This window comes from Taudactylus pleione, unplaced genomic scaffold (genome assembly GCF_031769625.1).
Source record: "Taudactylus pleione unplaced genomic scaffold, aTauple2 ptg000053l, whole genome shotgun sequence".
Classification (NCBI taxonomy): domain Eukaryota; kingdom Metazoa; phylum Chordata; class Amphibia; order Anura; family Myobatrachidae; genus Taudactylus; species Taudactylus pleione.
The window spans coordinates 3,179,099-3,251,187 of record NW_028284455.1 but is presented as its reverse complement, the minus strand read 5'-3'; the positions used below and the strand labels follow the sequence as shown (position 1 = coordinate 3,251,187).

The 72,089-nt window shown below is 41.3% G+C and overlaps 1 protein-coding gene across 1 annotated transcript; it reads right to left on the bottom strand.

Moving 5' to 3' along the window:
• Positions 1-32,453: 32,453 nt before the first annotated feature.
• Positions 32,454-51,816, bottom strand: GJD4 (gap junction protein delta 4). Its single transcript, XM_088463178.1, has 2 exons — positions 51,753-51,816; positions 32,454-33,496 (listed from the first exon to the last, which is right to left on the bottom strand). The coding sequence occupies exons 1-2, from the start codon at positions 51,814-51,816 to the stop codon at positions 32,454-32,456; spliced, it is 1,107 nt and encodes a 368-aa protein (XP_088319304.1).
• Between the last annotated feature and the right edge of the window lie 20,273 nt (positions 51,817-72,089).

The window sequence follows — 72,089 nt, the reverse complement described above, 5'->3', positions numbered from 1 at the left end:
CTTTTTTGCCTAAACAAAACTTTTAATTGGCTATTGCTCTTATACATTACTACACATTTCTAAAGAGAAAATAATAATACCATATTAATAGCCAAGGATCCAGGCAAGGGAATTCCCCTCCTCCCTCATAAATTTTCTTTGGCAATCAAACAATTAAATTAAATAACTAATCAATCCTTTCTTCCTTTACCTGCCATTCACTACATACATACTCCACCTGCATTTCCTTGTACTGATGTTGGGCCTCTGATCTAGTTCTTGATTAATTAAAACATTCTTGGTTTCTTTGGGGTCGTATAGTTTATTAAAATGTCATCCTGTCTGCCACTGCTGTGTGGCAATGTTTCATAGATGTGCTATAGTCTTTTAAACTACCGTGTATCTCAATACAGTTTTAATTGTTGTACAGAAACTTTTTTGATACACTTTAAAGGGTTCTTCACATTCCCACCTGACTTCTATATGTAGAAAACATGGAGAGAGGTCTACAGATGAGAAGAGCAAATTTATTTTGTCATGGAACTCCAATACCAGTAAACTAAAATAAGCAGAAATTGGCACTTTTATTAGTATCACCGCCAACATTATGCCATGTGATTGTACAAGGCTGGAACAATTTGGCAATACCATTGGTGTATTGTCTACCACTAAAACTAACAATTATTTATGTATGACAATTGTACTGCTGTGTGATGGGTACAGGCGGTTTTACTTAGCTTAGGGTCCACCTTGGGGTGCAGTGTTGTGCAAAAGCCACCACTTAGTAAATTTACCCCTTAGTCTCTTATTATACTGAAACAACTGACCCCCAAACCTACATTACTTTGTGTCCGGATCATACAGCCCCAATATGCACTTTTGCTATTGCAATCTGCCTGATCTTGTATATAGTTTGTGGCAACTATCCTGTCATTTCAAACTCTGGCCAGGCAGTAAAACCTCAGTCATTGTAATGTACAGTATATTATACTCTATATACACAATAATATACACTATATACGAGTGGTTCCCAAATTGTGCACCGTGGCACCCTCGGGTGCCTCGGGACACTTGCAGGGGTGCCTCAAGTTGGTGGGCCAGCACCATATAAAATTATCTATGGTCAATGTAATGTACATATGTGAACAAACAGAAATGCAAACCTGTCCCCACCACATAACTGACCCTAAGGATGACAGGTCAGCACAATTTACTTTACTTTACTAAATTTTTTTCTGAATTTCTCAAAAACAAACTTCAATTTAGGGGTGCCGTGAAAACAATGGTGATACTCTAGGGCACCGTGATTCAAAAAAGTTTGGGAGCCTCTGCTATATACACTTTAAAAAAACAGCAAGAAGTTTTTGTTATCAATAAATTCATCTATGACCATTTTGAAAGTTGCCACTAGGTGACAGTGCAGTACTTGCCAGCAAATGGAATAACACCATACTCTTCATGCTATAGAGCAGTGTTGGCTAACCATGACACTCCAGCTGTTATGGAACTACATAAACCAGCATGCACTGCTACAGTTTTGCTATTAGGGCATGCTAAAACTGTGGCAGGGCATGCTGGGATATATAGTTCCACAACAGCTGGAGTGTCAAGGTTAGCCAACACTGCTATAGAGTAATACGCCCTGTGTTTTTATTAACACATCTCATCTTTTGTAACAAAACCTACTCATTTTGGGCCTGATTCTGAGTTGCATGCAAAAGTGAACGCAGCTGTGTCTATCGCCAGTTACCCATCTGCGAGTTTATGCAAAAACTGCTACAAACTCCTTCCCTAGTGTACATCCATGCGGCTGAATGTGCAAGAACTGAGAAGCCCAATTTAGTGCCTATGTACGCTGTAATACCGATTGGTGCGTCCGTATACACCACCATTGCTCACAACATCAAAAACTGCAGCAGCCCCATGGCAGGTGCAGTTTCTCTGTCTGATCATGGGCTCCTGTGCTTGCGGCTGCGCGTCTGGGAACGCAACTGCTCTTTATACGCTCACTTCAAAGCACCACACAGTCAGCGACCAGGAGCACCCATCTCTTTTCCACCAACATTCTGATACCGCCAGTCCCGATTGCAACAGCACCTTTGTGCATACATCCAGGGTAACACATGCGTCGTAGGGGCTTTCAGAACTTTTCACACATGCGCAGTTGCAAATGATTGCTCAGTTTCATGACCATCAGCATTGCGTGCAGATTGTGTGCGACTCAGAATGATTATGTTTTACATTAAGATGAAACTAACAGTTGTTACTATGACTAGATGAAAATATTTGCTCCAATATGTAACACACTTGCAATCAGGCAATAACACATTTTTCTAATCTATTGAAAACTTTTAATCATTTCAACAGTGAAAGTGGGACCTTTAATGTATTGATTGGCATTGTAATCTAGAGTCTTATTTATCATGTCTAGTCATAGTTATTGATGAGTAGCTTTGCATGTTGTAGCCCCTTAATCTGATTTATTATGACCTCTCAGTAAAATAAGCAGAAAAATAGGGGAGGACATTGCAGAGAAATGTCAGGCATGATTATAGATAATTGCTTTCTATGTAATGAGCTTTCTGTATTTGATTAAGCAAATGTGTCATTTGTAGATAGTGATGAGCTTTGAGCTAGTTAGGGATTTAAAGTTTAGGTGTTTTTATCAGCACAATATTTTAAGTGCATATATCTTAAAAACTGTTTATTAAGGCAAATGAAAGTTAATTTAATAAAGTGGTATAAACCATAGTGGTTTTTAGTCATTTATTTACTGTGGGCCTAATTCAGCAAGGATTGCAACTGCTAATACGCACGCAATCGGCTGGTTGTTGCATATTGCGCATGCGAATCAGGACGGCGATCGCAGTGACTACGCAGACCCCTCACAGAGTGATTGACAGGAAGTGCCACTTGTGGGTGGTGGTGGGGGGGTGGTCGGCGAAATGCAGACGTGCCAGTGCATTTGAACACCATTGCATGGGCATGCATATATTATCCACTGCGATGCCATATGCAGTACTCATAGCGTGCGACGAGGTTATCAATTTCTGAGTAAGGTCTGACCTTGTGTGTGTCAGTAGTGTGTATGAGGCTGCGATGGTACTCGATGTTACAGATAGTTTTGCAGTCTTGCTAAACATTACGGATGTGTGTAAGGTAAAGTGGGCGTCCTTATATTGTGCTGCGGCGGCATATCGATCGCAATTTATTAGCATACTATCGCAGTGAGTCTGCATGCGTAATTGCTATTGCATTCGCAGTTTGCGATCAGTAGTGAATCAGGTCCTGTGTTTTATTATGTTGTGTGGCGGTGTTAAAATCCACTAAATCCCTACCAATAAAGATAATTCAATCTAAGTACATTTAGTATGTGTGTCTGTCTGATTTGTATCTTAAACATTTAGATGTCTCTTTATTATAGGAAGAAAAGCCTATTTAAGAAGATTCCATATCGACAGCAGCGATCGCTGGTTATTGCTGATGGTAAGCTTGGACAGCTACCTTTGCAGATCTAGGAAGCATTTTGATGGTACATGTATTGCCGCAATCCTCTTATCGCTCATCACATCTCAGGTAACAGAATGCTTACGGGGGAAAAATGCTTTATTTTGAAGTAAATAGCAGTATTACAATATATTTAAAATAAACAAAGTTTCCTTTTTTTTCTTACTATTTGTTTTGACTATTAAATTATTGGAACTAGAAACCCAAACACAATAAAGTGTTAAGAGAGAGCATAATTATAACAGTGGGGTAGTTTAGATTAACTGTGTATTTAGTTTTAACTCCAATGTTTGCTATTTACTATGTATTGCATAATTATTAGTCTAATCGCTATACAATGTGTTTTAAATGTTGGTGTCAAAACTGCAGAGAATCAGGGCCTGATCCAGAGCCGGACGTTATTTGCAGACGGTCGTTCTAAAAAAGGGGCTGGCTATTTAAATTGAGCGCTCGCGGTTTGTTGATGCCTCTATGTCTGAGCGAGCGAGCGAACGAAAAATGCGCCCGCTATTTTGTAAAGACGCCCCTTTGCCGTTCGCATCACATGTCATCTCCGATATTTATTTGATTAATCGGGTACATTTAAAGGCATCTGAACTGCTCGCAGTGCTTGTGGTAGGTTTTTCCTACCACTATCACTGCGAGCAGTTCAGGCTAAAAGACAACCAAGTGACGTGGTTGATGACGCTCCTTTACTAATTATGCACTCCCATTAAACGCTCTTTTTGTTTATTTACTACATATCTGCGTGTGCATGTTTTCCTTCTTGCCCTGTTTGTTTTTTTACTACATATCTGCGTGTGCATGTTTTCCTTCTTGCCCTGTTTGTTTATTTACTACATATCTGCGTGTGCATGGGGTTTTTTTTTGGTGGTTTTTTTTATCATCTCTAAAAAAAATTTAGGATGTTTTCAAGTTTAAAAATTAATCCAACCTTAAATTGTTATCCATCATTTAGGGGCAGAGCGCAGAATACGCCGTCATCGGCAGCGACGCCGTCGGCCACGTCCCCTATCCCCAACTCCCAGCCAATCCTCCTCTCCCCACCCTACCCCTAATTCACCCTCCAACCCAGCATGGCCAGACCCGGACGCCCCTCCCTCTAGTATACTTCCCATCCCTCAAAATTCCCCCCTCCCCTCAACCCCCTCTCTCTTTTCATCACCCTCCCCTCCAACCACCCCTCTCTTTTCCACCCCCTCCCCCCCTTCAGAAATCACCCCTCCTCCTTCAGACCTGCATTGGCCTACCTCCGAGGAGGACGATGGTGGGGCTCAGGTCCAGGTGGCATTGTCAACGGTATGTTTCCATTTTACCTTGTGTTTTCATTTTTTTGGGGGTGATGTTATCCTTTGCCTGTGGTTTTTTTTTTTTTTTTGGAATGTTTGTTATATATATATATATTGTTTTATAAATGTCTATGATGTTTGGCCCTTCCACATATTACACATGTCCAAACACTCATACTTGTATATCTTGTTTACGGTACCCACCAAAGTATTTTTTCGGCGTATTTCTCATTTTTTACATTTTCTAGTTTTTGTAGGGTTTATTTCAAATTTACTTGGGCAAAGAATGTTGGCTTTGAATTGTAATGTTGGTCCAAATTGACACTTTTTTGAAAGTTGCATTTCCTTTGGCAGTTGTTTCTCAAACAAAATTATGTTTTTTTTTATTAAGAACCTCAATTTTTTAACCCACAGAGGACCAGAGGCAGCTGACGGAGGCAGCAGCGTGTGTGCAGAGGCTGAGGGGCCATGTTATAGGCATGCTGGTGGTCCTCGATCACATGGCAGGGATCCTGCGGCATTAATTTTTTCGCTTTTAAAATTTTTTGTCAGTTTAAAAAAAAAAAAAAAAAAGTTTCGTTTGAAGTCTCATTCCTTCTCTGTAAATATTATATTGTTTAACCTTACCTAAGTCAACTATTGCAGCAAGTTTGTTAAAGTAATGTAACTTACATTCGAGAAAGCTGAATTAGGTAAGCTGGCACATTCAACACCTAACAATACCAATAGGTTTTTTTTTGGTTTTGTTTAAATAAATTTATTTTTGGGAAGGTAAGGTAAATATTACATGAAACCTGTTTAGGCCGAGAATCCAAAACATACTGATTCACCATAATACCTTGGGGTGTTTGATTTGAGCCACTAAGCATGGTAAAATACTGCACAATTTAAATCATTACTGGATTAGCCCTTAATCAAGTTTCCATTTTGGGAACCAGGTTACACTTGCATGTAATTTAGAATGGAAATGTTTTTTTAACATAACAAAAATTTATTTAATAAAAAATTAGAAACACAAAGTGATTAAGGACAATCAATACACACAGTGAAAACACTCGTCAAAAATCAGCCGACACCCAAAATATACAAAAACAAAACAATCAAGAACTGTTTGACGAAGTAGCATGCCAACATGATTCCACAAATGAGTTGACGACAAATTTGGTCCAGAAGTTAAATCCAATGTGTCCACATGAAGTCAGTTTTTACGAACAGGTAGTAGTCATGGTTTTCACGAAAAATATTATGGAATAAAACACACAAACAAAACAAAAACTAAAAATGGTAATTACATTATTACATGTCTACATTGTGTCATCTAACTTCATTTTGGACAATAATTACCTGAAAAAACGGGCCACAACATTATCGCGTATGGCCCCCCCACATACAGACCTCCGACCAACCTCGGGGGGGCCATCCTCAGGCAAGGCATCCTCTGGCTGCATTGGGACACCACTCCTTATGGCGATGTTGTGAAATATCCCACACAGGACCACAATTTTCGAAACCATATCCGGCAAATACATGAGCTCGCCACCAGAGCGGTGGAGGCATCTGAATCGGCCTTTTAAAAGGCCGATACAGCGCTCCACCACTTGCCTGGTGGCTGTAAGTGCAGAATTATACTCACTTTGTGGCCCTGGTGTGGGAGCCAAATAAGGAGTGAGCAGCCAGGGCGTGCAAGGGTAGCCACTGTCTCCTGTGAACAAGAAATTACAAAATCAGGATCACTGTGTATCAAGCTTTGCATTGGTATCTAAAAAAAAGTCTCCACTTACCCAGAAGCCATGCATCACCAGCTTGTAGGTTGTTTAATTTATGCCAAATCCCTGATTGACGGATGACGAATGAGTCATGTGCACTCCCGGGTAATTTTGCATTAAGAGACAGGATCTGGAGGGAGGCATCACATACCACCATTACATTCAGTGAGTGATAGTGTTTTCGGTTCCGGAAAAAGGGCCTCCAGCCGTGCTGGAGGCTGAAGTGGTATGTGAGTACCATCCACAACCCCTATGATGTGTGGGAAGCCAGCAATTTGGTAAAAATTGGCCTTCGCCACACTAAGGGAACCCATATCCAAAGGCATTTTAATAAAATGATGGAGGTGCTTGAAAAGGGCCTCCATCACTGCCCTCAGGATCCTTGAAAAGGAGGATTGGGAGATTCCCGCAACTATTCCCACCGTGGTTTGAAAGGATCCTGAGGCACAGAAATGTAACACCGCCATAAATTGCGTAAGTGGTGGTATTGCTGTAGGACTGTCAATTTGCCGCTCAAGATCACTCTCTATTAATGAGAGAGTGTCTATGATGATTTGGGGCAGAAGACGGTAGCGCCCTAACACCTCATCATCGGGCATTCCAAAAAGGGTGACACGTGTTCTATATATCTGGGGCCGAGCACGCCTACGATGCCTATGCCTGGGACGAGATTGAGGTTGGTCGGCTTCCGGCAGCATGGCCACAATAATACGACCAACATCAACCTGAAATGGTAAGAATTGTAGTTAAGGTATGTTGCCCCCAAAAAAGTCAAAAAAATATTTATCTTTACGATACAATCCAAAGATGCTTACATGCCGGGGTATTGTCATGATTTCAAAAACCTACATTTCAAAAGACCAAAAAAAGTTAAGATTTTGGGGTGGCCATTTTGTAATCTTGTTTTTTGAAAATGCACAAAAATAAAGGGGGTAAACACACATTTCAAACAATAGTAAACCAACATTGAGAGGACTTCCACAATTTGGCCCAAAAAACAACAACAAGATTTTGAACGCTAAATGGTTCGCATTTTTACAAGGGGAATCAAGCCTACAAAAGTTCGCTAAATGGTTTGCATTTTTACAAGGGGAATCAAGCCTACAAAAGTGCGCTAAATGGTTTGCATTTTTACAAGGGGAATCAAGCCTACAAAAGTGCACTAAATGGTTCGCATTTTTACAAGGGGAATCAAGCCTACAAAAGTGCGCTAAATGGTTCGCATTTTTACAAGGGGAATCAAGCCTACAAAAGTGCGCTAAATGGTTTGCATTTTTACAAGGGGAATCAAGCCTACAAAAGTGCGCTAAATGGTTTGCATTTTTACAAGGGGAATCAAGCCTACAAAAGTGCGCTAAATGGTTCGCATTTTTACAAGGGGAATCAAGCCTATAAAAGTGCGCTAAATGGTTCGCATTTTTACAAGGGGAATCAAGCCTACAAAAGTGCGCTAAATGGTTCGCATTTTTACAAGGGGAATCAAGCCTACAAAAGTGCGCTAAATGGTTCGCATTTTTACAAGGGGAATCAAGCCTACAAAAGTGCGCTAAATGGTTCGCATTTTTAACATCCCCAAAAACCCGGAAAAAAAACGTAATGACCCCAAAATATGCGAAGAACAAGACATGAACATTTAACAAACAAGTAAAAAAAAAAACTTACCAATACACGATAAATAAGTCACAACAAAAACGTTGTTGGGGCACAGCCAAAAAAAACCTACAAACAAAATTTAACAAAAATATTATTTTTTGGCCAAAACAAAAAAAAAATGAGATCCATATTTTACACAAGGATGACGGGAAAAAACGTACACAAAAAAAACACCACAACTAAAAGAACCACACCAAAAAATGCGAACGGAAAGTTATCAAAAAAAAAACGCCTCTAACACAATCCAAAAAACCTCCAAACACAACTCCCTCCAACAATCCACTCCGAAAAACGTAACCTCCAACAAACAACACCCGCCACCTCGACTCGAGTCGCCAAAAGCCATAAATAGTGTTTCTTTTCCCGCTCAAATTAAGGACGGATCATAGGAACGCACAATCAATGATGCGGCCGAATAATAAGGACGCATGTATAAATACGTCACGGAAAAAAACAAACGGTCTGGTGTAGTTCAAGTTTTTGCAAGAAAAATGGCTACAGACCAGCCAAACAATGGCCAAGAGGCGGCCGGTAAGTATTTCTCACATTTCTAATCAAGGCTTATTTTGAACCAGAATATAGTGAAAGGTTGACATCTAAATTAAAATTAATTTAATGTAAATAGGTGTTGAGGATGACATGGAAAAGGCTGCTGGACCCAGTATTCCGGCCAAAGCTGGCAAAAAGAAAAGGCAGCCACAATTCACAAGAAAGGAGATGGAGGTTTTGGTTCAGAAGTGTGTGGACATCCTGCCACAGGCAGACAGGAATATGGGTGTAAGCCAGAAGTGAAAGAATGTGGGAGGAGATAGCCAGTGCTGTCAATAGGGTGGGTGATTATGTCCGTCTAGCCCGGGATGTCAATCACCGGTAAGTAAAAACTTCCAAACAAAAAAAAAACAGGGTCAAATAATGCAGGAATAATGCCTACTTTTTGCCCACAGATGGCAAGACTTCAAATATCACCTGAAGCAAAAACGGGCTTACAGGGCTAGGCATGCAAGGGGGACAGGTGGGGGTCATTGGAGTTGAATGATTTGGAAGAGCTGGCACAGGGGTGTGTGCAGGATGTGGAGGTGTTTGGCGTGTCCAACATGGATAGGGACATGCCAGACTTTGCGGCTCCTCATGTTGTCCCAGGTAAATGTTGTGATGTAACCAACTCTGAAATGTTATTGTGACAATATGTAGATTCTAATGTTCCTCTTTTCTCTTTTTTCTCACAGAGACACAGGCGGATGAGTCTGCTCCAGAGGGGAGCCTTGGCCGTAGAATTTATGCTGGCTCTGCACGGGAGGAACCAGTACATCCGGCTGAGGACCCTGCAGAAGCCAGTCCAGGGCAATCCCCCTCGCAGGCAGTGGCACTCCTCACAGAACTCAATTTTAAATCGGATTACCATACGGAGATTCTGCAGAGGATGGACGCCAGTCTGCTATGGGTGGCTGAGGCCCTGGAGCAAAATGCTGCGGCCAACGTGACCATTGGTCAGGCCCTGGCTGAAAATACCAGGGCCAACATCAGAATAGCCAATGCCCTGGAGCAGCTCGCTCGCCAGCACATGGTGGAGCCGACCTCCCTTCCTGCCAAAACATCAGGATCCTCCACCTCTGGCACAACAACAGCCATTCCTGAAAATGTGCCTAGCCCTGTGCCTAGTCCAGAGGCCACAACATCTGCCTCTGGACAGGCCAGCCAGAGGACATCCCGGACCCGGTCTGGCGCCCACCCTACCCCAGCCAAATGGGGAAAAAAACGATGACAGCACTGGCTACTTTTCCCACACTCCATCTGTGCTTGCCCCATATTCCTTTAGGGCCAAAACTTCCCTCTCCTTTCTTGTGAATTGTTTTTAATGTGTTTGTTTAAGTTGGCCAACACTGGTAATATGTTTTACAGATTTATTTACGTTATTATTGCTTAACACTGCCCAAAAAGTGTATTTGCAAAATGCACCCCAAAACTTGAAAAATTTGACTCAGAAATTAAAAATTTGAAAAATGTTCTCCATTGTATTGTGACATTATTTAAAAAATGGTTTAGAGTTAATCCTGGCCCACAAGCCAAAAGCGTCCTCCCAAAAATAAAAAAAATGTGTTTTTAAAAAAAGGGTTCTTTAAGGAACACTGTAAAATTTAAAAAAGGATGCAAATTCTCCTTTCCAAAGCAAAATGGTAAAATACACACAAACATGATGACATTATTGTTACAATAGCACAAAACCAAAATCCAAAAATAAAAACATTCAAACAAATGTACGCTAATTGATTGTGTAATCCTGAAATTAGCAGCTGAGATTTTCACCTGCGTAGGGTTTTGTGCTAACCCAAAAAACTCTTTTCAAAACACATTACAAGCTGGTTTGCAATTCAAAGTTGATTGTTTTTCTGACAAGCCGTGATAAATCGATGAAACATCGAGGAGGCCCGGACCAGAGGACAAGGCCATCGCCATTGTGGTCGAGTAATCCACACCCCAAGTTGTGCGAGCAAGTTGAACGGAAAGAGGATCAGTCAGTGACGTATGACTTGGTACGAACACATTTGACGTACGCATCTGAAAATTTATGTACGCCCCAAAAACGCCTCGCCACGCCTGCGTTTTTCCACCCACGTCAACGCCCAAAAACGGCCTGTCTGTCAATCACATTTGACATGTCACTTCCTGTTCGCAATTTGACGAACGAGACAAAAAAAGCTCGCAATCTGCCGTACGCACATGCGTAGTGTAACACCGGCGCATGCGTGGTTTCACAACATCGGAGCACAACGAGCGTACTGATGCTAACGAACGGCTCTGAATGAGGGCCATAGCCTCCTTGCATGTTAAACAGACCTTATCATTTTTGGGGTATTTTTTAGATAATATAGACATTTTAATTGTAACAATGTGTTTTATTTGCACCTCAATGGACATGAATACACAAACAGCTTCAGCTGATTCCAATGATATGCGGAAGACCTATTTATTTTTCAGACTGTGGGTGTACGGTATCTGCATGCCAAATGCTATGTTACAGTGTCACAAGCGATGCCACCGTAACGTAGCATTTATCATGCAGATACACCCTCTGTGTCACTTTATTGCGGTCACTACTGTACCTGTTTTGATTTTTATATATGTGAAACACAAACTCCAAAATTAATCCAAACACACTTTTAAACATTTTAGTTCTACTATATATTATTTTAATTTTCCGGACCATCAGAAGTTTCTGTGCTTCCTCCGCGGACCACACCACCAGCGTCTAGGGTCCCAGGAAGTCATTTTGGCTTGGTGTCCTACACGTCTGAGGAGGAGGGGGAGGCTGAGACAACAATTCCTCTTAGTCCTGTGGAGACAAAAAGCCAAATTTCACCTGCACAGCACCTACAGCCACCCACACAGCAAACAGCACAGCCACCCACCCCCAGTGCAGATGAGCTGGCTCAGTCCCTGCACACCTTCCGTCAACACCAGATGCAGTACATGGGGATGCAAAAAATTCAAATGAACAGCATCACACACCAGCTCAGGAAGCTAAATAGGACCTCCGCAGTAGACCAGGGGACCCGCACCCGTATGGCCAGTGACTTCAGTAGGCATCTGGTGGAACTAAAAAACCAAATAAACACGGCGCACTGGGCTATTAATCTATTGTTTGCAGTGAGCTGCTGAAAAAAGGGAGTGTTGTCCCTTAGGTAGATAATATATATAATAGGGTAATCAGCGCTCAACCTTGTGAGTCAACAAGTACTGTACTAACTAATTATGGTAATGTAAGTAGTTAAATCGTTGCAGTGAGATACAATGGATCGATAGGGTTAAAATGCTTTACTTGAATGATAATTGGGCAATATAACATAATAATAAAACAATCAATTAATGTGTCAGAATGACCTGGATACAAATAACATTTGATTATGCATATGTCAAAAATAGTCTTGTAATGAAAGCACTAGCTGGTGCTTTCCTTCACTAAAGTCAATATACAATGTCTGTAATCAGCACTGATATATGATGCACTGAGACCCTGATAAGGAATATGAATTATGGTACTGGCGTGAGTAAAGGAGATAAGCAGCGTCCCGCTTAAACTCTATAGTCAATGTTATGATGCTGGGTCAAATGGTGGTGAGGATCCGCTGACTAGTAAATGCTGAGTCTTCTGCCCGGGATGGAGAAGAACCACTCAGCTAGTAGATACAGGGGCTCCGGACCGGGGTTGTGCAGGCTGACCCTGGAGTGAGTGATACGTCTATTGAAAGACCGTACCCTGCACTCCGATGGTTATGCCTTGCAGTCCCTTGTCACAGGAGGTGAGCAGCTGGGTGCGACCATTGCCGATAACAACCCGCTTCAACCCTCCGTTAACGGAGACTCACCTGTCTTCCTGATGCTGTACGTGGCCGGATCCCTCCTCCTCCCGTGCTCCGTCGATTTCCTCTTGCGGCTGGTGGTGTGGGTCTTCGGCGTCCTTGCACCCTAGCACTTCCTTGTTTGTCGTTCTTCCTTCTACGTCACGTGTGACTCGCTGGTCACGTGGTGTGGATGGTTACTGGTCTCAGTTGCACTGGTCTGTGTGCTGGATTATTAAGGGGTGTAAACAAATGGTAGAAAATGCTCTGTTCACCAATGTGTTTCGACCTCTTAAGGTCTTCCTCTGGGAGTTGTAGTAGTGGGTGAATAGGGGTGTTAAGTACATGGTTATTCCCACCTTAGAGTCTGATTGGTCTCTGCGAGACTCTCCTCATTAGTCAATTTCACACTCCATCAATGTCTCTGAGTGATTTTCAATGCATATGTTCATCACTGGCCGATTGTATCAGTTAAATTGCCACCTGTCTCTTATTTGATTTTTGAAGATAATTTCATTAATTAAACATAGCAGTATTTGCCTGTGGTGATACTAGATCATAGCATGTGTGCATCTACTAATGTTACTGATTGGAAATTAGCTGATAAGTCGGGGTGGTTGTTATTTAAATTAAGGTTAGTGGTTCCATGGATACAGGGTTAATTGTTTGTATTAGGTTAATCAATTAGTTGTTATACTGAAAGTCCAATGATATATAGATAAACAGGGCATGCAGTGTTTGGCTAAACTCTTAATTTGTGAGCTTGATGGTTTACATAAATAAGAACTGAGATGGTTAATAATGTATCTTCTAAACCATTTCAGAAAGTAATAAAAATAGCGCACATGGAATCCTATAGCTGCTTCTATATTTTATATTTTGCAATAAGAAAGAACAGTTTAAACTGACTAAAAAAAATATATAAGTGTGTGTGATTGTAAATTATACTGTGAAGAATGTGAAATATGACTCTAAATACCGTTATTGTGGATCAAATAAATCTGCATAACCATTCAAACAAAAAGAAAGGGGGGTGGGGAATTAAACAAAAAAGGAGGGGGGGAGAAACTGAAAATAAAATAAAATTAAATGAAATAAAAATAATAAATAAATATATTTATAAATGAATCAGAGTGATGGTGTTTATGCTCTTTCTGGGGTTAAATGGGTGCCCGCTGCTGTACTGCAGTGCTGCGGGTAACTGTCCCTACCTTTCCCTGAGATACGAGGTTAGTTGTCTGCACAGTTCTCCAATGCCGCTGTTAACTTCGGCGCTCAGTGTTGGGGTGACACGTGCACTTTGTCCCATCTTGGATATGGTGATGGCCGCTTGCCGCTTGTTCCGGCTCGCTCCTGATCCGCACTAATCCTCAATCCCCTTTCTGGCTTGCTGGCCAAATTGGGAAAATGCCGATAGTGTGTTTGTTCTGAAAAGGCTCCAACGCGTTTCGTCCACGTGACGGACTTTATCAAGGAAGCCGAACTGCCAGTAATTGCTCCCATTAGTACTCTGGGGTATCCAATGATTGGCTGATAGGTGCTGTTACACCAGTGTTGATTAATTACCTCATTAGGGTTCTACACTTTATTAGTAAGAAACTTTAAAATACTTTAAAAACACCTTATGCAAGCCATGTATACTGCTTGCGGTTTAACACATTAAATGCTGTGAGATCATGTTAAAATTATAAATAAACAGATAAATCAATAAATAAATAAAAATAAAAATAAAATTTAAATTAAAAATTAAAATAAATAATTAAAAAATAAATAAATAAATAAGATAGAGAAAACAAAACAAAAATTAAAATGAAATAAAATAATGGTTTGCAGAAGTTCTTAAGTTAATGGACTAAATGTAAGTGTTTATTTATCCGTCAAAAAGGAACTCAGTTCAAAATTATTAAGGCCCCCTGGGGTACAGGGTTTTGAGCTCATAGATCCACTGGGTTTCTTTTTTTGACATGCGATGTAGATAGTTCCCTCCTCTCCAGTCTTGGTCCACTTTTTGTATTGCCATGAATTTTAATCCATTTGGGTTATTATTATGTTTCACATGAAAATGGTCTGAGACACTATGCGTTCTTAGTCCTTTTCTGATATTGTTAATGTGTTCACAGATTCTTGTCTTCAATTTTCTTTTTGTGCGTCCCACATATTGTAATCCACATTCGCATTGTAATAAATATATAACTCCTATGGTGTTGCATGTTAAATACTGTTTCACCGTATATTCTTTGTTGGTGACCTGTGACTGAAAATTCATAACTTCTTTGGTTGATACTGTATTCATTGTGCTACATCCTCTACAATGGTTACAGTAATAAAATCCTTTGTTACTTTTGTTGCCACTTGGTACTGGCAATGGAATATAGCTAGAGATTAGTGATGTTTTCAGGGTGTTTGCTCTTCTGTAAATCATTGCTGGTTTTAATGGAATGATCTCTGTTAAAAGTGGGTCTGTCTTGAGGATATGCCAGTGTTTGGTCAGAATATTTTCCAATAATTTGGTATTGCTGTTATATTTCGTGATGAAGGCTACCTGTGGTGTCTTATTTTCTTCTGGTTTCTTGTATTTAATGAGGTCATTTCTGTTCATTGAGGATGGATTAGGAATATACCTGGGAGACAATTTCAACGATTAAGAAGGAATTGTTCCAAAGACTCAGATTTCATAACACAGAGCAATAAACTGAGGGAGAGATTTGCAGATAGAAGCTACAATAAAGAACTACTGGAAAGCAGTCTAAAAGCAACGTACAAAAAGAACAGAAATGACCTCATTAAATACAAGAAACCAGAAGAAAATAAGACACCACAGGTAGCCTTCATCATGAAATATAACAGCAATACCAAATTATTGGAAAATATTCTGACCAAACACTGGCATATCCTCAAGACAGACCCACTTTTAACAGAGATCAATCCATTAAAACCAGCAATGATTTACAGAAGAGCAAACACCCTGAAAACATCACTAATCTCTAGCTATATTCCATTGCCAGTACCAAGTGGCAACAAAAGTAACAAAGGATTTTATTACTGTAACCATTGTAGAGGATGTAGCACAATGAATACAGTATCAACCAAAGGAGTTATGAATTTTTAGTCACAGGTCACCAACAAAGAATATACGGTGAAACAGTATTTAACATGCAACACCATAGGAGTTATATATTTATTACAATGCGAATGTGGATTACAATATGTGGGACGCACAAAAAGAAAATTGAAGACAAGAATCTGTGAACACATTAACAATATCAGAAAAGGACTAAGAACGCATAGTGCCTCAGACCATTTTCATGTGAAACATAATAATAACCCAAATGGATTAAAATTCATGGCAATACAAAAAGTGGACCAAGACTGGAGAGGAGGGAACTATCTACAGCGCATGTCAAAAAAAGAAACTCAGTGGATCTATGAGCTCAAAACCCTGTACCCAGGGGGCCTTAATATAGATTTTGAACTGAGTTCATTTTTAACAGCTAAATAAACACTTACATTTAGTCCATTAACTTAAGAACTTCTGCAAACCATTATTTTATTTAATTTTAACTTTTGTTTTGTTTTTCTCTATCTTATTTATTTATTTATTTATTAATTATTTATTTTAATTTTACATTTTTATTTTATTTTTATTTATTTATTGATTTATCTGTTTATTTATCATTTTAACATGATCTCCCAGCATTTAATGTGTTAAACCGCAAGCAGCATACATGGCTTGCATAAGGTGTTTTTAAAGTATTTTAAAGTTTCTTACTAATAAAGTGTAGAACCCTAATGAGGTAATTAATCAACACTGGTGTAACAGCACCTACCAGCCAATCATTGGATACCCAGAGTGCTAATGGGAGCAATTACTGGTAGTTCGGCTTCCTTGATAAAGTCCGTCACGTGGACGAAACACATTGGAGCCTTTTCAGCACAAACACACTATCGGCATTTTCCCATTTTGGCCAGCAAGACAGAAAGAGGATTGAGGATTAGAGCGGATCAGGAGCGAGCCGGAGCAAGCGGCAAGCGGCCATCACCGCATACAAGACGGGACAAAGTCCCGTGTCACCCCAACACTGAGTGCTGAAGTTAACAGTGGCATTGGCGAACTGTGCAGACAACTAACCCCGTGTCTCAGGGAAAGGTAGGGACAGTTACCCGCAGCACTGCAGTACAGCAGCGGGCACAAATTTAACGCCTGAAAGAGCATAAACACCATCACTCTGATTCATCTATTTATATGTATTTATTATTTTTATTTCATTTAATTTTATTTTATTTTCAGTTTCTCCCCCCCCTCCTTTTTTGTTTAATTCCCCCGTTTCTTTTTGTTTGAATGGTTTTGCAGATTTATTTGATCCACAATAACGGTATTTAGAGTCATATTTCACATTCTTCACAATATAATTTACAATCACACGCACTTATATATTTTTTTGAGTCAGCGCTTTTTATACTTTAAAATCTTCTAAACCAGCAATAAATCCCCAACGCCGAGCAAACATACCTATAGAAAGAAAACTAGAAGGGAATGTAGAGGAGGAGAGAAACACCAGAAGACACAACCTAAGAATAGAGAACAAAAAGGACAGGGCATATTCAACTTAAGCAATGTAACACTCAACGAAGATCACATATCTGTCTTAGAAAAGGCCTTAAATTCGCCCCAGCTACGAAACTAGATAAATTTAACACTTATTTGGACATACACAGATTTACCAGAAAATTAACCCTAAACAAATTCTTCCAGAAAACACCAATTGAAACCGATCAATGACAATTACCAGCATACAGAACTAAAACCTCAATCACGTTTCTATCCCACCTATACATCAGGTCATCATATTAATACATTCACAAACTCAAACAAAGACAAATTAACATGAGCAAAAAGGAACTCAAAACATTGGAAGACCTAAAAAACAATTGAGAAATAATAATTAAACCAGCCGATAAAGGGGGTGGCATAGTCATCATGAGTATAGAGTCATACATCAAAGAGGCCAAAAGACTACTTCAAGACACCACGACCTATGAACATCTGAAACACAACCCCACAAAAGAATTCCAATCAGAATTAAGAAAACATCTCAAAGAAGGTTTAGACAAAGGGATCCTGACAATTAAAGAATTTTAATTTTTAGACATACCCCACCCTGTAAAACTGGTATTTTGCCATTTGCCCAAAATATATAAGAACCCCATAGAACCACCTGGCAGACCAATAATTTCAGGCATTCAATCTCTCACATCCAATCTGTCCCAATAAGTAGACTTGTTTTTACAACCATATGTCAAATCACAAAAATCATATCTAAGAGCTACTATTGACATTTTGTGTAAACTAAACAATATTCCTTGGAAAGACAACCACTGGCTCGGCACGAGCGACGTAACTTCACTGTATTCAGTTATAGATCATGCATTAGGGATTGAAAGCACCAAACATTTTCTCGACATTGACACATCCATGACATCTGAACAGAAAGATTTTATCATCAATAGTATAATGTACATTTTAACACATAATTACCTCTGGTTCGACAGTGAATTCTATCTACAGGTGACTGGCACGGCAATGGGGACGAGGTTTGCGCCATTGAGAAGATCAGTATATATGGGCCAATCGCGGGCTTGACGCAAACCTCATCCTCTGGGCCAGGTTTATAGATGACATATTCTTTATCTGGCAAGGAGATGAGGAATCACTAAAGATTTTCATCAGTTACATCAACAACAATAAGCATAATCTACAATTCACTACTCATTACAGTAGGACTCAGGTGACATTTCTGGACCTGAACATCCTAATTGCAGACAATCAGATCCACACCAACACCCACAGTAAGTCTGTGGATGTAAACAGCTTCATTCTGGCCACTAGTGGACATCATCCAAATTGGCTGAGCAGCATCCCAGTGAGCCAGTTTCAAAGGATAAAACAAAATTGCACCAGAAACCACGACTACATGAAACAAGGGAGTAAACTAAAAAAGAAATTACAGCACCAAAAATAATAGATAAAGAATTTGACAGGCTTAACATGACAGAGACTTGCTATTACAATATAAAGATAAAACAGGACATTACACGACCCCAAAAACATCTACTTTGTGACAGACTATAGTAGTCAAGCAAATCATGTAAAACAGATTGTAAAAAAGCATTGGCAAGTAATACTCCAAGATGATACTTTAGCTGAGATACTACCTATTACCCCTAAGGTGGTATTCCACAAAGCACCTGATATAAAGTCCAAATTGGACTTAATATAAAATATAAACCCCATTCTGTGTCACTCCTGTTTGTCTTCCCCTCCCTTAAAGAATGTAAGCTCTTTTGAGCAGGGCCCTCTACCCTCTTGTGCTTCTCCCAACTGTAATTTAATTTATGTCTTACTAGCCACTAGGGCAACCAACACTTGGCTGCTTATGCGGGCATTAATGTCACTAATATAGCAATGTTTATCCAAGTCCTGTATTGTATTGTATTGTATTGTAAGTCAATGGTTACTTTTGTGTATATATACTTTATAATTCGCTGTGGAACACTTGTGGCGCCTTATAAATAAATGATAATAATAATAATAATAATAATAATAATAATAATAATAATAAGTCAGGAACCATATAGCACTGACGAAACACACACAAACCACCATTACTGAATTATGGGGCAGAAATGAAGAAGCTAACAAAGGAGGGTTTTATTACTGCGGACAGTGCGTGACCTGCAATAGAACCGGTAAAAGAAACACCAAACCCATACATCAATTCACCTCCACATTCAATCAATTTAAATGGACTATTAGGGATAACATGACCTGTCACAGTAAAGGGGTTATTTATATACTAGAATGCCCTTTCACAAAGCAGTATATAGGTCGTACCATCCGCCCCCTGAAACAGAGGTTAGGGGAACATGTACGTAACATCAAAGCCGGATGTGATGAACACCCAATCTCTTTACATTTTAAAATGTTTTACGATTTGGATCCCAGAGGACTAAACTTTGCTGCTTTAAAAAAAGTACAACCTAAATGGAGGGGAGGTGACTATATCAAATACATAAATAAAGAAGAACTAAGAGCCATAATTATCATGGACACTTTTTCCCCAAAAGGACTAAACATAGATAATGAAGTGAGGTCCATAATCTGTGGTTAATTCCTATGCCATTTGGCATATATGATGTAGCACATTTATCATAATGTTCCAATATAGGGATTTCTAATGTTTACATAAATACCGACATACAGGGGATTAATGACATCGTCCTATTATAGTTATTGTGCAGATTTAGAAGATACATTATTAACCATCTCAGTTCTTATTTATGTAAACCATCAAGCTCACAAATTAAGAGTTAGCCAAACACTGCATGCCCTGTTTATCTATATATCATTGGACTTTCAGTATAACAACTAATTGATTAGCCTAATACAAACAATTAACCCTGTATCCATGGAACCACTAACCTTAATTTAAATAACAACCAACCCGACTTATCAGCTAATTTCCAATCAGTAACATTAGTAGATGCACACATGCTATGATCTAGTATCACCACAGGCAAATACTGTTATGTTTAATTAATGAAATTATCTTCAAAAATCAAATAAGAGACAGGTGGCAATTTAACTGATACAATCGGCCAGTGATGAACATATGTGTTGAAAAGCACTCAGAGACATTGATGGAGTGTGAAATTGACCAATGAGGAGAGTCTCGCAGAGACCAATCAGACTCTAAGGTGGGGAATAACCATGTACTTAACACCCCTATTCACCCACTACTACAACTCCCAGAGGAAGACCTTAAGAGGTCGAAACGTGTTGGTGAACAGAGCATTTTCTACCATTTGTTTACATCCCTTAATAATCCAGCACACAGACCAGTGCAACTGAGACCCGTAACCCATCCACACCACATGACCGGCAAGTCACACGTGACATAGAAGGAAGAACGACAAACAAGGAAGTACCAGGGCGCGAGGACGCCGAAGACCCTCACCACCAGCCGCCAGAGGAAATCGACGGAGCACGGGAGGAGGAGGGATCCGGCCACGCACAGCATCAGGAAGACAGGTGAGTCTCCGTTAATGGAGGGGGAAGCGGGTTGTTATCAGCAACGGTTGCACCCAACTGCTCCCCTCCTGTGACAAGGGACTGCAAGGCATAACCATCGGAGTGCAGGGTACGGTCTTTCTATAGACGTATCACTCACTCCAGGGTCAGCCTGCACAACCCCGGTCCGGAGCCCCTGTATCTACTAGCTGAGTGGTTCTTCTCCATCCCGGGCAGAAGACTCAGCATTTACTAGTCAGCGGATCCTCACCACCATTTGACCCAGCATCATAACATTGACTATAGAGTTTAAGCGGGACGCCGCTTATCTCTTTTACTCACGCCAGTACCATAATTCATATTCCCTATTAGGGTCTCAGTGCATCATATGTCAGTGCGGATTACAGACATTGTATATTGACTTTAGTGAATGAAAGCACCAGCTAGTGCTTTCATTACAAGACTATTTTTGACATATGCATAATTAAATGTTGTTTGTATCCAGGTCATTCTGACACATTAATTGATTGTTTTATTATTATGTTATATTGCCCAATTATCATTCAAGTAAAGCATTTTAACCTTATCGATCCATTGTATCTCACTGCAATGATTTACCATTTTACCATAATTAGTTAGTACAGTACTTGTTGACTCACAAGGTTGAGCGCTGATTACCCTATTATATATATTATCTGTGGACCTAACACAGAGACCAAAATGCTGCCATACAGGAGCAAACACAGGCCACCAGAGACCAAAATGCTGCCATACGGGAGCAAACACAGGCCACCAGAGACCAAAATGCTGCCATACGGGAGCAAACACAGGCCGCCAGAGACCAAAATGCTGCCATACGGGAGCAAACACAGGCCTTTGTGGAATTTCAAAGGGAGCTGGTGGCACAAAAGGCACTTAGGGAAGTGCCATCAGCATCTACACCCAGCTCACAAGCCACCAGTCCCCAAATGGCCTCACCAATGAGTTCCCCAAGGCAAAGTACCCGTACACGGGGGGGTGCAACTATAGGGTCAGGGAGGGGTAGAGGCTTATCTGCCTCACAGTAATTTTTGTTGTTTTTAACATTTTTTTTTTTTTTTGGCTGATACCTTACTAGTTTAGTAAAGTAAATTGAATACTATTTGTGTCTGTCTTTCTTTCTTTCTAAACTAAACTTAGATTGTATCGATTATTTTGAACTATATTTAAATGGAACAGATTTTTGTATTTAATTAGCTGCAAAAAGTACGTTTCCGCAAAAAATAAATCACCTATTGTGACTTTTCGCTGGTGCGAAAACTTATCCCCAAGACTTTTCGCCAGTGCGAAAACTTATCCCCAAGACTTTTCACCGGTGCGAAAAGTCTATATAAAAAACGGGGATAAGTTTTCACCACACAATAGGGGTTGAAAAAAAGTGAAGAATTGTGGTTTAGAGGTTCAGGCTTACAAAAAATATCCTGGCATAGTCCCCTAAAAAAGATCTGTGTCAAAAAAAAGAAGAAAAAAAAATAGGGACACCCCAAAAAAAAAAAAAAAAATTGTGGGTAAAAAATAAATAAATATGGGGAAAAAGTTTTGAAGTAACGAAAAAAATTCAGGGGGGTCCCCAAGTATGCGGCAGGTGTTTTCTTCTTTGCAGGTAGTAGCGGCAGGTGCATTTTTGATGTTTTTAAAAAAATTACTTTAGGGACTTAGAAATATGCTTGCACCCATTTTGATGTACCACAAATGGAAATAGTTTATTTAAAATATATATATATATATAAGTACTATTCTTCACCCCTTCTTATGCACCTGCCGCGGCTATTACAAACCCCGACTTCCTTCTGCAGGCAATAATGGGGGTACCCATAGTGATCCCCCATGTCTACACATCTTTAAGAATTGTCCCAGGGATAAGCGGGCACGCAAGCAATATTTTTTTGCATGCAAAAGTGCGAAAAGTCCGGCATGCAAAAAGTCCGGACTTTTTGCATCCTAATCGAATATGGGTTTGATTTAGATGCTTTTAAAAGAATTATGAATTATCAGTATTTACATCCTTGAAAAGGTGATTTTACACTTATATGCATATTTATATATGTTTATGGATTGAAAGATTCCTTTGTAACCTTTTTGCTAAAAGATTTAAAATTTTTCACATACAACTCTCCATTGTCACTTTGGTCTATTTTTTGGCAAGATTATGGTAATATTTTATGTGCGAGTTTCGAACTCGCACCCTATTACATTAAACGAGTTGTATGTCCAAACTGGAGAAACATCTGGATGTGGGTTTGAAATATGTGTATTTGGAAAAATGCGAGTTTGCAGGATCACGCACGCTATTACATTGGTCGAGATTACAAAATGTGTGAGTTTTGCGGGAAACTCGCAAAATTGCAAAACTCGAACTCTATTACATCCCGCCCCCTGTCTCCCAGCAGCACACAGTATATTTTAGAAAAAAAAAAGGTGTTTTTTTTTCTAAACTTTATTGTGTTTTGCTGGGAGAACAGCCACTGGAGCCAGAGGACAGACCAGAGCACCGGAGGGAGACGTTGAGGGACCTCACCAGCTGGAAGCAGGTAAGTGTTACCTGCTATTCTCCACCTCACTAATGTATGGGGAGTGTGGAAATTAACACAGGGGGACTTAACCAGGAGATATCAGTGATATCTCCTGTGTTAAGTCTCTTCATGAATACTAAAATAACATTAATTAAGGAAAAGTCCTTAAAAACTTTATTTTAGTGTTGATGAATGGGCCCCTGTATCCCTTCAATTTCAAAGGTACCAACCTAAATGCACTCTTCCTGTAGGCAGCAGCCTGATCACTGTACATCCAGGAGCCAAACCAGGACATGCTGTGGCTTGGAGTAATGATGGCCAAAGGCTTTATCACACAGAGGCCCTGATTCAGAGCCGGACGCTCTGACAGAGCGCTCGCTCTGAATCAGGACTGGGCTATTTTTTTTTTAGAACGGCCTCCTGGCCGCTCGCATAGCTGTGGGTGACCACCCATAGGTATAGCGAGCGGCCAGGAAGATGGTCGCGATGGTCAAGACCATCGCGACCATCGGGCTTGCGACGAGACCCTTGTGGTAGGGTCTCGTTGCCGCAAGCTCCAGAGAGATTTCGGCTCTAACAGAGCCAAAATCTCTCCCACTGACATCACGTGATGTGATGTCAGTGGAGCCATGGGGCCGGCCCCAAACGGAGGCGTTCACCAAAGGGGGCGTGCTGTCACTCAACATCGACAGCACGCCCCCTTTGGTATGAGACCCGGAGCGACGGATTGCCCCTCGCTATCCAGGTCTCGCGCATGCGCACGACGGAGCCGGTTCTGTCGTGCGCATGCGCTCTGGGCCACCATCGACCCTGTTGCGAGCGCTCAGCACTTGCGACCGGGTCTGAATCAGGCCCAGAGAGCCTGATTTAAAGATAGATGCAAATGCTCAGTGCACTGAAAATTGTTAAACTGAATGTACACTCTCATAGAGTCCTAAGTCTGAATTAGGCTCTGTGTACCTAATTGGGACTTAGGACTCTATGACAGTATACATTGGCCATGGAAACCATCTAAACTTCTGTTCTGTTCAATTCAATGGGGCATATACTGTACAATTGGGCACGAGGTTTAGCGAGGTAAAAACCTTGCGCCCCTCGCACCCAATTTAGAAATACTGCGGGTATGCGCACTCCCGATACCCACAGTATTCAATTCCCAAAATACTGGTCGCTGGGTTTTCAGTTTTGAAAGCCCCGCGCTGGGTAATTTAATAAAAAATTTAAATCTTCACTTACCTGGGTCTCCAGTGGTCTCCGCGGCTCCCGGTGGCCTCCCTTCTCTCTTCTTACTGGAAAGGGGGCTCCTGGGAGGCTCCAGGGGCTGGTGGGAGGGGCTCCTGATGTGACCAGATATCGGATGTAGCATTGGGACACTGCAATCAAACGTCATGTAATGTGATTGATGTGTCCTTTGACCTATTGTTAATGCCAGCTATAATGCATGTGTAATGTCACTCACTTTATCCATTCCATCAGTTGTGATACTTATTAATAAATGTTAGAAAATACACAGGTAAACCTTGCGCAGAACCTTCAATGGGGGTAATTATTAAATGGTTTGATTAAACCACTGTAGAGAGTCACTTTAAAAAACTTCAAAACAAAAGTTTTTTTAGGAATATGTTTAAAGTAATTTTCATGCTTCTGAGTCCTCTTCTTAAAAGTGTATCGGTCTGCCCAAAAAGTCTCAAATATCGCTTGCTGATTTCTTCATATACACTTGTGGTATCCCTTTGTTCCTCAATGATAAAATGGGAGACAAAAGAGGGCCACAATAGTGTAATACAATTTTTATTTTAACCATATGTTTAAAATATATTGAGGCTGCGTACCAGATTATAGGGTGTATAATAACACCATCAAGTGTGTATAGATAACAACAACAGGGTACCTCCTGGGTTCAAGAATCCACCCGCACCGCTTTCTAGTCTGGGATAGCTGGTCTTCAAGATAGTCACCAACGCGTTTCAGCTTACTAAAGAGCCTTTGTCAAGGTGTGTTTGGGCTAGACCACAGATCTTCCTTATATCCCTCCCCATGTGTTATGATTGGTTAATCCCCGTTTCTTACAATCAATGGGGATATAACTTCATTCACAAGAAATACATCATAAGGGACGTTTTATGTGTCCCCCCTTGATTATTTGGATGTCAATAACTGCCGCGCAATGTGTTAAATTAGTTTAAGTCCATATGCGTTCCACCGCGATTTCCGCGTGGAACGCATACACTTCCGGCCTACCCTTCCGGGGTTCTGCCTTCTATGCATTCCACCCATGCTTATGGGTGGAACGCATCAACTTCCGGCTTCCGCCGGAGGGCTTGCTGTAATGTTTGTCTGCCGGAAGCAGCTAGTGTCCACAGCGTTCCACCTCTTTGCCGCGTGGAACGCAGGCATTCCGCTACCTCCCCATCACATACCATGCACGTTCAGTTGATGGATTTAGTGTGGCTCATATCATCCAATAATCGGGGACACATAATTACAAATATAGGCACTTCCGCTACCTAGCAGGGAGGTAGAGGAAGTGCCTGAAAAGGAACATGGTTAAACATGGGTGTTTGATAGTTTCTACAGAAGCTACAAGATCTGCTCTCTTTCCAATCAAACTTAGCAGTTGAGTTAACAGATCTAATGTGTTCTTGTGTGAAAATAACATTTAAAATAAAGCATGTTGCAAATTAAAAAAAAAAAAGTACCCAACACTTACATTATCCCAGTGGTAATTGAACCTTCTTTTTACAATGGCATGGATTTGGCTTTCATTAGACCTAATGCAGTTGTCATTGAGTTTAGACACTGGCTGGTGTGTATAGGGTCCCATCATATATAGAGTGCATTAATGTGGTATATATAAACTGGATGATCATCACATTAAGGGGGAGATTTATCCATACTTGCCATATTTCTGGCTGCCAGGTTGGCATAGCTAGGGACGTGACAGCAGGATAGGTGGACGGCGCAGGGCCATGATGGAGCGATTGCGTCATCATGGCCCCTGTCCCCTGCTTTACAGTTCCAAGATCACAGGCATTGTAGAGCAGGGATGGAGTTACTCTGAAGCGATCCAGAGTGAATTGTGTCATCGACCCACCTTCCCCCACTACCGGACTGCCCACTTCTGGGCAGCTGCGGGGGGATGTGGCCCACTCTTCTGGGTGGCTGGGAGCGCCACCCTATTTTAAGGAGCTTCCTGGCCATTCAGGGAGAGTAGGCAAGTATGAATTTATCTAATCTTGGAATGAGATAAAGTGAAGACGTTTCCCATAGCAACCAATCAACTTCTGTCATTTTACAGGCTGTGCTAGTTAGTTGACAAAAGCTGATTGATTGCTATGAGCAACCGGGTCAGGTGACACAGCCTTAGGGCACAGATACTGAAGGGGGCATGGCCAAGATGTGAGCAGCTTCTCCACTTCCAAGATTTTATAAATCTCCCCCTAAGGTCATCATATCACCTACATTGCAGCCTACTCTAAATAAGGGTCATTATGTTCTGAGCCATTTTCAGATGAGTTTGTTTCCTGCTTTCTATTGTATTATAGTCTATTTCAATACAAATCCTTAAAAATACAGGGTAAAGCACAATTAAGCTCTGTACCAGATTCCTGGTAATCTCTGAACGCTGTATTTTTGTCATCTAGTGTCAAAGTCACCACAACAGCTGTCTGACATCCAGTGTTAATTTATTCCCATCTCTCTGTGGTGTCACAACAATTTACATTCACAAACCATGCTAGCATAATTAAATATAGAGCACAAGAATAAACAAGATATTATGCAAGCGATCAATGCTTAAACTACGGTGGTCCAAAACAAACATGGAAAGGTTACTGCTCATTTATTTGTTTAACCCAAGTGGCGTAGGTTTACCAGCATGACCCCCTCAGCTATACCACTGGTTTTACTTCTGTTGGAACAAACGGGAGTTTCACTTCTTTAAACCAGTCTTAAAATAATTAAAAATTAAAAATGTAAACATTTTATTTCCAACCTAAATACCACACGTCATTAACATATGCTTTTAATGAGTTTTGGTAGAATGTGTGAACTGTAACTAGAAATAAAAAATAATAACACAACTGATTTACTACCAGCCTACAAATACATAAATAGTGAGTAGTGAGCGTGTCACTTGGATCCTGGTTGGAAGGATGATAGAAATAGAGATAGATGAGAGGTTGCAGGAATTCATTCCACACTTTCATTACTTCAGATGAAACTCATGATTGTCTGGCAATCCATTATATAAAGGGAGAGGTTTATGTAGATGTATGATGTAGATAACAGACACACTGAGGGCACAAGCAGTATACTAGTTCTCCAAAATGTCTTTCTCTAACCCTATCAAAGGGGATTCATTATTAAAATGCTTAGGTATACCTTCATTCCTGCTTTACCTTTACTACCCATATCTGACAAAATCTCAATCACAAAAGTGGGAAGACTTGTACTAAGCTCTGGGAGAGGAGCACCACCCGTGTAAGTTTCAGGCTGTCACTATCTCAATGGTCTATAGTTCTAGGATTCACCTTTTTTTTTAAACAATAATTTTTATTGAATTTTCAATTTTGTTTTTGTAAAGACATAAAAAATAAAAAGGGAAGATACAGAAAAAAGAGAAAAGGGAAAAATATGACAAGGGGGGAAATACAGGCAATTGTCAATCAAAATAACACATATAACTAAAAATCAAAACAAAGACTAGGAATCACCTTTTAAGATGTGGATTCGATATTAGAAATGCTGAAATTATTTGGCACTGCTAATTCCGGCATTAATGCTACACTTATATGTGACTGACTGCGGGATTTCTGTAAGGGGTCTTGTCAGACACTGGTGTTGATTGGCCTTGGTTGCGGTTACAGTGGCCGGTGGGCTTGGGTGAGCTGATGGTAAAAGATGGGGAGGCAATATATAAGTTTTCCTCATAGGCTACTCTCAGATGTTGATGAGACCAACTGTGAGGTGCGGAGTCTAATCTACTTGATGGTGTTCACCAGTGACCCCTCCAAGTGGGATATGGAGTGAACAGGTCATGGCCCTCAGAGTAGGTATCTGAGAGAAGCGAGAAGACAAGGGATAGAACTAAGAATGTAAGAACTGGCACTGACAGAATCGATGAGTAGTTGAGAAGTGTTGGTGGAATGTACTGGAGGAATATCTGCTACGATAATTCAGACCCTGATAAGGAACAACTCCGGAGACCCAGGTACTATTTTGACACAAGTAGCTTTACTGGGAATCTAGGCGCTGAATAGCGATGGGTAACAGCTCCGGTGATCCTGACGCTGTATCACCAAGGATAAGTAACTGGGTATCCAGACACTGAATAGCGATGGGTAGCAGCTCTGGTGATCCTGATGCTGTATAGCAAAGGATAGGTAACTGGGTATCCAGACACTGAATAGTGATGGGTAGCAGCTCTGGTGATCCTGATGCTGTATAGCAAAGGATAGGTAACTGAGTATCCAGACGCTGAATGGCAATGGGTAACATAAGGAATGATTTCTTGGTAGAGAACACTAGAGAATAGTGTGGAGCCTAGGATGCAGTCTCAGCAATTAATCACTAGAGAAGCGAAGTTGCACAGGCAATTTCCAGTTCACAAAGCTGGACTTAAATACCCTTAGGTAGCTGGTCATTGGATGCAGAGATCAGCTGAGTGACCACAAGACTACAATTGGAGGGGCCAGATCAGATGACATAGACCAACATGGCTACACCCATGAACACGATCGTGACACGGAGACGCAGCATGGAGGTCCTAGCAGACCCTGGTAAGAATACTCAGTCCACTACTCACCTGCGCAACTGGCATCTGACCACTTCAGAGATCGAAGCCGCCGGTACATAGGTGAGAGGCGGCAGATCCCAGGCCGCAACCTGACAGGTTTATTCATCATCACTTAATTTCTACAAAAGCAGGTGAAAATTAAGAATTTCACCTACTTTTGTATGAATTAGGTGTCAGGGTAATTCATCATTCATGTAATGCAGGCGATATCACTGATATCTCCTGGTTACAATTGTCCCCCGATAATTTCCACAGGACCCATAATATAGTATGGGAATGTGGAAATTATGTAATTCATAAAGTTCCGAAAAACCATTTTTTTTCGGAACTTGACAGTGATACTGTGTGCCATCCTGCAATGGCGTACAGCACACAATACAGCAGAGGCATCTGAAAAGATCCCTCCCTGCTGTATTCTTTTACCTGAATCTGCTGCCTCTTGGCTCCCCGAGCTCTCCTCCTGTGAGCCACGGCCAAAGTGAGGGGGCACAGCAATGGCAGTGGGGGGGCCTACACGGGGCTGCAAGTCTGAGGGGGGGCACAGTCTCCGGCAGGGGCAACTTTGCGGAGGATGCGAGGGGCTGGGCTGGACACTGACACCGGCTGGGCTAGGCGTGCGGGCAGATAGGTGGTGAGGGGCACAGTCTCCAGCGGCAGCTTTGCGGAGGATGGGGGTGGGTCTTCTGGGCTGCGCATGTGCAGCTTGAAGACAGGCAGTGAAAACTGAAGATAGAGCAGGAGAAAAGTCTCTCAAAAAACTGACTTTGCAGAAACAGCAGTTTTTCGGAAGTGACAGTTTAATGCAGGAGGTATGATGAATGCCTCCTAAACTTTGTTTGAACTCGCTGCGAGTTCAAACCATAATTATCACAAGTTATAATTATGTTTGAAGAATAGGCCCCTTAGTAACAGTTGGCTTTCACAGACACTTTTGATCCAATTTAATTAATAACTCATTGTTCTAGCTTTAAAAAACTTATTTTCCTGCTATGATACTGTATATTAAGGAACTGCACAGTCCAGCAGCCATAATGGACCTCGGTCACTAATACACCTTTGCTCAAAATTTAGTCATCACAGAAATAGAGTAACAATAATTAAACTTGAATTGCCCTTTAATTATGCGTACTTTACTTTTTGGCCTCTCTCTAACCAGAGGGCTTATCACTTTTTTCCTTTGTCACTAAACACACTTGTATTTTTGATGTCCCCTCCAGCTTCATCCATACATCTCTCTCCTGTCTCCAACTGGTTCTCTGTCTCAGACCTCTGGCAGGACCAACAACAGCCTCACATTGGGCTTATTATCAAACTTCTCCTAGCTGAGCCGCTGAGCTCTCTACTAATTTGTGGATGGATTTGGTGACAAGCCTTCTTAATACAGTTGAGGCAGATCCCAAACTCTAGCTAAACTGTAGACACTTGTTTCTGGTTGGCTTGTTCCCATAAGTTTGATTATTAGCAGTTGAGTTACAGAAAAAGAATTACTACTTTGCCTGCAGACACTCGCAATGCCGGCGCTAAAATCCCAACACCATTTAGAATCCTGACGCCGACAAACCCCGTCAGTAAGTAGTGGGGTTACGGGGGGTTAGAGTTAGTGGTTAGGCACTAGGGAGGGAGGGTTAGGCACTATGGGGGAGAGTTAGGTTTAGGCACAAGGGGGGAGGTTAGATTTAGGGTGCGGGGGGAGGGTTAGGGGTAGAGTTAGGATATTTACCAACAGGTGTCGGTATCCTAAACGTGTCGGGATGCCGGCGTCGGGATTTTGACCGCCGGGATCCCGAGCAAACCGTACCCAACCCAGTTAAATGAATCAGCTATAAACCAGGAAAACACATGCAACTTATTAAACCCTATAAAAGAAAAAAACATGCCAATTCTAAACAACTGTTGCACTTAATATTTATGTTAAGTTTATAACGGGGAATTTTAAAAACATATGCTTTGATTTAAGGGCCTGATTCAGAGCCGCTCGTAAGCGGCCGCTCGTTCGTTCCGAGCGATGTTTGCCCAACTACGCATGCGTACGGATTTTAATACGCATGCGCGAACCAGTCAGTGTGTCCGAAAATCGTTTGTTCGCTAAATAGCGAATGCCTGCTATTTTGAGTGACAGGAGGAGGCGTGTGTGGGTGGTAACAGAGGAAGGTGCTTGAAAACGGGGAGTGGAGATCCGATCGCAGGCGTGCTTAAAGGTCAAAACGGGCATTTTTTGGGTGTGCATAATTAATACAGCAGCATCATTGACCACGTCACTGGGTTATTTTATAGTCAGAACTGCTCGCAAGATTGTGGTAGGAAAAACCAACCACAAGAATAGCGAGCAGTTCAAACGCTGGTCGATGTACTCGATTAATCTAATAAATAGCGGACATGACACAGGATGCGAGCGGCCAGGGGGCGTAGTTATCCAAAAAATTACCGCAAGTTTTGTTCGCTCGTTCAGACATGGAGGCGTCAACAGACCGCAAAGAGCAAACGGTTCATTTGAATAGCCACCCCCTTTTCCTGACCGACCATCCGCAAATAGCGTCCGGCTCTGAATCAGGCCCTAAGGGCCTGATTCAGAGCCAGACGCAATTAGCGCTCGCTCGTCCAGAAAATAGGGGTGGCTATTCAAATGAACCGTTCGCTCTTTGCGGTCTGTTCACGCCTCTAGGTCTGAACGAGCGAACAAAACTTGCGGTCGTTTTTCGGGAAACTACGCCCCCTGGCCGCTCGCATCCTACGTCATGTCCGCTATTTATTAGATTAATCGAGTACATCGACCAGGGTATGAGCTGCTCGCTATTCTTGTGGTTGGTTTTTGCTACCACAATTTTGCGAGCAGTTCTGGCTATAAAATAACCCAGTGACGTGGTCAATGACGCTGCTGTTTTAATTATGCACACCCATAAAACGCCCGTTTTGACCTTTAAGCACGCCTGCGATCGGATCTCCACTCCCCGTTTTCAAGCACCTTCCCCTGTTACCACCCACATACGCCTCTTTCTGTCACTCAAATTATCAGGCATTCGCTATTTTGCGAGCACATGAATTTCGACCGCACTGACTGGTTCGCGCATGCGTATAACGATCCATATGCATGCGCATTTGGGCAAACATCGCTCGGAGCGAACGAGCGGCCACTTACGAGCGGCTCTGAATCAGGCCTTAAGTTCCTTGTTGTTTAGAGCTATAGTCATTGATGGATGACAAATACATAAAACAATGGGATCTTCTTATATCCATTCTACAACTCCAATCTATCTGGAGATAACCAACGCTCATAAAAACTTGTTGTTACTTGATCAGTAAAAGATAAATGGCAGAAAATTAACTGAATTGTTTGTCATTTCATTTACCCTAATTCAACGACATGGGCATATTTATTTCTTTTTCTAATTTTGTATATATTACATCATCACACATGAACAAGCATAGAGTGCAAAGGATAAAAACACAAATATTTTTTTCATGTAAAGAAACAAAAACAATGAGCAGACATTAACGTACATATGTTTTAGACCCACTCTGATTTTTTATTTTTGGGTGATGGATTTTTTTCTGGTTGAGGTGAATCCGCCAGTTTTGGATTGCTCCAATTCTCTTTCTTACACTTTGGTTGCCTGTGAGTGAGCAGATGATGCTCGTTTCCAAGTGAATTATTTCCAGTTGACGTCACGCTAACTTGCCAGGAACAGGTTTTATTGCTGTTCGCATTCACATTAGACTTTCCCATATCTTGATGGGAACCTTCAGTTTGAAATGAAGCAGTTTCTCCTTCATAGGAGGGGAGAGAATGGGAGTCGCCTTTGTTTTGCTCACCTATTTTCTCAAGGTTGCCGGTAGGACTGTCGGGATACATGGCCATTTGATCAGGAGTCACAGCTAGCTTTGTATGAGGAGAATCAGAACAGCAACCACCTTTTAGAGAATCATTTTCAAGAAGCAGCAGCTGTTTTTTAATCTTCCGAGAATGTCGCCTTCTATGACATACACAAATCAGGTCCACCAAACTCAGAATCAGAGATACTGCTTCAGTTCCCCAGATAAAAATCATCATAAGGGTTTTTTCGGTTGGTCTGGAGATGTAGCAGTCTACATTGCTGGTGCAAGGAGGCTGAGAACAATTGAACCTACTTGGAACTAAAATTCCAAAAAGGAAATATTGCCCAACACCAAAGCCAACGTCTAATATAGTTCTCAGCACCACATGAACAAGATATGCACCAGAAAAATTGAGTATTTCCATTTGTAAGCCCACGCCATGATAGGTAGAGGAGTTACTTTTTCTGCAGTGGTCATTTGCACTTGTCATATATGTCATTACTTTGTGCAAGACATAGACACTGAACAGGGCATAGGGTAAGAAGACCATCACAGTCTGAATAAGCCAGTATCTCATATGGGACATGGGGGAGAAAATATCATAGCACACATTGGAGCACCCTGGCTGTAACGTATTGCAAATGAATCGCTCCTGTTCATCCTGATAGAGTGGGTAACCAGCAAGGATAACCATAACCATTCTTAGCAGGACCATTAAGGTCAGCCAGATCTTCCCTGGAATGACAAAGAAAGCTAATGTGGATGTCATCATTAATAACAGTCTGTGTCAAGTAATACAATTACAGGTTGAGTCTCCCATATCCAAATATTCTGAAATACGGAATATTCTGAAGTACAGAATTTTTTTAAGCATGACTGAGTTAGTGAAATCTTTGCTTTTTGATGGTTCAATGTACACAAACTTTGTTTAAGGCACAAAATTATTAAAAATATTGTTTAAAATTACCATCAGGCTGTGTGTATAGGGTGTATATGAAACATAAATGAATTTCATGTAAGTACACAAACTTTGTTTGAGCCACAATATTATTGAAAATATTGTATAAAATTACCGGCAGGCTGTGTGTATGAGCTGTATATAGAACATAAATGCATCCTGTGTTTAGATTTGGGTCCAATTCCTGAGATATTTCATTATGGTATGCATATATTCCAAAATACGGAATATTCTGATATCCAAATTCCCCTGGTCCCAAGTATTTTGAATATGGGAGACTCAACCTGTACTATTATTTGTTTTCTACACAACTCTCCCATGTTTACCACACAAATAACCACAGTGGCATCAAGTTCTCCACTAGTTCTCCATTAGTTATCACATTGGTACTCCTTTTTGTTATTTCACAGAATATGATTACCCGCTCAAATTGCTTCCTTTGTACCATTTCTTATATTTAATAACTCTCCTCTGTGTAGTGTACACTCAAAGTGGATTTGGCTCAAAATAAAATAACTTATTATAGAATTATATATGAGATACAGGGGCTGTTGCCAGGAGGATACTATGCCAGTTTAAATAGCATATATTGATTTTTTTTATTAAATGTAATCTCTTTTTATTTATCATTTGTAAAGATGTATACATCACAAATATTAACATACACAAAAAAAATTGTTTGAAGAATCAACAATTCAAATATTTGATTTTGATCTGCGCATGCTCAGAAATTAAGTACACGCATATGCAGCCATGCAGACCCGCACTCATTTTGAACATATCCAATTTTGTGACTAGAAAGGCGGAACGGGGAATGAAAGTGGCATTATCAATTAGGCAATCTTCAATAAGGGCATGTTCATGCAAATAGGTCTCTTGTAGGCCAGCAGTTACGTGCATATTCACCTTTTTGGAGGCGTATCCTTTGCGCCTGCTACAGGGCAGGAAAAAAGTACACACTGAACTTGAGAACTTGTTGTAAACTAGGAGCATTTGCTGCCAATGGGTTGTGTCTTGAGATGTGTACGGCTCTGCATACAGTATGTGCGGAAATACTATTTTTTGCATGCACTTTTTTTTAAATCAATTTATACCCAACTCCGCATCAGCCCCACAGTATCTATCCATACATAACTATATGGGTAGGTTTTGACAAGTGAGCAAAACAAGAAAGAAAAAAAACTCTTTGTGGGGGCACTCATATGATTTTCTATTTAAAAATTATATTTTTATTTGAAATACATTAAAAACAAAAATTATACATAAACACACAGAAAAAAAAACCTTTTTTTATTGTCCTCCTTAGATGGACAGTAAGGCAAATACTTCTTATATAATAATAGGAAAAAAATTCTCAGAAGAATAGTCCTTTCTATTTGGGCGAAAATATTTGTTAACAACATTGCTCTAATGCAGGTGCTTTCATATATGGTAATATGAGGCCCAGATAGTTAATTACTTTGTTTAAAATACAGCACTATACGCACAGGTAACCAAAAACGTTATTCTCCAGAAAAGACGTACCAGGAAACCTGAGTGAGACACAGGTAAACTTAATCTGATAGCACAGTGTTGTCAGATATTGCATTTCCCATTAACATATATGATAGTAGTCACGTTATTCCTTTTTTGCCAAAAAAACAACAATAATAGTAAATTGTAGAGTCTGAAAAGGTTTTATAATAAAGATAGCAGGTACAGATATCAATCATATTTCCTTTGACGAGTTAACATGCAATTCCAAGGGTATAAGAAACATGCAAATTCAGAGGGATAAGAGCCTGCCTGTGTACACATATCATATAACAATGGCAATAATATCAAACACATGACATGTTTACCAATCTTAAACGTCTGACATAGTATGAGTTTTCCATTTGAATTCTCAGTGGTATCAGATTTAAACTTATTATGTGTTGTTTAAACAGCAACATAATTAGACATATTATCCTTCTGGTCAGGGAGTGTCTGACATCCTGGCAAAGAAATTCAAATAATGGTATACTTATACCCACAGAAAAAACTACTACCGACTGTGTAGTCTCTGCATATATTTGTACATTTCATACAATTTTACACAGTATTATACCTTCTGGTATATTCAGTATACATATCAATCAGATTGTCTAGAATAGCAAACTGTGTCTCTAGTACTATAGGTCTGCAGTTATAGCAGTACCAGGTTTTCTGGTCCTAGTAATGTCAATAATTGCTACTTCTTTGAATACAGGTTCCATACATGTTAATAACACTCTTGATTATCTCCCAGGTATCTGGTGTAATATGAGTGTTGGTAAGCACTCTATTGGAGGAGTATCTGACACCTATGGTCCAGCTACTTCTGCTGCTTTCCCGTGTTGATACTAGTCCAGGGAACGAAAGGTGAGAGAGCAGCTGGTAGGGCAGATAGAAGTAAAGTGTAGAGGCGTTTCTGCTTTCAGGATCCGCTTCCTCCCCCCACCCTGGTGTTCAATGACATTGCAGGGAGGTTAGGAGTTGCCTATCCGAAAGAGAGAGCGTTGAAAGAAGAGTGTGTACCTGCATAAAAGTGTGGTGCTGCAGTGGGCTCATCTCTAGCCTGGTTCTTGCAATGGCAAGTGCCTGATGCCAGGACTCGTGTGTGCACCACGAGTACCCGGAAACTACGTATGACGTGCGTTTCGCCCTCTGCTGGGCTTGATCACATACAGTCTCTTGTGCATTGCCTAGATCCTAGGTTATATTGTAGCGTGCAGCCAATCACAAGCTGCATATACCTGATTGACAGCTTATAGTTCCAATCATGTAATCCAGCTGCCCTAAGCCTATCATGTTCTAGATCTCATGATTCACAGTTTCAATCTCCAATTAGGAAGTGGCAAAATCTTCCTGTAAGTTAAATAAGAAAGTAAATCATATGTTTTTATATCCATATGAGTACAAAAATACTTCATGTAAAATTACATCATATTGCCTTGAACATAATAAAGTTCTTTCAAAAGGGCTATCTTTTTCACCCTCAAAACACTTTGAAAGATTTCAGTGGGAAAAGAATCTCCGTTTTTTTTGGAGAAAATTATCATTAGCAAAATATCACGCCAATAATAAGAAAACCCACAATGATATTCCATCACAGTTGGGGAGAGAGACAGCCCCATCTGAATTGGAATCCTCATCTGTGAATACAGATATGCTAACTGAGGAAGAACTCCAGGCACTATATATCCTAGAAGAACTTGATGATACCAGAGAGGATAGAAGTGAACAGAACAAGAACCGTCCCATATGTAAAAAACCATCAACATTTTTTCCACAAGACAACCTATGCCCGGAGGTGAGGGTCTTTATGAATTTAGTATCCTGAGACTTGGATGCTATGCAACAAAGAAAGAAAAGATTTAGACCCAAATATGATAACTTAACTAGAAAAGAAAGGGAGCCCATCCAAGATATTAAAACATGGAAAGATGTGGTTATCAAACCATCTGATAAAGGCGGAAACATTGTGCTATGGCCAAAAAACCTATATATGAAGGAAGCATGCCATCAGCTAGATGATACTGATTGTCATAAGAAATCTATTTTCAATCCAAATGACAATACAGTTATCATATATTCCATGATCATTAAGAAATCATACAAAGATGGTGTCATCACTAATCAGGAATATCAATATTTTAATATCACAAACCCCAAAGTTCCAACCTTCTATCTACTTCCAAAAACACACAAAAACTTAAGGGAACCTCCAGGCCGACCAATAATATCTGGTATAGGAAGTCAGAGAAAGCCATATACCAAGGACACAACGGATGTGCTTAAAACAATTATGTCAAATTGGAAGATAATCAACTCCTGGTGAGTATAGATGTAGAATCATTATCTACATCTATAAGACACTCTGATGGCTTAAAAGCCATAAAATACTTCCTCATGATGGAAGAATACAATGAATTTCACAAATGTCTCATCAAACTCTTGGAGTTTATTCTTTACAATAACTACTTTACATTTGACTATGCATACTACATACAAGTTAGAGGAACAGCTATGGGGGCAGCAGGTGCCCCACATATGCCAACCTCTTCTTGGGATGGTGGGAGCGGGAACACGTCTTCCATGAACGCCATGATCAACAGACCCAAAATGTTGCAATGTGGCTTAGATACATTGATGATGTGTTTATGATATGGGAAGGGGACGTGGAATCCCATAACACTCAATTGATGATCTACACATGAATAATCTCAATTTGAGATTCACATATGAGGCCAGTAAAGAAAGGATCTCTTTCCTAGATCTGATGATTTATAAAAATGAAAAAAGCATGCTGGGAACAGAACTATTTAGAAAAGAAACTGCCACTAACAGCCTCCTACATTGATCTAGATCCCATTTCTCACACACAGTGGCAAATATACCAAAAGGAGAATACCTCAGAGGAGAAATTGCTCCAACGACAACACCTATAAAAAGATTGGTGAGGAACTCTCCAGGAGAAAAAAAGATCGAGGATATAGTGGCAGATCAATCAAAAAAGCGAGTTCAGAGTTGGATAAAAAAACATGAGATTCCTTAATCTTTAAAGCAGATAAAGAAAAGAACAAGAATACAACAAATCAGATTCGATTTCTTGGAAATTTCTGCACAGAGTGGAGAGAGATTAGATTGATCATACAGAGACACTGGTCCAGAGGCGTGCTGGGCCGGGGGGCAGGGGGCCATATGCCCCCCGGGCCGATGCACTATTGAATGATTTGGGCCGGCAGCAGTGGCCACATTCACTGTCAGGGAAGCTTGAGCATGCAGGCAGGCAGGCAGAAGCTGTCAATCACCAAACAGTGCAGGAGGTAGGACCCTGCAGCTGCTTAACCCGGAGATCAGAAGCTCAGGAGATTGGACCAATGGGAGACTGTTCTCTCCGAATGTGAGGGAAAACAGACTGCAGGAGTGTAAGGTCAGTGTGTGTGTGTGTGTGTGGTGTGACAGTATTGCAGAAAGAGTGTCAGTAAAGTCATTGTGTGTGTGGTGTGACAGGATTGCAAAACGTTTCTGTAAGGTCAGTGTGTGTGTGTGTGTGTGTGGTGTGACAGGATTGCCAAAACAGTTTCAGTAAGGTCAGTGTGTGTGTATGTGTGGTTTGACAGGACTGCAGAAAGAGTGTCAGTAAGCTCAGTGTGTTGTGTGTATGTGTGGTGTGACAGGACTGCAGAAAGAGTGTCAGTAAGCTCAGTGTGTTGTGTGTATGTGTGGTGTGAAAGGACTGCAGAAAGAGTGTCAGTAAGGTCAGTGTGTTGTGTGTGTGTGTGTGTGTGTGTGGTGTGACAGGACTGCAGAAAGAGTGTCAGTAAGGTCAGTGTGTGTGTGTGTGTATGTGTGGTGTGACAGGACTGCAGAAAGAGTGTCAGTAAGCTCAGTGTGTTGTGTGTATGTGTGGTGTGACAGGACTGCAGAAAGAGTGTCAGTAAGGTCAGTGTGTTGTGTGTGTGTGGTGTGACAGGACTGCAGAAAGAGTGTCAGTAAGGTCAGTGTGGTGTGACAGGACTGCAGAAAGAGTGTCAGTAAGGTCAGTGTGTGTGACTGGACTGCAGAGAGTGTGTGTGTGTCAGAGTATGTATGCTGCAGCTACTGTACATGTGACTGTAGACTCTGGTCTTTAAAAGCCTCAGTCTCACAATGAAAGCACCACACATAGGGGTATATGTATGATAGCGGCAGTTAACGTGCCACTGTAAGAACATCTCATCGGCCGGAGAGGGGGAGCGTTAACTCCCCCCTCCGGCATTACCCGCAATAGACAACAGCGCATCAGCCTAGTGCCAATGCGCTGTGTCTCAGTCCCGGCCGGCTCCACTGAGCATGCGCGGGATCTCACAAGTATCGCGAAATCCCCGCGTGCAGCCGGCAGCCGCCGCAGCAGGGACAGCGCTGTCGCTGCTGTGGGGATAGGACAGCGCTAGGCTGTAGCTGTCGATAACGACAGCTACAGCGGGACGGACTATCTGACCGTTCGTACATGGCCCAGGCTATCGGCGCTGCTATCTTGTAGATAGCAGCGCCGATAATGACAGGGGGGCATAGCGCCTCTGTCATTTACCGCCCAGACCCCCGATCATACATCGTGGAGAAGCGGTATCAGCGCACCTAACGTGTGCTTATACCGTTCTGGGCTTCATACATCTCCCCCATAGCTAGCTAGGAGGACAGATCAAATGCCTTGTGTCTTGTGAACTATTTTTTTTATGTATTACAGTGTATAGTATACTGAGGCATCATAAGCATGTGCATCCAGACTCCAAATGTGGAGGGGAGGAACCAGTGTGGGTGCCCGAGAAAGTAGTCTGGGAGGAACAAAACATACTCCCCTGAGTCCCCTCCTAGCGCAGTTGATAAGGTAGGCTGGAGGCAACTTTTCATAACATGTAGTACCGCTGCACACTTTACTCGGGAATTGTACCTTTCTTCAAATTTCCCTTGCCTCCACTTCCCTGTGTCCCCACCTTCAGCTTCTGTATGGCTGGAGTGTGGGTGCAGATAGCCAGCTTCTGCAGCCAGCAGCACTGCAACCTATTCTGAAAGCAGCAGAGCAATTGTTAGATGCCAGCGCCTGGTGGTGCCTGTGTTGTGTAAAGGTTTCCTGAGCTCAGCTACGCTGTTCTTGGTATGTCCAACTCTGCACCACACCACTGTGGGGGCACCTTCCCCTCCATACAACATGTCCCACCTGTAGTCCCGCATACCCTAATGTGTTGAATAACATTATATTTATGCAGTAGATAGTGTAGGCTATTACTATGCAGGTTCCTGATAGGCCCAAATTGTGGGTGTACAGTATCTGGCACTATCAGCTCTCCAATCAGCAGTGCATCGCTTATGCTGGGCATACACTGCCAGATAAAATGTCTGTCAGACCGACAGACATTTTATCTGGCTGCCTGCCAGCCGCAGCTGTTGCCGGCATACACTGTGAGAGAAATCTCACAGTGTATAGCCCGACATCCGCGCTCCGCCCCCGGGGGAGGAGACATTTCCCTGTTCCTTCCGTAGGAAGGAACACAGGAAATGTCTGTCTGTCGGCCGCGCTGGGCATACACTGCCCGATGCGGCCGACAGTTACCGGGTAAATATCGCATCGGACGGGCATGCTGGACAATCCAGCATGCCCGACCGAGCAATTTTTAACCCTCGGTCGCCCGCATACACGCTGCAATTATCGCGGCGATCCGCCGATATCGGGCGGATCGTCCCGATAATTGCAGAGTGTATGGCCAGCATTAGTCTGGGGATGAAGTTTGGACTGACAGCATGACAGTGAGTGTAGCAGTGGGTAGGGGGTGATTGAAGTCACTGTGTGGATGGGGGGGCGACAGATAGCACTGCATCTGGGCACTGAGGTTGGTAGGCTGCTCATGGGCCAGTGTCGTGTGCTTGCCCCCCAGGCTAAAAGTTGCCAGCCAGCCCCTGCACTGGTCCATATTATTAATGGATCCTGACCTCTCCTAAAAGCTCAAAGAAACAGTCTCAATGAGCAGGAGAAGGTCCCCTAATTTACGAGATGAATTAGTACAGAGCCATTATACTAGAACATCACCAAAGACACCTTTGAGAACAGGTACATATCCCTGCGGAGATGCAAAGCCTGCAAATACATTCTTAAGAACACTGTTATGGATAAATATGGAAACACAATTAAAATCAAAGAATTTATCAACTGCAAGGCAATTAATGTAGTATACTGTATAACATGTTCATGTAACATTAAATATGTCAGCATGACATCAAGAATGTTGAAACAAAGAGGTCTGGAACACATAGGCTCAATTCACAATGCAGCAAAGGATCTTCAAAAATGTAACCAATAACAACAGTCGCTAAACATTTTCATTTCGAACACAAAGATACTTATGAAGACCTACGTATCTTTGGTTTGGAAGGAATACATCTGGGAACAAGAGGAGAGGACATCATGAAGGAACTCCTGAAAAAAGAGAGTATGTGGACTTTCAAATTAGCAGCATTATCCCTAGGAGGACTTAATGAACACATATATTATAGTGTCTTTTTACCAAACTGATTCCACTTGATTAGAACCTATTCGTTTAAACTTAAGAATTCTTGAAACTTATATTTACTTATCCACATATGCACATTTACTTATCCACATAAGACAAAGGCACTTTTGATGGGAAATCAATTTAACTTTTATTATTAATGTTGTGATTTTATACATTTATTGTAGATTATAGATGCAGGTTTTCCTTTCCACATGTGTGTATACGTTACGTGCACATGTATAAGTGCATGTGTGAATGTACGTGCGTGGGTATGCCTGTGCACATGTTAGGCACGTGTATGTATGTATGTGTATGTACATATGGATATATATGTATATGTGTATGTAAATTAGGGGTGTGCACCGGCAACTTTTCGTGTTTTGTGTTTTGGTATTGGATCAGGATCTTTCTTCGTGTTTTGGATCTGGATTGGTTTTGCCAAAACCACCATTCCATGTTTTGGGTTCTGGGTTTTGTGTTTTGGATTTGTATTTTTTTGAAAAAAGCATAAAAACAGCTAAAATAACAGAATTTGTGGCTTTTTCTGCTCCTATTCTATTATTAATCTCAATAACCTTAATTTTCACTTATTTCCAGTATATTCTGAACACCTCACACCTCACAATAGTGATTTTATGTCCAAAAGGTTGCACCGAGGTAGCTGGATGACTATGCTAAGCGATACGACTGGGCGGCACAAACACGTGGCACATCTAGGAGTGACACTGAGGTGGCAGACACGATGACAGTTTGAAAAACTAGGCCCCAAACAGTACATAATCCAAAGAAAAAAAAGAGGTGCAAGATGGAATTGTCCTTGGGCCCTCCCACCCACCTTTATGTTGTATAAACAGGACATGCACCCTTTAACAAACCAATCATTTCAGCACCAGGGTTTGCCACACGACTGTGGCTGAAATGATTGGTTCGTTTGGGCCCCCACAAAACAAGCTGGCAATTAATCTGTCCCTGCACAAACTGGCTCTACAGAGGCAAGATGTCGTCCTCATCCTCCTCATCCACCGATTCTTCACCCTCTTCAGTGTTGTGTACATCCTCATCCTCACAGAGTATTAATTCGTCCCCACTGGAATCCACCACCACAGGTCCCTCTGTACGTTCTGGAGTCTGGTCTCCCTGGAAGAGTTGATAATTCATTTTTATGAACATCATCTTCTTCACATTTTGTGGAAGCAACCTCCTACGCCTTTCGCTGACAAGGTTCCCGGCTGCACTAACACTCTTTCAGAGTACACACTGGAGGGGGGGCAACTCAGGTAAAATAGAGCCAGTTTGTACAGGGGCCTCCGAATTGCCTCTTTTTCCTGCCAGTACAGGTATGGACTGTCTGACATCCCTACTTGGATGCTGTCACCAATGTAATCCTCCACCATTCTGTATGTGGTAACAGTATCATATGCAGTGACAGTTGACATGTCAGAAATAGTTGGCACGTCCTTCAGTCTGGACCAGATGTCCAAACCGGCCCTTGATTTATGACACAGGCGCACGCTTGGCGCTGCTGCTGTGTTGATGCACGTGCGGCTACTGCGCATACATTTCGCACACAAACACAGAAAAAAAAGAATTGTTTATTTTTTGTGGAGCGCACTTTGGGGGTTACACCACCCTTTAACAGACTTATGGGACACAGGCGCACGCTTGGCGCTGCTCCTTTGTTGATGCACGTACAGTGCACACAATTCACAAACACAGAAGAAAATGTTTTATTTTTGTTGGAGTGCACTATGGGGGTTACACCACCCTTTAACAGACAGACGCACGCTTGGCGCTGCTGCTTTGAGGATGCAGGTGCGGCTACAGCCCACACAATTCACAAAGACAGAAAAAAAAGAATTTTTTATTTTTTGTGGAGCGCACTTTGGGGGTTACACCACCCTTTAACAGACAGACGCACACTTGGCGCTGCTGCTTTGAGGATGCAGGTGCAGCTACAGCCCACACAATTCACAAAGACAGAAAAAAAAGATTTTTTTATTTTTTGTGGAGTGCACTTTGGGGGTTACACCACCCTTTAACAGACAGATGCACGCTTGGCGCTGCTGCTTTGAGGATGCCAATGCGGCTATTGCACATACATTTCACACACAAACACAGAAAAAAAGATTATTTTATTTTGTTGGAGCGCACTTTGGGGGTTACACCACCCTTTAACAGACAGACGCAAGCTTGGCGCTGCTGCTTTGAGGAAGCACGTACAGTGCACACAAATCACAAACACAGAAGAAAATGTTTTATTTTTGTTGGAGTGCACTTTGGGGGTTACACCACCCTTTAACAGACTTATGGGACACAGGCGCACGCTTGGCACTGCTCCTTTGTTGATGCACGTACAGTGCACACAATTCACAAACACAGAAAAAAAGAAGATTTTTTTATTTTTTGTGGAGCACACTTTGAGGGTTACACCACCCTTTAACAGACAGATGCACGCTTGGTGCTGCTGCTTTGAGGATGCACATAGAGTGCACACAATTCAGAAACAGAGAAGAAAATGTTTTGTTTTTGTTGGAGTGCACTTTGGGGGTTACACCACCCTTTAACGGACAGAAGCACGCTTGGTGCTGCTGTTTTGATGATGCACGTACAGTGCATACAATTCACAAACACAGAAAATAATTTTTTATTTTGTTTGGAGTGCACTTTGGGGGTTACACCACCTTTTAACGGACAAGCCAGCCGGCCCTTTACTTATGACACAGGCGCATGCTTGGCGCTACTTTGTTGATGCACGTGTGGCTACTGCGCACACAATTCACAAACAGAAAAAAAAACATTTTTTTTTGCAGTGCACTTTGGGGGAGCACCCCTGATGCACAGATCACCCCCTGGACAACACTACAGCACCCCTCTAGGACTACAGCCTTTATGGGACACTGCACAACACAGTCCAGCCAGCCCCTATAGACTTTGGAGTGGACACAGCCCCTATGGACAACTGACTGCACAACACAGCCCAGCCAGCCCCTATGACAGCAGCACAACACAGCCCAGCCAGCCCTTATGGACAACAGCAGCACAACACAGTCGAGTCAGCCCCTATGGACTGAGTGGTCACAGCCCCTATGGACAACAGCAGCACAACACAGCCAGCCCTAGCTCCCATCCTCCCTCTTCACTGTAGACACCCGTAGTGAGAAATGGCGCCGACGTGGGGACCTTTTATTGAATCCAAAACCCGCAAGATCCGGAAAGCGGGATGATGATGTTTTGCCTCGATTTCAGATCCGAGTCAGGCAAGAAAAGTCGAGCCTGACTCGGATACGACTCAGATCAGGGGGGCTCGGGGGGGTTTGGATTTCAGAAATCCGAACCCGCTCATCCATAATGTAAATACATGTATATTCTTTTCCCTTATAATATTGAGCACCAACCTTTCCCCCTTCTTCAGTATATTTTTATACTATCATTTTATTTTTGGGGTAAAGAATAGTGTTTTTCCACACCTTATCACACATTCACTAGTCTATCTCTTCACTCTACTTACTGTATATACTCACCTTACCGTTTTATATATTTTTTTTTTATATATATATTTCTCCCTCTGTAAGTCACTCTTTAGCTCACAAAATCACACAATCCTTAACAAATATGTACATAGTTTTTCCTGATATATTCATATAGTTATATAATATAACTTTTTAATATAATAATTTTCTTATATATACCATATAATTAAGTTTTTCAAACAATTTCTCATCACCAAGTGTGTTGTAATAAATCAGAGATGCAGGTGTTCACTTCTGTTGACACTATTTTTGAACATACAAAATATTAGATATGATATGCAATCATAAATATTGACACCATATTAGAACGGCTATATACTCATATCAATCATCAGAATTTTTATTCATTTATTTAAATTTATTTCTGTTCATTTTTATTTTTATCCAGATAAACGAGATGACTTTGATACCTCCTGATTGGAGATTGTAGTAGTCATGGCACATGTGTGTGTATGTGTGCGTGTGTGTATATATATACAGTCAGGTCCATAAATATTGGGACATTGACAGAATTTTCAGATTTTGGCCTCTATTCACCACCACAATGGTTTTGAAATGAAACAAACAAGATGTGCTTTAACTGCAGACTTTCAGATTTAATTTGAGGGTAATTATATCCAAATCGGGTGAACAGTGTAGGAATTACAACAGTTTCAATATGTGCCTCCCACTTTTTAAGGGGCCAAAAGTAATGGGACTATCAACTCAAAAGCTATTTCATGGACAGGTGTGGGCTATTCCCTCATTATTTCATTATCAATTAAGCAGGTAAAAGGTCTGGAGTTGATTCTAGGTGTGACATTTGCATTTGGAATCAGTTGATGTCAACTCTCAATATGAGATCCAAAGAGCTGTCACTATCAGTGAAGCAAGCCATCATTAGGCTGAAAAATGAAAACAAACCCATCAGAGAGATTGCAAAAACATTAGGTGTGGCCAAATCAACTGTTTGGAACATTCTTAAAAAGAAAGAACGCATTGGAGAGCTCAGCAACAAAAGACCCGGAAGACCACGGAAAACAACTGTGGTGGATGACAAAAGAATTATTTCCCTGGTGAAGAAAAACCCCTTCACAACAGTTGGCCAAATCAAGAACACTCTCCAGGAGGTAGATGTATATGTGTCAAAGTCAACAATCAAGAGAAGACTTCACAAGAGTGAATATAGAGGGTTCACCACAAGATGCAAACCATTGGTGAGCCACAAAAACAGGAAGACTAGATTAGAGTTTGCCAAACAACATCTAAAAAAGCCATTACAGTTCTGGAACAACATCCTATTGACAGATGAGACAAAGATCAACTTGTACCAGAGTGATGGGAAGAGAAGAGAAGGAAAGGAACTGCTCATGACCCAAAACATACCACCTCAGCAGTGAAGCATGGTGGTGGTAGTGTCATGGCGTGGGCATGTATGGCTGCCAATGGAACTGGTTCCCTTGTATTTATTGATGATGTGACTGCTGACAAAAGCAGCAGAATGAATTCTGAAGTGTTTCGGGCAATATTATATGCTCATATTCAGTCAAATGCTTCCAAACTCATTGGACAGCGCTTCACAGTGCAGATGGACAATGACCCGAAGCATACTGCAAAAGCAACCAAAGAGTTTTTTAAGGCTAAAAAGTGGAATGTTATGCAATGGCCAAGTCAATCCCCTGACCTGAATCCGATTGAGCATGCATTTCACTTGATGAAGACAACACTGAAGGGAAAACAAGCAGGAACTGAAGACAAGCAGGAACTGAAGACATTTGCAGTAGAGGCCTGGCAGAGCATCACCAGGGATGAAACCCAGCGTCTGGTGATGTCTATGCATTCCAGACTTCAGGCTGTAATTGCCTGCAAAGGATTTGCAACAAAGTATTAAAAAGTGAAAATTAGATTTAGGATTGTTTAGTTTGTCCCATTACTTTTGGCCCCTTAAAAAGTGGGAGGCACATATAGAAACCATTGTAATTCCTACACCGTTCACCTGATTTGGATGTAATTACCCTCAAATGAAATCTGAAAGTCTGCAGTTAAATCACATCTTGTTTGTTTCATTTCAAAGCCATTGTGGTGGTGAATAGAGGACAAAATATGAAAATTCTGTCAATGTCCCAATATTTATGGACCTGACTGTATATATATATATATATATATATATATATATATATGTATACCATGTATAAGATGTAATTTATATTAAAACAAAGTTTACAACTTATGTTTGCTATTTAATAGAATATATAATGTCCAAGGCATGATGATGTAATTTTACATGAAATATTTTTGTACTCGTATGGATATAAAAACATATGAATTAGATCCTTATTTAACCTACTTGAAGATTTTGGCATTTTTGGCGCGTGCGCAAGCCCCGGAGCGAGAGAGAAACTCTCTCGCTCCGGAGCTCACTACAAAAGGGCCGGCTGTCGATGTTGATAGACAGCTCGGCCCGTTTTGTAAACGGCGCGGGGGGGTGGTTTCACAAACTGAGGCATTCCTGAAGGAACGCCTACCGTTTTGTGGGCGGCCGCACTGACATCAGCAGTGATGTCAGTGTGGAGGTTCCTGCTCGATCAGAGCAGGAAGCTCCCTGGGGCTTGTGGCTGCCGAGACCCAACCTTAGGGTCTCGTTGCAAGCCCCGATGGTCGCAATGGTCTTGACCATCGCGACCATCACCCTGGTCGGTCGCTAAGCTGTGGGTTGGTTATTAACATGTATGGAACCTGTATTCAAAGAAGTAGCAATTATTGACATTATTGACATTACTAGGACTAGAAAACCTGGTACTGCTATAACTGCAGACCTATAGTACTAGAGACACAGTTTGCTATTCTAGAAAATCTAATTGATATGTATACTGAATATACCAGAAAGTATGATACTGTGTAAAATTATATGAAATTTACAAATATATGCAGAGACTACACAGTCGGTAGTAGTTATTTCTGTCGGTGTAAGTATACCATTATTTGAATTTCTTTGCCAGGATGTCAGACACTCCCTGACCAGAAGGAAAATATGTCTAATTCTGTTGCTGTTTAAACAACACATGATAAGTTTAAGGGGTCTATTTACTAAGCAGTGTTAGGAGTCAGAGTGAAAAGTGATAAGAAAGTGATAAGGTGCCAGCCAATCAGCTCCCAACTGTCATCTCACAGGCTGTGTTTGAAAAATGACAGTTGGGAGATCATTGGCTGGCACCTTATCACTTTCTTATCGCTTTTCACTCTGACTCCTAACACTGCTTAGTAAATAGACCCCTAAATCTGATACCACTGAGAATTCAAATGGAAAACTCATACTATGTCAGACTTTTAAGATTGGTAAACATGTCATGTGTTTGATATTATTGCCATTGTTATATGATATGTGTTCACAGGCAGGCTCTTATCCCTCTGAATTTACATGTTTCTTATACCCTTGGAATTGCATGTTACATCGTCAAAGGAAATATGATTGATATCTGTACCTGCTATCTTTATTATAAAACCTTTTCAGACTCTACAATTTACTATTATTGTTGGTTTTTAGCAAGAAAGGAATAACGTGACTAATATCATATATGTTAATGGAAGATGCAATATCTGACAACACTGTGCTATCAGATTAAGTTTACCTGTGTCTCACTCAGGTTTTCTGGTACATGTCTTTTCTGGAGAATAACGTTTTTGGTTACCTGTGAGTATAATGCTGTATTTTAAACAAAGTAATTACCGTATATACTCGAGTATAAGCCGAGTTTTTCAGCACAAAAAATGTGCTGAAAAAGTACCCCCTCGGCTTATACTCGAGTGAAGTGTAGCGTTGACCGGACGGAGTTCGGTCAGCGCTACACACTGCCAAACACACAGCCGCCGGAGCCAGCAGCTGTGTGTTTGCTGTAATCAGCAGCCGCTGAGAGTCTGTCAGACTACCAGCTGCTGCCATTTCCCACACTAGGCTTATACTCGAGTCAATAAGTTTTCCCAGTTTTTTGGGGTAAAAGTAGGTACCTCGGCTTATATTCGGGTCGGCTTATACTCGAGTATATACGGTAACTATCTGTGCCTCATATTACCATATATGAAAGCACATGCATCAGAGCAGTGTTGTTAACAAATATTTTCACCCAAATAGAAAGGACTATTCTTCTAGGATATGTTTTCCTATTATTATATAAGAAGTATTTGCCTTACTGTCCATCTAAGGAGGACAATAAAAAAAGTTTTTTTCTGTGTGTTTATGTATAATTTTGTTTTTAATGCATATCAAATAAAAATATCATTTTTAAATAGAAAATCATACAAGAGTGCCACCACAAAGAGTTTTTTTTCTTTCTTGTTTTGCTCACTTGTCAAAACCTACCCATATACTCTATAGATACAAGCCCTGGGGAGCACCACCGACAACACAAACATATAAAACTAGGTACTGTTCCATCCTAAATTCTTTAGTACTGTTGGTATATATTATGTGATAACTAATATTCATCATATGATTAAGTTTGGTGCAGGTTTTTCTCCTTTCTTTGACCATACATAACTATGTAAGCGATTACTCAGTATATGTACACACTTACATTCTCATTCTTACTTGACTGGAAGCTGTAATGATGAGCTCTCTCATAGGGATAAATTCAGTTAGCCTGATGAGCCTCTGTGCGTACTTTCGTGTAATACAGTAAATGAAACCTCACTTATTTCTGCTTGCACATCAATGGCAAGCAAGCAAAAACATACATGGATTTACTACCCTAATACCTCGCAAGTGGTGTGATCATGTGATGTTCCACTGGAACCTCGCATCTACTTTAATCGGACACAGAGTGTTTCCTTGTATGATGAGACCAAAAATAATAGAATGCCAAAAGTGTAAGAAGTAAACAGTCCCCCCACCCCCAAAAAAAAAGAGGACTACAATTTAAATTAAATTCAGTGAGCTGTCTATTCATTGATTTAAGTGCACTCCCTGGTGACAAAATCAAGATACCCAGAGTGCCCCTTATCAGAACACCAGGGGATGCTTCATGAATTTAATCTTCCTGGGGTTCTACTGTTTTAAAGCCCAAATTGAAACCCACTCTGAAAGGAGGTGTGACCTTGGGAACCAATGAGAAACCATACTAACGAATATTGCAGCATTTTATTGGTCCTTCAGCCCACAAACACTCTGCAGACATTTGTAAACAATTAACTTAAAATATTTGAGGGTGCTCTACCATCGAAAGTGAGGAGGTTGAGAAAATCTTATTAAATAATAGTTAAGATTGCTAGGTTTTTATTTGGACTGTGGGAAGCTTGGCCCCCGATAACTTCAACTTTAGATGGTATTAGCCATAGTAACCTATAGGAGTCAATGTCCCTGCAAGACCATATTGATACACTCACCTATGAATAATCTGTAATTGTTTTGATATGTTGCGATATGATATTATACTTATCAGGACAAAAATTTCAGGGGGTGATACATCAGTGTCTACATTTTTGACCAGTAAGGGATGACAAGTGGTAAAATGTGAGCTTCACATACTTGACACATCATATAAAGTCCTCTTTGGCAGTGAATGTCACCTGTTTCAATTTATACCTACCATTAGTACTACATTATGTGATCAGCCAAAAATCAGAAAAGCCCTTTAAGGACAGGTAGGGTAATAGATTTACCCTTCTCTACAACATATTACATACTAAATTATTCTGGTTCATTCCCACTATATTGAGGTTCATGCTGTAATTTAGACCTCATTTTACAAAATATACAGTATATATTATATATATATATATATATATATATATATATTTTATTTTTTTACTAAAATGGAAGATACATTTCAAGCAAAAGCAGATGAAAAGAAAAGAGTGGTGGGACTTTAAACATATATATGATGTAAAAAGGTTATTCTTGAGAATAAATGAATTGAAAAATAATAGGTAGACTACAAGAATTTATAGTATGATATGTAATAAACTGAATTTTATTTATCTGATGCATCTAGTGCTGCAATTATCTGGATGTGGTTTAACTGTATTGACACACTATCCTTAATTAGTTTCCAATAATTTATCTGCCATCTGCATCCTTTCATTCTGTTAAAATATTCAACTTAATTTAAATTTAATTTAAGTTTATTACATAACCTATTATTATTACCATATAAAGCTGAAAAATTGTATTATATATAAAATAAATACAATAAAATACCAGATTAAAACTGTGACATTTGTATTCAGTGACAATAGTCCACATAACCGATCAGCTTTTAGGTAACTACATTAATAAGTTAGTTTACTAGCTTCTTATATTGTACATGTCTTTCTGCTGTTTTACATCATAATGTATAGCAAGTAGGATAGTTAAAAGTAAAACATTCTATAGATATATGTACAAATACATCAAAGTTACATTTATAAAATAATTTGGTTAAAAGAAAGAATACATGAAAGTCTTTAAATTACTAATTAAAAATGATTAGTGCATAAAAAATATATTGCATACTTACCAATTACAGTAATATTATAGTTAAAGGTGATAATCACATATCCCACTGAGTCGAAATACTCCATTGTCACGTTAGTTCAGACTTCCACCATCTAGCAATGATTTGCAATATAAATAAAGAGAAAGAATAATGTTGTTTTGCACAAGAAAATATATCCAGCGCACAATAAACTTAAAAATAAAATTAGTTGAGGAAAGATGCTTATTGCATTCTGATGCGATGCCTTACATGAAAAGCTTGGCTCCTGCAATTGCTCCTCTTACCTCTGTGGCTAGTCTATGCTGACAACTGCTACAGGACAAAAGACATGGAGAGTCACCCCAGTCATTGTGGCTATTCTTACCACCCAAGAGCATTCCAGTATCTGAAAATTGCTGAAATATTTGTCGGAAAAAGAGATCACAACACAGAATGACACACGTCTATAAATTCCCCATCGGATACATATCAGACACTTTGCTGAAAGAGCCTTGAGTATCATGGGAGTCACACTTCCTACAGTAATTGTAGGTCTATGCTAGTGCCCATTTTAAAAGTAAGACAAATGTATTGCCACATTATATATGGTATATTTTTATAGGTGCAAATCTGGATACAAGAAACATTTTTAAATACATTTTGTTTACACATTATCATTGCACCATGTTGTGGATACACCATTTACAAAGTATAAAATTAGGTTATTATAAGTATTAATATTCAATCAATCGGAAACTGTGGTATGTGTCTCTTTAAGTGTAAGCAATTAACTGTTTTTGCAGGGTGATGTTTTATTTCTGTTATTCCACAATTTCCTCCCGATTGAAATAATGTGGGAAAATTAACAGCTTTTTTTTTTTTTTTTTTTTTTCTTAAGCATGAATTACTCTGGAATTTGTAATTGGGGGAAAAAGTGGGGATACATTGAAACAGAATTATAATGAGTGAACTAGAGACATATCTAATTCTAGTGCTTATTACAAAGAAATGTTTAATAATGTGATTTTTTTTTAAAAAGGGTTTTATTTTTAATATAAAAATGTAAGAGAACAGCTATATATTCAAGCCATACTCTCCCGACACTTTTAGCTGTGGTTGCATTCCACTAATAGAAAAGAATGCACTTCCATCCTTTCTTGCTGTTTAACACCATGCACCTGTTTTGAACATTTTAAACATAATCTGAGAAGAATGTGTCACATTGACTCGTTCCCATTAAGCCAGCCTGTAGCCATCACACCACATTCCTCAAATGCACGGATTCTGCACAAAATAAACACAAGAAAAATATTACACACATATAATAAATACAAAACTTACACGTTGCTTGTGTCTTGGGGGGGGCAGGTAATTTGTATTCTGACATGGTTTCAAGTCATAAACTGTAACTACTATAAAAATAATTAAATTAATTTAAAATGTAATCATCCTAGAGAATTTGAGAATGTTTTGATTATTTCAAAATAATTATTATTATTTGCTTTAAATTTACTATAATTGAATGTAATGCTTTAAAAATAATTGTATTAAAAGAAAATCTACAGCTTTAAGATGTACATTTTGATGCATAATGGGAATTCTAGTCATTTGTTTAAATTAAAGAAAACCACAAGACTACAGATCATGCTTGTAAATGACAATTGAGTGAATGTCACGCAGAATGAGACTCCATCCTCCCAAACATGTGTATTAATACTATAGCAAGCAATGACTCCATCATTGCTCACACTGATAGTTCTGTAAAAAGTTATTTTTCCTCTCTAAGGGCCTAATTCAGAGATGCACGTAACACCGATGTTTATGCACATCTCCAATATTTTTAGATCTGCGTATGCGCAAAAGCCGCATTGCGTTTGTGCAGAGCTGAGGCTGCAATGTTGCTCGTAGTGCACCATACACCCCAGCTTGATTGACATGCTGCTGGCGTTTGGGGGCGCTGACAGGAAGTGGTTGCAGCAGCTGATCACAGAAGCTGGCAGTGGGCGTCTTTTAACTGAAGATGCCTCCTGCGGCTTTTTCATATTTGAAGCACAGCCGCTGCGTACAAAGATGCAGCAGCAGTGCTAACTGCATCCATCTCTGAATGAGACCCTATGATGTATACTACATCAGAATTGTACTACATCAGAATTATACTCAATCAGAACTATCATGTATAGCTATGGAAAGAAGCATGGAAAACTGCTACTTTTCTCTAGGGCCAGGGCCTTAACAGGGTTTAAATGCACCCTGTTCCAGCCCCGCCCTCTTAGCATGATGTCATCGCATTGTGCAGGGAGGGCGGGATTGGCAGCACGGGTCAGTGTAGTGCTGACTTGGAGCGCCCTGAGGATGCTCCAGATCAGCTGCACACACTGGAGTGTCTAAAGGATTCTCCGGTGGTGGCACAGCAGTGATCCTGGCAGCATGGTGCCATCTATTTCAATGTGTAACTCAGGACCAATCTTATAACAATATAAATGACAAAACAGTTAAAAAAATGTAAACATATAATACAAAAAAAAAGGTAGCTAAAGGCTGCATAAATCTAAGCTACATACTGTAAGACTCTACAATTTGGGGCATAAGACGTTAATAGGAGTTTAAGGGTTAATTTGTTGCATTGTTTTTGATTGACAGTTTGTCAGTTAGGTCTAGCGGCCAATTAGGTACTGTCCAGGGGAAGGTCAGATTTATTTATATAAAGTCAGCTTGAATTTGGTTCTTCCTCTTTTGTGGAAAAAACTGAGATAAGTTCTAGCCTTGTTTGCTTTTGTTTGCTCTTCTCATCCATTCTGTCCCCTTATTTTCAATCCACAAGCTTTATTTTTCCCATCCATAGCCTCTACTTTCTTTTATTTCTTCCTTCCCCTCTCATTTTACCATCTCTTGTTCATACCTTCTCCTTTCACCATGTCTTTCCTCAGATGTTATGCCCCCACCCTTCAGACTAACCCAATTTGTTACCTTCTCTTTTCTTTTGCACCACACTGCCTTCATCCCATGTCCTCATCAGGATGGTGTCTCCCTTTCCCCAGGAGGGTCAGAATCCAATCAGCACCCATTTGATTTGCCCCCAGCCTTGTTACTGGCGCCTGTCTCCCAGGCCCTTTGCTTGCTCATCCCCTTCTCCTTGAACCTCCATCTGTGGCGCACAGTGGTATTAAACGCACACACCACTCTCCCTTTCACAGGTCCTGGCAGTCAGCAGCCAAGATGTGGCTTGTGGTAGGTACAGAGTAGGCCCTGTCCCTTGGACCACAGCAACTTCCCACTAAATTGAGCAGGGCAACAATGTGGGGTGATTAATGGGCCCTGTTAGCTCATGAAGCCCCTTATACATTGTTACAGGAATTCCCTCATTATTCAGACACCACAGGAGGTGGTTACCAGTATTAGCAAGCCCCTCCCTGCATGCACTCTTTCTGTTTCTGATGCTGTAGCTCATTCTCAGGGTGTTAACCCCTGGTACATATGGGACTGGTATGAAATACCGACAGTCAGGATCCTGGTGGTCAAAATTCCGATGCCGGGATAGTGTCAGGGTGGGATGCCGAATGCATACCATCACATATGTGTCCCAATCTTACCTTTATTATTTTAGGATTCTGCTTCCTTTGACTGGTGTCGTCTCAGAGTGGTAGATACAGTCTGGGTGTTTCTAACTCAAAGTTTTTTGTTTTTTTACCCATATGGGCTGTGTCAAGTGTAGGGAGCTCCCCTTCTGCTTGCCCTCTCAAATCTCTGCCTTGGTTTCCAGTGCCAGGTCCAGACAGGCTGCTGATGTTGGGTAAGTGCCAGCAATTGTTTCTGATTCGTGTGCAGCTTCAGTTAATAATGTGGTCAAACTTCTGAGGCAGGCGTCTCAGAAGATAACTCAGGTCCCACCATTCCATAGTCCAACTGGAACAGCACTGGAGCGACCTGCGGCGTAGGAAACCGGACTTGCTGCGGCACCTGCAGAATATCAATAGGGACAGTAAGTATGCTTTATGTATTTTAAAGATTTGAATGTGGAGGTTTTTTAGCAGTGCAGTTAAGTGCAGGTGCAGTTAGTACATAATATGGAGGAGCCATCTTCTCTGATTGTTTTGCATGCAGACATTTTGTAGACTGTAATACTTTTAGTTGGAGGGAAGAGCCATCTACTTTGATTGTTTGGCCTGTCTTTGTACGATTGGTTTAATTGTAATGTCGTGTGCATTAGTACGATACACAGTGTGAAGCAGGACACTGCTGTGCACTCACATTTGCAATTAGAACATTTATGTTATTGACTTTTTTTTTATTCTATTTTAACATTTGTGAAAAAAATCTTTTAAAATTTATATGGAGTTAACGTGTCTTTTCACATGAAGCCTACAAGCACAACACAGAAGAATGGCCCCCGTAGACCCCTCCATCCTCTGTTCCCCTCCCCTGCCAAGTCTCCTCACCTGCCCAGTCCCCACATGTGCAGAACGGGTCATGCAATCTTGCTTGTAGACCCCACAAAGACGAACTATGATCGCAGTGTGTTGTCCAAATTTCTGGGAGGAACCAGGTCAGGGTGGCAAAGGTAGAGATGGTGAGCCCAGACTTCGACCTTGGTTGCAGCACTGGAATTGCAGATGCAGCAAGGAGGTGTGTGTTTCATACAGACGCATCCTGATGCATGTACAGTTTAGCTGGATGAAATTACACAGCCACTTGTGTGTGGCTCTGCAATTACATCCATGTCTGAATCAGGCTTTCAGGTTGTAAATTGACAGGTAGGAGCAGATTGGTTGGTACTTTATCTCCATACAATTTCTCTCTGCAAGGCTTTGTACATGGTCCCTCCAGGGCCCCAAATAGGGGAGGTGGTGGGGGGGAATAGTAGGGCATGCGCCCTGGGCCCCCAATTGAGGGGGCACAATTTACACAGTCTAGGAGAATGGGACTCCCAACAACCGATGCTGCACAGTAAATGCTCATAGTAAGTATGAATAGTTACTGTGCAGCAGCGACATTTGGGAGTCCCAGTCTTCCTGAATGTCTGTGCCGGGTGGGATGTTGTTGCACATTGTATTCTAGGAGCCGCTGCAGGGGAGAGAGGGGGAGGGAGCTGAGGGGAGACAAGTTACTGCCTTGGCACGGGTGACAAAAATCCTAGTTTTGGCCCTGGATTGCCTAATTAACTGAAATGAAGCACCTTTGTATCAAAACTTGTTTTTGAAAGTAAAACAATGAGTTTAATTTGAGTGTAAAATATATTTTTTTAAAATAATAATTAAGTAGATGTTTACAGAAAGTAAAACATTTGTATTTATTTATTTTTATTTATTTAAAGATGCTGAACATCAGAGGGCGGAGGTGTGTCAGGCGTTGCAACTACAACTGAATCGCAACTAGTAGTAGTTTAAAAAACATTGACTGTTAAACAATCCTTTGATAGAGGAAGCAAGTATGACAGCTGTCAGCCAGTTGCACAGTGGATCACTGACACCATACCAGTTATGCTGGTATTAGACCTGCATCCAATATCCACCATTAATGTAGTGGGTTTTAGACAGTTGAGGTACCCTCTACAAAATTCCATATATATTCTACTTCACTAGAAAAGCAATTCCCCGCCTGTACATGGACGTTAAAAAAATGGCCTCCAAAATGCTGTTGTACCCACTGTCCACTTAACCACAGAAATGTGGACAAGCGGAAACAGGGCAAACTAAGGATTACATGACTGTGGCAGCCCACTGGGTGGGTGTATTACTGTCAGCAGCACCATCTAACAAACAGCAGCTCATTCAGAGGCAGGCTATTCTCCGTCTCACCAGCTTCACTAAGAGGCATACAGGTATCAACTTCTTAGAAAAACTCAGGGAAGTCATTGCAAAATGACTTACCCCGCTTGGACTCTCCTCGGGATTTGTGATTTCTGACAACGCCACAAATATTGTGAGAGCATTACAGCTGGGTTATTTCAAACAGGTCCGATGTTTTGTATACATGACCAATTTGGTGGTGCAGAATTTTTTGAAAAATGACAGAGCTAGAAAAATTTTGGGCCATTTTTGGTATTCAGCAGCTGCAGCACCTGCAAGAGCAGTTTAATTTGCCCTGCCTTCCAGTTCAGTCCAAGCCCAGATCCACTCCGGCTCAGTCCAAGTCTGGATCCAGTCCAGTTAAGTCCAAGTCCGGATCCAGTCCAAGCCAGGATCCAGTCCAGTTCAGTCCATGTCTAGTACCAGTCCGGTGTATTCCAAGCCTGGGTCTAATACGGTGCAGTCCAAATCTGGTGCCAGTCTGATTCAGCCCAACTTGTTCAAAGTAACTAGAGGCTTCAAGACTCATAGATTTGTTCAGAACCCTGCAACTTAGTTGGTTCTTCCGTACTCCTCCTGGTTCCTTCACCTATTTTCTTGCGCATCTCTTCCACATGCAAATAAATTTCATCAAGCCAGCATGTTTCCAGTATACAGTATCTTCTCCTACTATACCCAGCCTGAATTCACAAAAACCCACCAGTGCAACACTACATCAAAGTCCAGGGGAACTTGTAATGGTTGATTCCAGCAGGGACAAATTATTATTGTGTGAAGATGATGTACACAATGATGAGGGTGAGGATGATAATGCCAATGACATCTTGCCTCCGTAGAGCAAGTTTGTATGTAGAAATCATTGCCAGCAATGTCAGCTGCCCATTGGTAGCTTATTTTGTGGGGTCCAAACAAACCAATCACTTCAGCCACAAGTGGCAGTCCCTGTCGCTGAAGTGATTGGTTTGCTAAACTGTGCATGTCCTGTTTATTATATATGACATAACCCAAGGACAATTCCATCTTGCACCTCTTTTCTTTGCATTATGTGCTGTTTGGGACATTGCTGACTGTCTTTTTGCATAGATGCCAAACATTTTTATAGTTTATTAAACTGCCATCCTGTCTGCCACTTCAGTGCAACTGTTTCCTAGATGTGCCATGTTGGAAGTTGAACTGCCACAGCCATTGAAATCTTCAGCATGCAGTTGCTGAATGCTGAAAATGTCCAGAATTGTTTATGGCCACAGATAGCATCTCCTGCATGCCCCATTAATTAAAAAAAAAAATCTGTACCACCAAGTAGCTCCACAGGGGCAGGGACTGATGTGAATGGGAACATTTTCTCTGTAACCACTCCCCTCCTCCCTCATAAATTTGCTTCAGAATCCAAAAATTAAATTAAATTTACAAACGAACCAATCCTTCCTGCTTTTCCCTGGCCTCCACTACATACATACTCCATCTACCTCGGGCCTTTGATCTAGTTCTTGATTAATGAAAACATTCTTGGGGGTAAATTTACTAAAGTTCGATTCGGTATTCAATTTTATGAATCAATAAAATTTGCTGAAATCGAATTTAAATCGAACTGCCAAATCCGTTAACAAATCCCTCATTTATGAATATTCGATTTTGCATTTGATTTTCAAATAGAATTCGATTTTGGTTGATTTTAAGAAGGGATTTTGTGTTCAGTTTATGGAATGCCTTCCAAAATTGAACCTCAAATCTCCATTAAAATCAAATGCAAAATAGAATGCAAAGTCAAACTCAACTTCCTCATTACTTCCTATTGGGCCAAATGTATCACATGCACGCTAAGTAACAGGAGAAAAAAAATGTAAACACTTGTGCACACTCTAGAAAAGTTAAAGGGATTTATAATTTCTTCATACATATAATATGCTCATCTTAAAAATATATATATACACTGTATATGTGAGTTTATATGTGTATATACATTTATATGGATATATACTGTATACATGTGTATATACATTTTTTGAAAAAAAAAATTTTTTTGTTTGCCTGGTTATGTTCCCTGAATCCCACGTTGGGGGGGGGGGCTGTGTGCACCTTCGCTATGGGGCCCCCAAAGAGCTAGTTATGTCCCTGATACCGCAGGTAGGTGCACAGCATAGCATAGCATTGAGCAGCCATTATTCCGACAGCCAGACTGCCCCACATGCTTTTGGGAACTTTTAAAGGCATCACAATCAATTTCCAGACAAAAGAATGGTGTTTAGAAGCTCAAATCGACTGTCTCTCATTATTCTATTAATTTGGGGATTTGAAGTTCAATTTTGAGTTTGATTTATGTTCGATTGATGTTTTGCCTATATTCGATTTTGAATTAAATTCCGTTTTCTGTTCGATTTGACCATCGATTTTAGCTTTAGTAAATCTCCAATATCAAAATCGAATGGAAATTGAACCAAAATCGAATGGCAAATCGAACAGAATCCAAAATCGATCTTTAGTAAATACACCCTTTGGTTTCTAATATGGGGTCGTATAGTTTATTAAACCGCCATCCTGTCTGCCACTGCAGTGCCACTCTGTTTCCTAGATGTGCCATGTTGGAAGTTGAAATGCAACTGTTTTTTGCCGCCTACATTTTAACCAGAGAATAAAAAAATTTTAAATAGCCAAGGATTCCTGACAAGGGTTTACAAGAAGTCAAGAAAATTAATAGTTGCACCACAGAGCTCGAAACTCCAAATATTAATTTAGGAGGCTGGCCCCACAATCCCTCGTTCCTCCCTAAAAAATTTGCTTCAGAATAAAAAAAGTAATTACATTTACAAACTAATTAATCTTTCCTTACTTTTCCTGCCTTCAACTACATACATACTCTATATCCTTCAGGCCTCTAATTTTGTTCTTGATTAATGAAAACATTCTTGGTTTCACAAATGGGGTCATATAGTTTATTAAACTGCAATCCTGTCTGCCACTGCAGTGCCACTCTGCTTCCTAGACGTGCCATGTTGGAAGTTGAACAGCCACGTGTTTGTGCCACCCACTGCTGTTGCTTAGCTTAGTCAGCTAGCTAGTTCGGTGCAGCTTTTTGGCCTAAATTGGATGAAAACAATATTGTGAGCTATGAGTTGGCCAAAATTGACTGGAAATTAAAGCTATTGAGGTTAATAATACTGGATGAAAACAAACAGGCCCAAATTATGTGATTTTAGCTGTTTTTATAAATTTTTTACAAAATACAGATCCGAAACACATGAATCCAAATGATGATTTAGAACCAAAACCAAAACACGGAGGTCAGCGCACATCACTGATTATTATGAATTTACTTGTCCTGTACACCGGCGATATACAGTGATGATAAGTCTTTGTGGAATAATGTGATTTTCTTTATCAAACTACAGAACTCATGAAACATACATACTGTAGATGTTATAACATATATATATATTATCGATTCCTACCTAGCTATACACTCTAAAATAATTGTCGCTGTTTAGCGTTATGAGTCGCACAGACTTTGATTGTGGTTGCAAAGCACAAAAAGTTATTATTCAACATATAAACAGATAGTTACACGCTGTGATCTAAATACAATTAGCGCAAATAAATTATATAGACCCAAGGTACAGTTGTTACATATGCTTGCGCTCTGGATCCAGATCCCGGCATCAAAGAAGAAACCTCTGTCAACAGCAAAGCAAGAAGACTGAGATCCAGTTTCAGAGAGCCCACATATATACCCTTACAGAGATAGGCAATGCAATAGAACAGGTTGGCATGATTTTTGGTTCTTCTGTTACAGTATAGTTCATAGGTCAGTTCATATGGTCACAATCCAGCCTCCAACAGCTCTTTTGTGTCCATTTTCCAGCTGCATAATAAATCTAAGCTGGCTACATTACAGAGTACATTTTAATGTTTTAACTCTCTATGGTCCTTAGTTTGCAGACACATGTTGCGATTTTCTTACCGATGATACCGGAAATCTTCAAAGACACAGTGGTTTAGATTTACACCAAACATAGTCTGCTTACCATGTACTAAACCTTAGATATCAAATAACATTTATTTCACAACATTACTAATACTGAATATACCTTGAATATCACACTTTAATGCTAGGGAACCTTTTTATGTAAGTGTGCAGTGTGTAAGTATTGGGGTATTGAGAAAAGATGCTAGTTAGCGTTGTGCGACTATGTGTTTGTGGAGTGCACCATGGTACGCGTTTTGCAGGGTTGATAATTTTATATGTTTTAGTGACTGTCTGTATTTATATAATGAGGACTCTTAACATCTTTCTATTGCATGGGAATCGCACAACGCTAAAAAATAGCATTGCCGTATGTACTTATAATGGGCGAGATTCGCTAAAATGGCAGCCAGTTGCAAAATGGCATCTTATTGCTATTCGCAAAATGGCAGATTTAATTTGAAACCGATTCTGTCTCAGCCAATTATATATATATATATATATATATATATATATATATATTTACATTTTACATTTTATAACATGTATACTGTCCCACACCTATAGCCACCAGGTATTAGTAGATTAATGAGAAAGCAAATCGCTTCTATATAACACAAACACATTTGAAGAAACTAAATTATGATTTTATTATTGAGCTATCTTTCTCTGATGGATTTTAAGTAATTTATATTATAATAATCCTCTCTCTTTTACTGTCTAAGCCTTTACAACATATTCTATTTATGATGTCGCTGCCATGTAACTGTTTTCTGTCTCTCCTGCCTGTTTATCTCTCACTGGCATTTACATCTTTCATTTCGTTTTCACTGTCAGTTGCTGCTATTTCTCTGCCTTGCTGCACTGCTTTCAGGTTGTCCCTGGCCCATTCACCCCTCATTCCTCCTTTCTCTTTTCAGACTCTCTCGAGGCATATAAACGTGATGTAGAGTCAGTGCTAAAACCAGAAAGAGAGGCAGAAGCCATACTGTTTGCTTTGCTAAGTCTGACAGTATGATCAGCATGTGTTATGTTTGGTGGGTCAGTAATCTTCCCATTCCATTGTTCTTATGAGCAACATTTGTGTGTCGTGATGTAGTGTGAAATGGCAGCACAGAAATACCCCCAAGTTATCTTCCCAGATAAGAATATTTGCATGTAAATGGTGTTTTCAAAGTTTTACTGGACTAGTAATCATAGATGCTTCAACAAACTTCCAAACTGTCTTGATTTGCGAGGACTATTCTGTGGTCACAACTGCAGAGATATTGGGTGGGATATAGTAAGCATCGCATTTGCGATGCGGTACATCTTGCCTCTCTTCGGCTACATACCGCGGTTAATTACTGCGGTATGTACTTAGAATATGGCAAAGGACAGCTCTCCTGATAAGAGCTGTCCTTTGCAATGCCTCCAGACAGAGGGATGTCTGGTTATAACACCCAGAAGTACCTCTGGCGTCATTCTGTTCATGCGCAGAATGCCACAGGGGGCGATTGGAGGAATCAGATTGGATCCCTCCTGGGGGGTGTGTCCCAAAAAGCGTCAAGGTACATTACAATAGTCGCTCATAGCAACTATTTATTCGTAATTTGATTGACAGTCAGGTAGTGAGGAGTGGCAGCAAGGAGGCATGTTGTGACCATTTTCAGAGCATGTCACAGCCTGCGTCTGCAATCCCGTATGCAGTGATACTGGCGTCTCAGTACACGTGGCCATTCTGCGTGACCATAGGGCTATTCAGAAATTCGATTATCTAAGGATATGCGACCAATGCAGCGTCGTTGTACATTAGGGTTGCCACCTTTGTTCTGGCAAAATACAGGTTGGTGGCGTGGCCCTGTCCCCTTACTAAATAAAATTACACATTTCTTATCTGGTGGTTTCTCAGCAACAAGAGAACTCTGAAGAAAATGGTCCTCCCTGGGCAGACAGCGTCTTCAGTCATAAGTTACTATTCATGAAGGAGATCACAAGGTCTGGAAGATGCCTGTTTGTGTAGGAATATAACCAGTGTCAGCATCATACAACAGAGGTTCAACCAGACTCGTGCCCCCTGTGTCCCTATCAGCCTTCTGTCTCCTGTATCTCTCCAGCCTCCTGTGCCACTATACAGTAATATATTTTCATGGGACAATGTTGGGAGGTATGATTTAACAAAATATTATTGTGTGTTTGTTTTTGGTGTGCTGCTACATTAAGATTATAAGATCTTAGTGGACTTATCTAGTCTGTCTTCAGTAAACAGGTTCCATCTATTTGTATCACCTGACTCATCTATATTTTGTGTGTGTGTGTCTGTTTGTCCTTTATGTACAGCCAGAGTTTGGTACCTAGCTACACAAAATTTAGCATGGTGGTGTAGTTTGACTAGGGTTATGTTTTTTTTGGCTATGTTTGAAGTTTGTCAGGGCCATGGAGGTCTACATGGAGTGCTCAGGGTGTCTTTCAGTGCCTAAAGCTGCACTGAGCTGAAGGTACAGGTTTATATGTACCAGTGGTGGGCAGGCAGAGCTCCAATGGAAGAGCAGTGAGTCAGAGGATCAACTGTCGCACTGCACCTGCACCAATAGTTACTCATTTTCTCCAACTCCAAGCACCTTTTCCTAAGCCATGGTCTCCAATGTTGATCTGTGATGTAAAAAATTAAAGCTGCAGATGTACTTCAAGGTCGATTCTTCAACCAGGGCAACGCCTGGTATCCCAGCTAGTTTAAAATGTTTGATGATAAGAACTAGAACTGTATTATTTGCACTTTTTTCACACATGATTTTTTATTGTAATTGATCTAATCCATTGGTAAGACACAGGAGTTACAATATCATTTTATATTTGGAATAATGTAGTTGCCAATGGTAAACGTCCTCAGAAAAAAGCCATGGATGGTCATGCAAGACAAGGTCCTACGGCAGAGTGGTCAAAGGCCAGAGCAGCATGGAGCAGACAAACAAGGACAAAACCAGAAGCCGAAGTTTGGGAGATGAAGGAACAGTAGAGGCAGTGGTGAATTTCCCATGATGCACCGTGCCTATGTGTGACATTTTCTGGGGCTAGCACTTGGACATTTGTTTTAGTATTATCAGTTCGAAATTCCCCAGTAACTAAATATATATTTCCACTGTATTGTACGTATGCCCAGTTCAGTGAACGGGTAAGATACGCACAGAATGCCCCTGTAAGCTGTCATACTTAGTAAATATGTATACATAATTAAAAATATAACAAAATGTTGTTATTATATTAAATTGCCAATCCTCAAAGGAAGGCGTAACTTAGCAATGAAATAATAAAATTGGGCAGTGGGGGATGGTCATTACTGGTGTTCCTAATGGTATCCTGACCCCTAAATCCGCCACTGAGTGCACCCATACCCAAGTCAGAGTCAATGTATAGGAATCAAAAATAGAAGAAGACTGCTTTGATGCTGGAACATAGATGGAGATGTCAATGGTCTGTCAAAACATCAGACAGATGTTTACATAGGATTGCAATTCTAGCTATCATTTTATAGAATATACTAGATTAATGATAGCTAGAATCTGAGTTCTAGCTACAGGAAACTCCACTGGTCCTCTTTAGAAGGTTTAATAAATCTCCATCCCCCCACAATTAATCTGGCTACTCATCCCGGATGCCAAGGTGTACCCTGCCACATACAATTACCACTGCCATCTACATAGCTCCCATGACCCCATATAAATCGATTGATTATATTTTCAATGCAAATGCCTACCCTTGCCATTTATATTTGCAACAATTTGCCACATGTATGTAAAATTACACGGTACAATAGCCATCTATGTACTCCTGCAATCTATGGTTTTCTACTCCATGGAATTTCTATTTGGTGCATAGGAATTGCACAAGATTTCAACCAGTGTTTCCACTTTCAAACTGTCAGATTTCCTGGTCTCTACCATATTCTTTCCTGGCAAAATTCGTTATCAAATTTAGAACTTAAAATGCTGTGGTAAGTACATAGAGCTAACAAAATAAACTACAGAAAACAAAAATTCCAAAACTAAAAAAGTAATTTTATCAGCCCAGGAACACCAGGGAAAATACCGCTTTCAGCAAAGCTTGATTTTATTTATTTCTCTTGATTGTCTGTTTTCTTTAAATATATGGCTTTTGGGGGCAAACCAAGAGCTCTCTATTATAAATATACATTTTTCACAGTTCAAAAACATATGGACAGGTTAATTTTGCCTTGATCTAATATCTAATAGTGTGTGTGTGAGTGTTTGTGTATCTGTAGTGTATTTTATGGTTATCTCTCTGATTTTAGACGGATCTCTTGAAGTAAGTATAGGGCACTAATAGTATTAATAGCTTCTTTAATGATTGGGAGGAGGGTGCAATCACATAGATGCAGCTAGGGGCGTATTTATGCCCAAGGGCTCGTGGACTCAGGTCCCCGTGTGCACCGCACACCTTTCATCCATTATAAATACACATATGCAGTGTCAGACGGGGGCATGAAGGGCCCATGCTTAAAGGGTGTGGCCAGCCACCACAGAAACTTGGCTAACCATTATAGAGGACATAGCCTGCAGACAACATGGATACTACGGTGCATGGTCTGTTCATCTATGTTCCTGCTTTACCAGGTAACTCTAACAATGTATAATTCTAGTGCACAGTCTGAAACCTGACATTAGAAGAGGAGGTGGGGCCCTCAGGGGATTTCCCCTGTACCCCCTGTGAGCCATTTACTTCTGATCAAGCAATGCAGCTGCAGATGGGGCAGATTTGTATGTAATTCTGGATCAGGCCCAATGAGCACAGCCATTATTTTGTCCTCGTCTCCATCCCCATCTGTTTGAAATTTAAATGGGAGGATTATAAAGCTCTAAGTTGTGAAATTCTTCAGTGATCAGGATTGGGATATTATTAACTTACAGGGATAACACTTGTTCAGTAGTTAAGCAGGAGCCAGACACTGGTCTGTAGGATTTATTTTCTAAATTAGATGGGTTACAGCATGCACCATTTTATGAAAAGAGGGATGAAAAGAGGGATTCATAGCATTAAGCGATGGCTGAGCAGTCACTGCTAGTGATGTAAGCTGCACAAGATCAGGGGCTCTTTACTGAATTTCCAGCATTGTCTCTTAGTGTCAAGTTCCTGGGATATTGCTCATAAGTATTGGTTCAGTCCACAAAATAGCTGACACCACTGTGACAACAGGTGCAGTTTAAGAAGGGAGTTCAGGGAGCTGCTGCAGACCAATCTCATAAAGTACAACCACCTGATTGCAGAAGAAATAAAATAAAATACAGAGTACCTGATTCAGAGATGGACTCCGATTGCATCGCTGCTAACATATGCTAAAGCAGCAGGAGGTGCCTGCCTACAAGCCACCTCCTGTCAGCATCGCAGATCTGAATGCTGTGCCGGAAGACACAGACATCGCCCATCTGAGTAAGCTTAAGCTGTGTTACTTCGGTAGACCAAATGAAAATGTTGATGATAGACATAATGCAAATAGAGACAACTTGATAAAATATAGCCGTGCGCCTAATGACTTAGGACCTGGTTCAGACATGTACGCAAACCCGATGGTTTGTGTACATCTCCGATGCTTCTGGGTCTGCACAGATGCAAGTCCCATTCTGCTGATGTGCAGAATGGGTCCTGCGTGCTTGTTCGCACGACTGACACGCTGCAGCGTTTGGGAACAGACTGGGTGTAGCAACTGGAACTGTTCTCCAAAACGATGGTGTGTTGCCCCCGTTTTGCAGGCGTGCCGAGCCCAGGATCTGTGTCGTCGGACGCAGACTTGCTGGCCCCTGCTGTCCAGTTCTGTCGGCGAGGCTGAGCAGCCTGGACAGAGCAGCACCCATCGTGACCACTAGTCATGATGGTTGCGATAGTCATCCGAAGCAGCGTCTACGGACGCTGCACTCGGATCACAGATGCATGCAGGAGGCGTCTATTTCCTACAGATACCTTCTGCCTGCATTTGGTTGGACGGTATTGCTTCCTTGCGGCTGTGCAATACCATCCATTTCTGAATTAGGCCCTTAATCACCATCAGCTGGTGGGATCATTACTACATCAGACATTCAGAAGTGCCCACTAGGTAGTGCTGCTGATCACCATAGATCTGGTACCTGCAAGGTATTTGCCTTCAAAAAGGCGTATCAGCAGATGCGTTTGTGTCTATGATGTTGCAGTTACATCAACACACACATACTCAGTCTGTGATTGCTCATCTCTGACCGTCCCATAGTGCCAGTCATAAGGGTATGCGAGTCAGCAATACACAAAACCTATATACAGATGTATGGATATACATTTTCTTGTGCACATGTACAGTATGTAAAATTCTTATCTTATACAAAACAAATAAAATGTAATTTGTGCATTAGGAAGAAATAAAACAAAAAATATTTATTTCAATGAAATAGACAAGAGGTCATTTAGATACAAATCATGTGTCAGAGACATATTGGGCCTGATTCTAAGCCGTATTATAAGCACATACACCTATATCTCATGTTAGGTGCAAGAGATACCACATGTTGTTAAATCAAATTGACTGAGGTTCTAATTAAGTCACTTGTGCTCAACAATGGATCTCTCTAAAACCTGAACTGTTGGGGAGACTTGAGGACCACGTTTGGGAACCTCTGTTCTAAACATAAGATATGACTTGCAGAATGTGTGATTATTTTTTCATTGGTGGTGTATACAACGGAGTGTGCTATTTATTTTAAAGGAATCAAAACGAGTGCTTGGACTATAAGGGGCATATTTATCTAATAATATTTGCAAGATTCTCCCCCAAAACACCCTTTTTGGGGGTGTATCCGCAAATATGAAGTATCACATGAATGTATCTATGGGGGATTGCAAGTGTAATTTAATACATCCTGGCAATCTATAATTTCTTAATTCCATGAATAGTGGCTATAGGAAATTATAATGATCGGGTCTAGAGCCCGATAATTGATAATTATGCCCTTAAAGAGATAAAACTTTATAGCAGAGTTGTCATTGCTAATGACCTAAACACCACAAGGTATTGTAGAGCCTTGCTGAATTTGTCCAGCTTTATGTCTTGGTGACAATGGCGGGCTGGGCCGGGGGGCAGGGTGCCATTTGCCCCCCGGGCCACAGCGTCATGCGGGCCGCGGGCAGTCTGTGTCACTGTAACACAGACTGCACCGCGTGTGTAGCGCTGACCGGACGGAGTTCGGTCAGCGCTACACAAGTGGCAAACACACAGCCGCCGGCTCCGGCAGCTGTGTGTTTGTTGTAAGCAGCAGCCAATGAGAGTCTGTCAGACTCTCATTAGCTGCTGCTGCGCCCACTGCAGGAGCCCCTCCATCTTCCGGCTCCTGCAGTGGGCAATAGGAGAGGCGTCATGACGTCATATGACGTCTCTTCCCATAATGCCCGGGAAGGACAGACGGAGGAGCGGATGGCGACGGCGGGAGCAGGGAATCAGGTAAGTGGGTTTTTTTTGTTTTTTTTTACTACGTGTGTCTACTGGGGGGAGGCTGGCACTACAAGGTGGAGACCACTACTGGGGGCACCACAAGGGGGGAACCACTACTGGAGGCACTGCAAGGGGGGACTATTACTAATGGGGGCAATAAAAGGGGGGGACTACTACTACTGGTGGCACTAGAAAGGGGGAACCACTACTGGACTGGGGCCACTACAAGAGGGAGGGACTACTACTGGGGGCACTACAAGAGGGAGACCACTACTGGGGGTACTACAAGGGGGAGATTACTACTGGGGGCACTACAAGGGGGGACCACTACTGGGGATAATAACTGGGGGCACTTCAATGGGGAGACTACAACTGGGGGGACTACTACTGGGGGCACTACAAGGGGGGAGACTACTATTACAAGGGGGGACTACTACTACTAGGGGCACTACAAGGGGAGGGGACAACTACTAGGGGCACTGCATAGGGGGGGAGGGGACTACTACTAGGGGCACTACATAGGGGGGAGGGGACTAACACTGGGGGCACTGCATCGAGGGACCACTGCTGGGGGCTCTATAAAAAGGGCAATACTGGGGGTACTGCATAGGGGGGAGACTACAACTGGGGCCACTATTTAAGTAGCATTGCATAAGGGTTACCACTATTGGGGGCACTGCATGGGGTGTGGACTGCTACTGGGGGCACTATATAAGGAGCACTGCATAGGGGGTACCACTAATGGGGGCACTATATAAGGGGCACTGCATAGGGGGGGCACTACTGGAGGCCTGCATAAGGGGATCCTCTCCTGGGGCACAGGGGGACACTGCATATGGGCACCACGACGGGGCTGTTCCTAATCTTTATTTTTACTTTACATTAATCCCATATGGACCCGCCTCCTCCCTGGAACACTTGAGGGGGGGAGGCGCCGTTGCACGCATGTTCTTCGGGCACCCTGGCTACACGCTACCCCCCTGCCAGGGCCGCCTGCATGCATTTTACCCCCCAGGCTAAAAGTTGCCAGCCAGCCCCTGCTTGGTGATGTCACAGTTGGGATGTGATCAGCATGTTGACAGTACAATGTTGTTTAAAAGTCTAAAGCTAACACTAACACGTTTATCCAAGGGTCATTTCTCTCTACTTCTCCTCCTGGACCTGTCTGCAGCCTTTAATTCAGAAGGCCTTCTTCTAAACCTCCACTCCTTTGGTCTCCACGACTTTACCCTTTCTTGGTTAACCTCCTATCTGTATAATTGTGCCTTCTCTATCTCTTGATATGACTTCACCTTTCCCTCTACCTGCTGGTGTCCACCAAAGGTCTGTTCTTGGTCCCATTCCCTTCTCCCTTTACACCTCCTCAACTGCTCCTTTAGCCTCCAAAAATACCTGCATGCTGTTTACAACCAAATTTACCCTTCCTCCCTTGACCTCTCTCTTGTTCGGTCACTCTGCCATCTGCTTTGCAATGTCCCAGACTTTCACAAACTCAATATGTCTAAAACCAAGCTCAATAAATTCCCCTTCCAGGACCCCTTTATCTTGCTCCTCTTTCTATCTGTTGACAGAAACTTCCTCACCTCAGTCTCCTTCACTCCCCACGTTTCTTCTATCTCACAATCCTGCCACTCCCACCTTTGCAATATCTCTAAATTCAGACCCTTTCTCACCACAGTAGACCAAAACTCAATATTTTGCCTAGACTACTGCAACCTCCATTTCTCTGACTTTCCTCTCACCTGCCTCTCCGCATTGCACTCTATCCTTAATGCTGCCACCAGTTTCATTTACCTCTCCTGCTGCTCTGTATCCCTCCTCTGCAAACAGCTACCCTGGTTCCCAATCCAAAAAAGAATACAGCTTAAGCTCCTCACCCTCACATATAAAGCTCTGAATCGATCCACTTTCTCCTACACCATTTCCAATCATATTAATGTTCTCACTGCCACCAATCCTCTCAGCTACTCCACCAACCACTGTCTCATATCCACTCTGGTCACCTCCTCTCATATCTACATTGTATATTTCTCCTGTGCATGGTTTGTTCCAAACACAAAGATACTCATCTGTATACTCCTTTTATTTATGGGGCATCTAGTTAAAACTGAGCTACCTTGATGGGAGGAGATATGGAGGGGAAGCTTATTGATTATGTGCAGAAATCAATCTAAGTGCTTACTCCTGTACTGCTCTCTGGGCCTAAATGTTCAGGAATCTGCGCAGGCGCCAGACCGATTCTGCACATTTGCCGAACGGTGTTTGGGAGCCCGCACGTAAACTGGCAGCAGACTGTCAGTGATTGACTGCTGCCATTTGGGGGCGGGGAGAGGCGGTAATGCCCTCTGTTTCCCGAAATGGAGGCGTGTCACCGACGTTGGGGGGGGAGGGAAGAGGCCAAGATCTCTGTCGGCTGACGGAGATTCCCTGACCTCTTACTTTAATCTGCAACAGGCGGCTGCTTGACCCCATGGGTCACCGCAGCCGGCCCTTGGTCCGCAGAGTATCCGATGCTGCGTTGGACAACGCAGCGCAGATACGTAATGCAGCAGGAGGCGTGATGCCTCCTGCTGCATTACCATAATTGCAAGAATCGCAATTGCAAAGCTGCCTGCATACATCATATATCTATAGCCTGCGTACATACATCATATATCTATAGCCTGCGTGCAGCTTTGCAATTGCAGTCCTTGCTGTTCATGCCCTCTATACCCTAAGATCCCCCAATTGCATGAAGGTCAAAAAGTCTTATTGCTGAACACACATGGATTTGTGCTGCACAAAGTGCCAGAAACAGATTTCTAATTTTGACACATATGTGAAAATTGGACAGATCCAGCCATTTGTTGTTCTGATTAAGCTTCCAGGTAACATTTGATTTCACAAAGGCACCCAGCAGTCATGCCTGAAAATGATCCGATCACGTTGGCCAGTTTTAGTATGTGTAACCAGCATTAGGAGATGACAAGCTGAGTGAACCAGTAAGGCATGCAGAAGAGGACTATCAGTATCTTGTGAGATTATTAGGGGTCACTGGCCTGTGCTGCAATTTAATAAGTCATGGTTCCCTTGCTTTACAGCTTCTTATCTCATAACTACTTGTAAACTCACAGCACATCTTTCTGCAAAGCAGAGTTACAAGAACATCACTTCAAGTCTGCACTTAAATCAACTACTAGTTCAAGAGT

Excerpts from the sequence above, each read along its gene's own strand:
- GJD4 (XM_088463178.1), bottom strand. The coding sequence starts at position 51,816 with ATGGAGTATTTCGACTCAGTGGGATATGTGATTATCACCTTTAACTAT. Across the intron at positions 33,497-51,752 it reads CTATAATATTACTGTAATTG|GGAAGATCTGGCTGACCTTA; the intron begins GTAAGTATGCAA and ends TTGTCATTCCAG.